The sequence below is a fragment of the Leptodactylus fuscus genome, chromosome 3 (assembly GCF_031893055.1).
Source record: "Leptodactylus fuscus isolate aLepFus1 chromosome 3, aLepFus1.hap2, whole genome shotgun sequence".
Lineage (NCBI taxonomy): Eukaryota > Metazoa > Chordata > Amphibia > Anura > Leptodactylidae > Leptodactylus > Leptodactylus fuscus.
The window spans coordinates 92,767,828-92,839,916 of record NC_134267.1 but is presented as its reverse complement, the minus strand read 5'-3'; the positions used below and the strand labels follow the sequence as shown (position 1 = coordinate 92,839,916).

The 72,089-nt window shown below is 42.1% G+C and overlaps 2 protein-coding genes and 3 non-coding genes across 6 annotated transcripts; 1 reads left to right on the top strand and 4 right to left on the bottom strand.

The window, feature by feature from the left end:
• Window positions 1-791: 791 nt before the first annotated feature.
• On the bottom strand, window positions 792-875 carry LOC142198728 (small nucleolar RNA SNORD100). Its single transcript, XR_012715386.1, has one exon. It is a non-coding gene; the product is annotated as a small nucleolar RNA SNORD100 (small nucleolar RNA).
• Window positions 876-1,850: 975 nt separating this feature from the next.
• Window positions 1,851-5,407, bottom strand: RPS12 (ribosomal protein S12). The gene is made up of 5 exons (XM_075266632.1): window positions 5,276-5,407; window positions 4,631-4,747; window positions 2,573-2,675; window positions 2,206-2,307; window positions 1,851-1,941 (listed from the first exon to the last, which is right to left on the bottom strand). The coding sequence occupies exons 1-5, from the start codon at window positions 5,287-5,289 to the stop codon at window positions 1,879-1,881; spliced, it is 399 nt and encodes a 132-aa protein (XP_075122733.1). The 5' UTR covers window positions 5,290-5,407; the 3' UTR covers window positions 1,851-1,878.
• On the bottom strand, window positions 2,381-2,468 carry LOC142198727 (small nucleolar RNA SNORD100). The gene has a single exon (XR_012715385.1). It is a non-coding gene; the product is annotated as a small nucleolar RNA SNORD100 (small nucleolar RNA).
• Window positions 2,752-2,823, bottom strand: LOC142198698 (small nucleolar RNA SNORD101). Its single transcript, XR_012715371.1, has one exon. It is a non-coding gene; the product is annotated as a small nucleolar RNA SNORD101 (small nucleolar RNA).
• A 24,660-nt stretch (window positions 5,408-30,067) lies between the features above and the next one.
• SLC18B1 (solute carrier family 18 member B1) lies at window positions 30,068-62,211 on the top strand. Of its 2 annotated transcripts, none has more exons than XM_075266631.1 (14): window positions 30,068-30,138; window positions 31,852-32,012; window positions 34,171-34,266; window positions 35,398-35,471; window positions 38,605-38,752; window positions 39,698-39,854; window positions 42,191-42,327; window positions 52,422-52,523; window positions 52,620-52,711; window positions 55,577-55,672; window positions 57,231-57,305; window positions 59,916-60,009; window positions 60,102-60,154; window positions 60,952-62,211. In XM_075266631.1, the coding sequence occupies exons 2-14, from the start codon at window positions 31,860-31,862 to the stop codon at window positions 61,016-61,018; spliced, it is 1,344 nt and encodes a 447-aa protein (XP_075122732.1). In that variant the 5' UTR covers window positions 30,068-30,138; window positions 31,852-31,859; the 3' UTR covers window positions 61,019-62,211. The 2 variants fall into 2 exon arrangements, with proteins under 2 accessions (XP_075122732.1, XP_075122731.1); XM_075266630.1 differs by having other exon boundaries at window positions 60,949-62,211.
• The last annotated feature ends 9,878 nt before the right edge of the window (window positions 62,212-72,089 follow it).

The window sequence follows — 72,089 nt, the reverse complement described above, 5'->3', positions numbered from 1 at the left end:
CCTGAATAGAAACCTATACACAAAAAAGAGGTTACCTGGGAAACTTGCAGAGCCCATAGACTATAATGGGAGTCCATGTGATTTCCGCATGAAATATGGAGAGAGAAAAGTCCTGCAAACAACACTTTTCTCTCCGCATGTTTCATGCAGAAACCACATGGACTCCCATTATAGTCTATGGGGTCTACAGTTTCTTTAGGTAACAGCTTTTTAATGTGTACTGTTTTCCATTCAGGAGGGAGTACCCCCAAGCAGATGCGAACCAGGTTTTATCTAAGTCCTGTAGATATTTTTGTTTAAAAAAAACCCACCAGAATAACATTTGTTAATAGAGCTTCTCCTTAGTATTGCAAAGGCTGAGGGGAGTCTTGTTACAGGAATTACAATAAGTACTTCTGAGCATAACCTGTCATAGGGTGGGGAATTTATTAAATATATATTTTTTTAAGCAGCAAGCCTTGGATGTGCTAACAATGAGTTACACCTTATACAAGACTCATAGGTCCTACATATTTTTCAGATTGCAGGAGCACAAAGCTATTTTTGTTAAAAAAAAAGTGGCTTTTATATCAACTCACGCATAAGATGTTAAGTAATTTCCAGCTATGGACAAGACCCAGCAATCTGGCAAGCTTAAATTTTCTCTGCTCTTCTGCATGTTCTCATAATTTTTATGAAACTGCCCATAGGAAACTTATAAAGCCCATTGGAGACAGGAACTGGTGTAAAGTGTGACACTGCAGAATAGATTCAGTATGCAAGCATATAGGTATTTATGGCTGAGGTCAATATGCATCTCAGAGAAATTGGGTAACAGACTGGCAGTTCTCTTCAGCAAGTTCAGAAGAGGGAGCCAAGTTCTCATCACAGACGCTTAACCACTAGAGCAGGGGGAAACAGCACCAGGCCAGTCCACCAAGCCCTGATACTTTGCCTATCCCTACTGTAATTGTTCCTGCCTGCACATGCTCATACTTAGGCAGGGTATAACACCCCTCAGTATATCTTAGTGCCCCACTTAAGTTCATAATGACCAGTGAAAGTTAATATTTCCTAATACAAACCTAGGGTATGTCATAGTCAGACATGTCTAGCCAAAAAGCACTATAAATGTTAGATGCATAGTGAGGTTAGAATCACAATTGCATCACATTTTTTCTCCAAGATTTGTGCCTTTATGTAGAGATTCATTTTACACCATATAGGCAAATAAACGATCTGGAATACTAAGGGCAGCTCTGTTGTTCCAAACTGCTGTATCCTGGACATCCTCTAGCACTCCTCCACCCTTTTCAGTGACAGGGAAGACTTAAGCGCATCTGCCTGGACTTCTCACTTCATTAAGGGAGGACTTTCAGCACTGTGACATGTAGCAGTTTGGAGCAATGACGGCAACTCACCTCTGTCCTTCAGTAAAGTCTGACCTAAGGGCAAGTTCAGATGGGTTTTTGGACCAGAACCTGAGGCGGCCTCTGCCTCAAAAGTATGAGTAGCAGTGACTAAATGCCAGCATCCAGTCGTGCACTCTGCTCCAGATTTGGCCCAATAAATGGGCCTACTCAGGCGTGTCTTCAGGCCAAATCATGAGGCGAAAGGGCCTGAAGAATGAGCATCTCGCTTCTTTTTCTGGAAGCCAGAACAAGGCTGCTCTGATTTTAATGGGAGCTGTCTTTTTTGTCAGGATTTTGAGGCGAATACGGCCTCAAAATCCTGACCAAAAACCCCATGTGAACTTACCCTTACTGTAGCTAGTTTATATGTTACACCCTGGTGGCAGGCTCCCTTTAAAGAGTGGTAGTCCTTATATATCCTTTCAAGAATGCCAAGTGACAAAATAAGCTACACAATGCTTTCAAGTTCTGTCTTTTATTCAGATGTTCATTTTTTGCACTTGAAGTATTCTTCAATAACATCCTTGGCCTGGGATTCCTTGCCATAGTCCTATGGAAAAAAAAAAAAAAAAAATCATAGTGAAGGAATTGTCATTTTGAAAGGCCAACATCAGACAATACAGAAAATAAAGGTTAGCTCTTCTGTAGCCATGTTTTCAGGGACCTTTAGAGCCACATGAAGGCCCTAAGGCTCGTGCCATAGCCTTACTCTTGCCACCCAATTTGAACAAACTCTGCAAAACACTTAGTTGAGCAGAAGTGCAAGGATGGCACAAACTACTAGTGTACAATACTTAAACCAATACCATCTTACCTTGACAACCACACAGCTGCAGCCAACCACCTTACGGGGTTTGCCTTCCCTGTCGATTTTACAGAGACCCACCCATTCGCCAAGCTTCTTGCTGTCATCAACCTGAAAGATAAGCATCACTCTTAGTAAGGATAGATTCTACCCCAAAATAAAGCCAAGTGTCCAGTTAATGACTGCTGCAACTCAGAAAAAAATTGGGTAACATGTAGGCGTTTATCCTCACAGTACTCAGTAGAGGGAGCCAAATTATCATCATGTACAGCAGAGAAAAAAAAAAAAAAAGTGATGTTTTATAGTATGCTGTCATTCAATTACAACCAATTCTGGAATATTTTACAATATGAGGCCATTTGACCAGTTCACTCACCTTGATGAGATTGATCTGATGCTCAGCACATAGAGCCTCAACCAGCTTCACATACATTGGTTCATCACAGTTGGAAGCCAGGACGCACAGGTGAGCTTGACGTCTAAATACAAGAAACATTGCATTAGAAGATTCAGACACTTTCCATTTCCCTTGTACAACCAAGTCTTTTGCAACAGGCTTGTCAGTTAGGTTTTTTCACTCATGCAGAGTGAAGGGGTATCCGACAATATAAAAATCATCATTCAAGCACTGTAGCATGTCACCCCATAAGCAACTTATTCCCTACCACAGGTACAACTCCGACAGTTTTTAAAGTGAAAATTAACCTGCAAAAAACCCCAAAAACTTTGATCTTAAAGCTTTGTAATATTAGATGTTAGATCAGTGCTATAAAGTCAACTTTGTCCCCGCTTCTTTATTGCCACTAGATATCTACATTACTTGGGTATGGGTATCCTACAGAGAAACTGACCCTGACTGAAAGGAGGGAGTTACTTCACCAAACTTTCATGTGAGAGTGGAATCTCATGGAAAAGTGTTAAGATTTCCCAACACATCAGTTTAAAGAAGACCTTTTATGGTTTGGGGCACAGGTAGTTCTATATACTGCTGGAAAGCCGACAGTGCGCTGAATTCAGTGCACTGTCGGCAGTCCAGGTCTGTGCCCTGGGTAAAGAGCCATCAGTCCCGGTACCGTAGCTCTTTACAGTCAGAAGGGCGTTTCTGACAGTCAGGTACGTCCTTCTCCACAGCAGCGCCTATAGTGCTGCACAGTGTGAGCGGGAAGGAACGCCCCCTCCCCTCGTGATAATACTCGTCTATGGCCGAGCACTGTGAGCAGAGCGAGGGGGGAGTTCCTCCCCGCTCACATTGTACAGCACAATAGGCGCTGCTTTGAAGAAGAACGTACCTGACAGACTGTCAGGATGCCCTTCTGACTGAAGAGCTACGGTACCGGGACCGAAAGCTCTTTACCCTAGGGACAGATCGAGAAAGCTGACAGTGCGCTGAATTCAGCGCACTGTTGGCTTTCCAGCAGTATATGGAACTGCCTGTGCCCCAAACCATGAAAGGTCCTCTTTAAACTCTCCAGAAAGCACCTCTATTTTCCCCTGTGCGGCCTCTGATTTTCAACTGCCAGTAAAGAAACCAGTGACAAAGTGGATATCATGAAAGTAGACCATTAAGTAGAGTTATTATATAGCACACATGCTGCCTGGGCTTAGTTTCTATTTTATGTGCCACATTTCAGCTGCCAAGATAGGTTAACATAGCAGTCCCCTTTCTCCAAGTCAGCTTTATACAGCTCCAGGGGAAAAGACTGCTGGTGGAGAGCAGGCCCTAGTTTTGAACATCCATTCACAACAGAAGTTCTGAACAGATCTTAGATCATACAAGAACTGGTTTCAGAGCACCAAGGCAAAAGAGTAAGTTATACCTACTCACCCTTTCTAACATCTAGGTGCAGCTTTTCATAGTTCTTTATTGAAAAAGGAGGCTATATCCATATTTTTGACTATGTAATAGATGTCTGATACACAACCAGCAGTCTGCCAAAATTAGGCTATTAGGTGGACTGGGGGGCAGTTTTAGACAAACATGTCTCCAGGACCTGAAATTATCAGACATTTATGAATTCGAGTATCATCATAGCATCAGCAGTTCCAGTTTTAACCCCTGCAGAGGATTCAAACTCTGCATACTCAACCCAGCCATGGCTGCAGTGGAGTCTGTCTCCAGTCTTAGGCTGCTGTACAAGAATGCCATCAGAGACTGAGTAGTAAGAGCTTAGCCATGTGCTCTATAGCTTACATTCAGGCCAAACTTCAGAAACAGCAGGGACCTGAATGGAGAGTCTTCACTGAGCTCACACCAAATGGATAAACACTGCACACTAGTTACTTTAAGAGGGAACCTGTTGGGTCTATATAAGACAATAAGCCACACACAGATCCTTGCAGTGTTAGGGTCTTGTATAGACCACCCAGACAGGTTCCTTTAAACCTCTTCATGGATAGAGTTGGTACAACCCTTTAAGGACTTTGGAAGACTTACTTGTCAAGAGCCTTGGCAGCTTCACGAATGCCACGGGCCAGGCCATCATGGATAAGTGCGGTCTTGAGCACTTCTTGAAGAGCGGTGTTAATATCCATTACACCTCCAGCAGAAATGCTGAAAATTAAAGAAAGTCATGTTTAATATACAGCAAACTGTCCCAATAACCACAGACCTGTATGCCTTTCTCCCCAGGGCTTCTTGCCGGTGGCAGTCAAACAGCAGGCCACAGACTACTGGCGACAACTAAGGACATGCAGGAGAGGCCATTACCACCAGGAATTGCAGGCCTTAGGAGCCAAATCTGACATTTAGTAACCAAGAAGTGGCCCAGCAATAGCTAAAGACTGGTGACAGTCCCTGGATTCATAGTGGGAGATTGAGGGGGAACTGGAGCAAAACTGCTGGGAGCTCAATCTCATTTAGCCAGAGGTAATACTGATTAATATGTGTATGTATAAGACATAACTTTACTACACAAGTACCAGACTGGTGCTAACATACACACATAGGTGCCTGCTAGCACACTGCACCGTGCACACATATGCCAGCCATCTACAGCTGGAAAGACAATAACCCCGGCCCAGAACCCTACAGACCCAGTGTCCCCATAACACAAGAGCCCGGCAGCAGGCGGTCACTCACCCTTCCTCGGCCATCCTTGATGTCTAATGGATGTTCGGCGTTAATCCGCTGTAATACAGACAGAAACGAGAAGCGTTAGCCGCACTCATGACACCGCCGCCGTTCCCGGACTCGGAGAGGGCGGGATGGCAAAGATAGACAAGAGATTGCAAGGCGCACGGAGCCGCCACTCAGCACCGCCATTACTTACCCAACCTGCTCCACTGCACTAAGGAAAGAGAAAGCCATGCACTCGCGTCACGTATTTATACTCAGCCAGACGTAACTCCGCCTTCTTCCGTCAGGGCATAGGGTAGCGTGCGTGCTGAGGAGCGAGAGCTAGTCCGCCATGTTTATTGTGGGCAAGTTACATTAGGCATTATTAGGACAGTAATTCCTGCATGTGTTTTATTATCATGATGTAAAGCTGTAGGCGGTGTTGTATAGTAGTCTCGCAATAATAAACTGCATACTGTACAATGCAATCGAGGCGGCTCAGAGGATAAGTGGTGTGCACCCACGACCATGAGAATGGGGTATCCCCCCCCCCCCCGATGTGGCATGCATTACCACAGACTTGGTCACTACTATACATCTAATGGTGATTCTTTTCACAATGAATTTATGACTTGTGCCTTTTTAAAAAGGGGCACAAATGTCCTCCAGTACATGAGCAGTGAGACAGACCTATCAGGTCAGAAGGTAATACAAAGGGGCAATTGCATCTTTTAGTATAGTTACAACTAAACTAAGAAAGCATTTCACAAGGAGGTGAATAAAGGCACATCTGCAAAAAAGAGGCAGCTGATTAACACCCCCAACTGGGTATTGCCTCCCTGCAACATACTGCCTGGTACTGTCATCGGTACAGGGTAGTAAGTTGTATGGACATTAAAATGTTGCAGAGAACGGTTGCAGACTGATTCTCTTTCTGTTCCAATTAACAATAAAGTAAACAACATGATGGGCACTATATTCCCTTATATTTGTTTACTCTGGATGTGGAAAATAAAGTCCTGCGTGCAAACTTAAAGAGGACCTTTCATCAATTCGGGCCCATGCAGTTTTATATACTGCTGGAAAGCTGACAGTGCACTGAATTCAGCGCACTGTCGGCTTTCCCGATCCGTGTCCGGTGTAAAGCGCTATCGGTCCCGGTACTGTAGCGCTTTAGTGTCAGAAGGGCGTTTCTGACAGTTAGCCAGGAACGTCCTTCTGCCTCGCGGCGCCTATCGCACTGTACTGTGTAGCTGGGAGGAACTTCCCCCTCCAGCTCCTGATAATACTCGTCTATGGACGAGCTGTGTGAGCAGAGGGAGGGGGCGTTCCTCCCTGCTCCACAGCACAGCGCGATAGGCGCCGCGAGGCAGAAGGACGTTCCTGGCTAACAGTCAGAAACGCCCTTCTGACACTAAAGCGCTACGGTACCGGGACCGATAGCGCTTTACACCGGGCACGGATCGGGAAAGCCGACAGTGCGCTGAATTCAGCACTCTGTCAGCTTTCCAGCAGTATATAAAACTGCATGTGCCCGATCTGATGAAAGGTCCTCTTTAACTATTGACACTAGGTTCACATCTGTGTTTCGGGTTTAAAAATGCGGTTATCCTCCAAAACCTGCAGACCCCATAGACTAATGAAGTCTGCTGGGTTTCCACCCGAAAAGGGTGGAAAAATGAAGAGAGAGAAGCCCTGCTTACAGGACTTTTCTCTCTGCATTTTTAAAGCAGAATGGGGAACAGAATCCTCGAGCAAAGACCGAGAGCTAGTGTGAACTTAGCCTTGGTGACAGATCTGTTAGTGCTATTATTAAGTTAATAACTGCACCCAAATATCATTAGCAGTGGGTTTTTGAGTGATTTCTGGGTTTCTTTGGGAGCGGATGGTATCCTCTGCATTTTTTTTTTTTTTTTTTTACAATGGTAGCTTCCTGCTCTCTTAGGGTCCATTCAGACAGAGGAAAATGGTGAGGAATTTTCCACGCTAAAAAAAAAAAAAGCACCTCCCATTGATTTTACTGGGTTCTGCTAGCTTTTTTTTCCACTAGCGGAATTTTCCGCTGGTGGAAAATTCCGCACCATTTTCCTCTGTGTGAATTAACCCTTATCCTACAACTACAATCAGACCCCTCTCACTCTCTCCCTCCCCTTCCTCACACCCTCCCTGTTTTCCCACTAGCCCTACCTAACTAACTAACTGAAGCCCACACCACTCCCAACCCATCATACTTACATGTCTTCCTGGCCAGATCTTCTGGACTTGGGAGATCCTTCTGTCCTTCTCATCTTCTGGAGCCAGCACTCCGGCTCTATTGCACAAGCAGCGTCAGAAGTTAAAGAAGTGAGTCTTCATGCCCAGAAGATATGGACGTGAAGACAGGTAAGTAGGGTGTAAGGGTCCATTCACACAGAGGAAAATGGCACTTTATTTGGTGCTGAATTTTCAGCGCTGAAAAAAAGTCTCCCATTCAGCACCAAATAAAGCGCCATTTTCCTCCGTGTGAATGGACCCTAGGCCAGAGTTACCATGTAACTTTTTGCAGCACTGCTAATTGACTTTAACTATTTAGCTACAGTCTAATTGAGTGCTGCAGCTGTCACTAGTTAAACATAATTAGTAGCACTATAAAAAGTAGCAGTGTAGCCCTGGCCTTGTATGTGTATTACCAGCCAATGACATGGCCTTTAGCGGAACTGAGATTGCAATGAATTTATATTTTAACCACATGAGGACCGCCGTACGTAAATTTACGGCCTCATGTGCTGGTACCTAAAGACCGGACTATTGCCGAAATACGTCCGGCCTTTAGGTACCTTTCTGGCGGGGGGAGGGGTGCGGGGGGGACAGGGGTTAGGTGTTACTAACACCTAACCCCTTCCTCCATAACGTCCAGTCGGAACTGAGTCCGACTGGAAGTTTTAACCCTTTCGATCGCGCCGTGAAACATCACGGCGCGATCGAAAGGCATCCGCCGACAATTGAAGCTGATCGGCACCCCCCGCGGCGAGATCGGAGGGTGCCGATAGCAGTAAAAGGTAGTCTGGGGTCTGGCCAGTGACCCCAGACTGCCCGGAGCCCCCACATACCTGGTGATCCTGCCAGGACCTTCTGATGTCAGGCTGTGCGTCTACACAGCCTAACATCCTGCTACGGAATGCCATGTGGGACACCTGCAGGCTGTGTCTCACATGGCATTCTATATCAGCAAAGTATTGCTGATTGAAGTGTCCTAAATGGACACATGAAAAAGTAAAAAAAAATGTAAAAAAAATAAAATGAAGTGTATGAAAAAAATTAATAAAGTTATAAAGCCCAAAAATCCCTTTTTCTCAATAGAAAATGAATTATATAAAAAAAGAACTCAAAAGTAATAAAAACAATGCATATTTGGTATTGTCGCGTCCGTAACAATCTGTACAATAAAACTGAAATAATATTTAATGTACACAGCGAACGCCGGAAAAAAAAAACGGAAAAAACTCGCCGGAAGTAATGATTTTTCGCCATCTCACCATACAAAATATGCTATAAAAAGTGATCAAAAAGTCATATGCATCCGACAACAGTACCAATAAAAAGCGCAGGTTGTCCCGCAAAAAATAAGCCCTCAACCAACTCTGTCAACCGAAAAATAAAAATGTTACGCCTCTTAGAAGATGCGATGCAAAAAACATTGATTTATGTCCCCAAATGTGTTTTTCCTCTGCAGAACTAGTAACACATAAAAAAATACTATAAATGAGGTATCGCCGTAACCGTACCGACCCGCAGAATAAAGGGAACATGTTACTTATACTGTACGCTGCATGGCGCAAAATTAAAAAAGTAAAACTCAATGCCAGGATTGATTTTTTTTTTTTAAATCCAGCAAAAAAGGGTTAATAAAATGTATTCAATAAGATGTAGACACCCAAAAATGGTGTCATTACGAAATGCATCTCATCCCGCAAAGAATAAGCCCTTATATGGCCGCGTCACCAGAAACATAAAGAAAATATAGCATCTCACAATGTGAAGACAAAAACCCTCAAAAATCGCCAAATTATTAGAACACAACTGGGTGCGTCATGTAGGGAATATATAAGCTGTGTGAGCGGATATCAGGGGACACCCCAGATTTACAGCTTATGAGGGAACAGACACCAGAAGTGACCCCTAAAGTGACCCCCAGAGTGACTCCCCCAATCATAGGAGCTACGGGGACATAGTAGGGAATTTGGTGTTTGCAATGTCCTCCGCACAGCTTATACATTCCCTCTTCGCCATCCGCTGTGCAGTCACGTCCGGGATACTAATACTCACTACACCCCCTGATAAATTCTTTGAGGGGTGCAGTTTTCAAAATGGGGTCACTCCTGGTACCCCATGGAATCCACTTTTCTGGTACCTTACAGGCTCTACAAACATGACATGGCGTCCAGATACCAAACATCTGAATCTGTACTCCAAAAGCCGCATAGCGCTCCTTCCCTTCTGCACCCTGCTGTACGTCCAAACTGCAGTTTATGACACATGTATGACACATGTATGACACTGGTGTACCCCCGGATAACGGACATAATGTCATATGTGGGTATAAACTGATACTAGGGCACAGCCGGACACAGAAGGGAAGAAGGGTCATTTGGTTTTTGGAGCACAGACGGTTTGGTTTTTGGATGCCATGACACTTTTGTAGAGCTGAAACGCCAGTAATTTGGAATCCCCTGATAAATTACCTTATTTTGGAAACTACACCCCTGAAGGATTTATCCAGGGGTACAGAGAGCATTTTTAACCCCCAAGTGTTGCTATAACTTTATATATATAACTATAACTGTAGTGGATTGTGAGAGGTGAAAATGACCATTTTTCCAGGAATACGTCCTTTCAGTGCGTAATATGTTGTGCCCGCCTTGTATCAGAGATGAACGCTCTAAAAGCTGTTGTGCCTGGGATACCCGTTTAACAGTTTTTGGAGTGTCTCTGCTGACATAAGTCGGGCACAACATGTTGCACACTGAAATGGCAAATCTGTAAAATTTTCATTTTTAACTTCTCTATCAGTTGCGATTTCATTTCTGGAAACTAAATAAATGCAACACTCAAGGGTTAAAAATTCTCGCTACACCACTTGATAAATCCCATCAGTGGGGTAGTGTCCAAAATAGGGTGACATGTCTGCGGATTCCACTTTATTGGCAATTCAGGGGCTTTGCAAAAGTGGCAAAAAAAACCAAACTGTGCTCCAAAAACCAAAATAGCGCTCCTTCCCTTCTGTCCCCGGTTGTGCCCAAACAGCCGATTCTACCCACATATGGCATTAAGTCCGTTATCCGGGGTACACCAGTGTCATACATGTGGGCATACACTGCTATTTGGGTACCCAGCAGGGTGCAGATGTGAAGGAGCAGTATGTGCTTTTGGAGTGCAGATTTAGATTCTTCGTTTTTGGACACCACGTCACATTTGCAGAGACCCTAAAATTGCCCCTACAAAATGGGGTCACTTCTTGGTGAATTCCAGTTTACTGGAACCTCCAGGGCTCTGCAAAAACATCATGGCGCCCAGAGGGTCCCTCTAAATCTGTATCCCAAAAGCTAAAACGCACAGTGGTCCTTCCCTTCTGAGCCCTGCTGTGTGCCCAAGCAGCAGTTTACACCCACATATATAATTTTTTGACCCCCGGGATGGCCCACTTAATAGTTTTAGGAGTGCAGGTCTCTGACAACACAAAGTGGGTGCAACGTATTGGGCACCGAAATGGCATATTTTTAAAAATTTCAATTTTCATTTTGTACATTAATTTTTGGGAAGCATTTTAGGCTCAAAATGATAATACCCCTTGATACATTCCTTGACAGGTGTAGTTTCTAAAATGGGGTCACTTTTGAGGGGTTTCCATTGTATTGATACTTTAGGGGCTCTGCAAATGCGACATGGCACCTGAATACTATTCCAGCCACATCTGCCCTCCAAAAGCCAAATAGCGCTCTTTCCATTCTGAGCCCCACCATGTACCCATACAGCAGATTTTGGCCACATATGGGGTATTGCCGTGTTCAGAAGAAATTGTGTAACAAACTGTGGGGGGCTTTTAATTCTTAAACTATTTGCAAAATTAAAACTATGGCACTAAATGGACGATTTATTGGGAAAAAAAGTAATTTTTCATTTTCACGTCCCAATGTTAATAAAATCTGTGAAACACCTGTGAGGCCAAAATACTCACTCTACCCCTAGACAAATTCTATGAGGGGTGTAGTTTCCAAAATGGGGTCACTTATAGGGGGTTTCCACTGTATTGGTACTTTAGGGGCTCTGCAAATGCGACATGGGACCTGAAAAATATTCCAGCAAAATCTGCCCTCCAAAAGCCAAATAGCCCTCTTTCCATTCTGAGCCCCGCCATGTTCCCATACAGCAGATTATGACCACATATGGGGCATTTCTGTGTTCAGCAGAATTTGTGTAACGAACTTTATGGAGCTTTTTCTCCTTTATCCTCTTGTGAAAATTAAAAATTTGGGGCTAAATTGACAGTTTGTTGGAAAAAAAGTAATTTTTCATTTTCATGGCCCAATGTTAATAAAATCTGTGAAACAGCTGTAGGGTCAAAATGCTCACTCTACCCTTTAATATGTTCTGTGGGGGGTATAGTTTCCCAAATGGGGTCACTTTTAGGGGGTTTCCACTGTATTGGTACTCTAGGGGCTCTGCTAATGCGACATGGCACCTAAAATTATTCCAGCAAAATCTGCCATCCAAAAGCCAAATAGCGCTCCTTCCATTCTGAGCCCCGCCATGTTCCCATACAGCAGATTATAGCCACATATGGGGTATTGCCGTGTTCAGGAGAAATTGTTTAACAAACTGTGGGGGGCTTTTACTCCTTTAACCCCTTGTGAAAATGAAAACTTTGGAGATAAAGTGAAATTTTAGTAATTTTTCATTTACACATCCCAATGTTAGTAAAATCTGTGAAACAACTGTAGGGTCTAAATGCTGACTATACCCCTTGATGAATTCTGTGAGGGGTGTGGATTCTAAAATGGGGTCACTTTTGGGGGGTTTCCATTGTTTTGGTACTCTAGGGTCTCTGCAAATAAGGCATGGCGCTGAAAATTATTCCAGCAAAATCTGCTGTTCAAACACCCAGTGTCGCTCCTTCCCTTCCATGCACTGCCGTGTGCCCAAAAATCAGTTTACACCCACATGTGGGGTATTTCTGTGCACGGGAGAAATTGCACAATAAACTGTCAGATGCATTTTCTCCTTCAACCCTTTGTGAATGTGTTAACTTTGGGTCTAAATGAATGTATTAGTGAAAAAAAATGAAATGTCTAAATTTCACTGCCATATTATTTTTATTCTTATGAAATGCTTAAAGGGTTAACAAACATCCCAAATGCTGTTTTGAATAATTTGAGGGGTGCAGTTTTGAAAATGGGGTAATTTATGGGGGTTTCTATTATACAGGCCTTTATAATTACTTTCAGAACTGAAGTGGTCCCTAAAAAATTGGTTTGGAGAATTTTCTTGTAAATCTGGAAAATTGCTGTTACACTTGTAAGCCTTGTGACGTCCAAAATAAATTAAAAGACAATCAAAATATGATGCCAATATAAAGCAGAGATATGGGAGATAATATTTATTCATGTATTTGGATGGTATGACTATCTGCCTGAAAAGCAGATAATTTCACATTTTGAAAATTGCAATTTTTTTCAAATTTCCATCAAATTTCCTAGTTTTTTTTATAAATAAATGCAAAAATATTGATTAGTGTTTACCACTAACATGAAGTATAATGTGTTACAAGAAAACAATCTCAAATTCATTTGTGTAAGTTAAAGCGTCTCAAAGTTATTGCCATTTAAAGTGACACATGTCAGTTTTGAAAAAAGAGGCCTGGTCTTTAACATACTTTTGGGCCTGGTCCTTAACCGGTTAACTGAAACCAGAAAACACTCTCAGAGAAATGTGTTGTAAGGTGAAAAAGTGGCATGGGTTTGATTTAGGTCAGGGAAGGCCACAGCAACTTTGCATGCTGGGATTTTTGCACTTTGCCATCACATTTTATCACAGCTAAGGGTAAGTTCACACGATGTGTCGTTGCGCGTGATCTGGCACATATACACGTGCCGGCAGATGACACGTTCAAAATTCTCCCATTGATTTCAATGGGAGTTAGGAGCGTATACGCCACGTTATTTTGCTCCTGTGATTTTGCGGGCGCAAAATAACGCGGCGTATACGCTCCTAACTCCCATTGAAAGCAATGGGAGCATTTTGAGCACGTCATCTGCCGGCACATGTATACATGCCAGACCACACCCAACTTTACATCGTGTGACTTTACCCTAAGTGTCAGAGTTTATAGGTGCAACAAATGACCAGCTCATAAAATAGCATTTAAATATGTGACGTCATGTGACCTCCAAAGGCAAATATCAGTTGTGTTAATTAGTAATCCTAATTAATTAGTGAACTATTTTCTCTTCTGTCTGCACAAGTAGTTGTGTAGCTGGACAAGGGAGGAAAAACATGAACCATGCGGTATCTGAGTTTTGCATGTGCAAAGGTCAGTGTTTTGGGGGTTTTTTGTCCATGGTTGATCCATTCTTAGGGGCCGTTCACACGGAGTAAACGCGAGCTGATTATGGAAAAATACACATTTAAAAATAAGACTCCCATTGACTTCAATGCCATTTTTTACATGTGTATTTTGCCATAATCATGTTTTACACATGTAAAAGATGGCATTGAAGTCAATGGGAGTCTGATTTTTACACGTGTATTTTGCCATAATCAGCTCGCATTTACTCCTTGTGAACGGCCCTTATACAGATTAAACTAGCAGCTTTTTTTTTCTTTTCTGAAATGCTTTCTAGTGCTCTGAATATGTGAAAATCAGATCACACTGCTGTCCATGATTTTCACAGAGCCATAGACGTTAATGGGTGTGTTTAGTATGCAGAATGGAACACAGTATCCCAGTTGACATCTGAATACACTTTGATGATTCACTGAAATGTCAATAAGGCTTAAGTGGAAGATTTATCAAAACCAGAATTTTGTGCACTGGTTTGATATTACCTGTACTGCCAAAAGTTGCACTTAAAGCGGATCTTTCACGTCTTCATGCATATGCAGTTTTATATATGCTAGAAAGCCGACAGTGCACTGAGCTGCAAGGAATACCCTGGGGCACGTGCCGAGAAAGTCGACAGTTGTGCTGAATTCTAGAGGTATATAAATTTGCATATGCATGAGAACATGAAAGGTCCTCTTTAACATGATGAGCAAATTTAAACCAACTTGTAAAAACTGGTGTAAATGATGATAAATATGCCAGGGTTGTTAGTCCTACCTACACCATACCTCAGATATAGCAATAAAAACACTATCTGCGCAAATGGCATCTTAGTGTCAGTTCACATGGAGTTTTTTGCAGGCGGATTTTGATGTGGAACCCGCCTCAAAATCTGCCTGAAAAACCGCCTCCCATTCATTTCAATTGGAGTCACTAGCAGTTTTTTCCAATAGCGTTTTTTTCCGTTAGTGGAATGACGTATCTTCAGATGGATTCAGCTGTGGGAGGTGGAAAATACGTGAATCGTTTTTTTGGCATGGTCTTTCTGGCGGTTATTGCAAAAACCGCATCAAAAACCGCAATTTATTTTTTTTAAGAGAAGTTTCCAGGCCCATGCAGTGTGCTGGAGCCAAAAAAAAAAAAATAAGGATAAAAATACCGTTTCCTAATTCCTGAAGCATATTTTTTTCCACCTGCAAAAAACTCGGTGTGAACTGACCCTAATAAGTCACAAACTACTGGTGTTTGGTCCTGATTTGTACATTTTACCTGTTGCATTATATGTAGCCACTAGGTGTCACTGTAGTAACTGTTTTAACCCCTTCCTATTGGATGAATTTTTTTGTACACCCCAAACTTTTTAATTTTTCTATTCTCAGAGCCATATGAGGTTTTAATGTTTGTTGGAGAAATTTTTGTTCATGATGCTACCATTTATTATTCTGTACTATGTATTGGGAAGCTGGAAAAAAATTCAGAATGGGGCGCATTTACAGAAGATATGCGTTTTTGCGACCTTCTTAAAAGTTTATTTTTTTTTTACTTTGCCCACTCTGCAGCCAAACTGACATGTCACCTGTATTCTATGTTTCGGTACGATTCCAGGGACCAAACATATATAATGTTACGCGCGTATCACATTGAAAGCAATAGGTAAAAAAGCCTCCCATTGATTTCAATGGGGAGCGGGCATATGCCGGCACCCATAGAAATCAATGGGATCTGTTTTAATGCTGCTCACTCTGAACGAGTTTTACGTTCAGAATGAGCAGAGTGTTTACTCCGTGTGAAGGCTCCCTAAGGCTAAGGCCCCACGGGCCTTAAACGCAATAATAAAGCGCTGCGGGAAGAACCGCTGCGTGATCGCATTGCGGTTCTTTCCGCAGCGCTTTGAAGAGAAAGTTCACTGAGTTTTCCTCTGCGGACTTTCTCTTAACATTATATCTACAAGAAAGCCGCCGGCGTTTCCGTAGATATAATTGACATGCTGCGATTTGCAAGCCGCTTTGCAAATCGCAGTGTGTCCACTCTGCGATCTTTTCCGCAAAGTGGGCATGGGAGTTGCATGAATCCCATCCACTTTGCCAGCACTGTACAACGCCGCGATTTTTCCCGCAGTGTCTCCGCTGCGGGCAAATTGCGGCGTTTGAGTCCTGTGGGACCCCGGCCTTAGGGTATGTTCACATGGCTGAATTTTCTGCCTCAAAGTCAGCTCCAAAATGCACATGAACTAGAAAGAAAAAAAAAGGGTCATGCTCAATCCTCAGGTGGATTTCGCATGATAGAACCAACTGAAGTGAATGAGAGGCAGAACAACTCTCTGCCTGATTCAGAGCTTGCAAATTCCATGGCAGAATTCTTCAGCTTGTACAAATTCCGCCATGTGAACATATTGTTTGTACAATGAAAAGTTATACACATTTCTGATGTACTTTCTGTAGGAATTCCTGATGTTTTTCTAGATCTCTACTTCTTGTTATTCTTGTTTACTTCCAGTGGATAAATATCAGTCTATGGTCATATGATGGACACACAGATGCATGACTTGTAGACAGGAATCTGACTACTGTGACATGACTGTAAGCATTTTGCACCTGTGTATTCATCACATTCTCATGGACTGATTTTTATCCAGTGTGTGCAAACAATGATTTACAGGGAGGAGAAAACTAGAAAAGTATAAGGAATTGATTTAGGAAGTATATTAACCCATTTCTGACATCATAATCCACAATAGTGCAGATGTAGGGTGTTTAAAAATGGTGTCGGCTCAGAAGCAGACTGATCGTGGTCATTAACTATATGGTTAATGCTCAGCGCCTTAATAGTATGGCACTGTAAGGCCTCAGGCATGTTCGGTATCCTAAGGGTGCATTCACACTGAGTAAACGCTAGCTTATTCTGAACGTAAAACACGTTCAGAATAAGCGGCGTCTAAAGCAGCTCCATTCATTTCTATGGGAGCGGGGATACGAGCGCTCCCCATAGAAATGAATGGGCTGCTTCTTTCACTCCGTGCAGTCCCATTGAAGTGAATGGGGAGTGCCGGCGTGTACGCTCCGGCATGAGCAGAGCTTGCCGTATACGTCGGCACTCCCCATTCACTTCAATGGGACTGCACGGAGTGAAAGAAGCAGCCCATTCATTTCTATGGGGAGCGCTCGTATCCCCGCTCCCATAGAAATGAATGGAGCTGCTTTAGACGCCGCTTATTCTGAACGTGTTTTACGTTCAGAATAAGCTAGCGTTTACTCAGTGTGAATGCACCCTAAGTGTGTATAAGTCCCCACTATCCAGAAATAGCGTTTATTATTATATACTGTAAAAGCTGTAAAAAAAAAACAAAAATACCATAATGTGCAAGTCATCATAATTTAATCACTTTGCTTTCACCAAATAATTTGAACAGAAAGTGACCAGAAAATCCACATTAGTATAAAAATGAACTTCACGTTTATCAGTGTCAAAGGTTTTATTAGTAAAGTCAAGTGAACGTTTTCGGTCCCATGGACCTTCATCAGACTCTGTTCAAATAGATGTAATTGTTGTGAAGCATGGGATTTTTTCAAAAAAACAATCGGACCTTGATTGATGACAAGAATCCAAGGAGTTTATTTCAGGAAGTCCAGTTTTAACAAAAAATAATAATTCTTCAGAAAATCTCCATAATGTATACAACAACCACCTTGTACCTCAGGCTGCTGTAGTCTCACAAACTATCCATCATGTGAACTTCACCAACACATACCCAGCTTTCTGGGAATTGGAATCATTTTATACCTTAGACATTTCCCATAATACTCTGCAGTTTTCCCTATAAAACCCTGGAGTTGCTGCAGACTTGCCTCTTATAAGATCAGGGGAGACACACCCAGTGCAACTCCACTCATGCAGGTAAATATGCAAAAACACTTTATAAATCCATGTTAATGTGAACAGTTCCTTAGTGTTAGTATAGGGTTCCCAGATGGTAAGACAAGAAATAGTAGGAAAATAGAGCATTAGGTGGCCAGCCTACTGAGGAAAGAAAGAAATAAGAAGCAGTAATAGAACATTCACACAGAGATATTACCAGATCTGGGGACTTATGTACCACCACTAAGGTTACAAAGAAGAAATTACATGTAAACATAACACAAAACAGTTTACCTCTTCACATTCCTCCCCCCTTAAGAAGAAGCTTGTCCTTCTTCAGACCGCTTTCACTTCAGCACCATACCTAGACAAATGATCGGCATTTTGGTGCTTGGACCCTGACCGATGTTGTATCTCAAATTTAAATGGCTGTAATGCTAAATACCATCTAGTTATTCTGGCATTTTTGTCCTTCATGGTATGAATCCAAGTGAGGGGATGATGATCCGTCACTAAAGTAAACTCTCTTCCTAATAAATAATAGCGTAATGCCTCCAATGCCCACTTTATCGCCAGCCCTTCCTTCTCGATTGTAGAATACTTTTGTTCACGGGGAAAAAGTTTCCTACTTAAATAAAGAATAGGGTGTTCCTCACCATTAATCTCTTGACTCAGGACTGCCCCAAGTCCCACCTCAGATGCATCCGTCTGTACAATAAATGGTTTGTCAAAGTTTGGGCTTTGTAAGACTGGTTCTTTACACAAAATTTCTTTTATTTGTTCAAAAGCTAAATCACATTCTCTTGTCCATATCACGTCCTCTCTACTGTTCTTTTTAGTTAGGTCGGTTAAGGGAGCAACGATAGTAGCAAAGTTTGGAATAAAACGTCTATAATAGCCAACAAGACCTAAAAAGGATCTGACCTCTTTCTTTGTGGCTGGAATAGTTGCAGATTGAATGGCTTGTACTTTGGATATCTCTGGCCTTACTTTACCACTACCCACAATAAACCCAAGGTACTTTGTTTCTTGGAATCCCAAAGCACATTTACGTGGATTAATTGTAAATCCTGCTTTCCCAATTTCAGTTATCACCTTTTCCAAGTGATACAAGTGCTCTTCCCATGATTTGCTAAAGATTACCACATCATCTAAATAAGCAGCACTGTACTCCGTATGATCCTTCAAGAGTAAGTCCATGGCTCTTTGAAACGTGGCTGGAGCACCATGAAGACCAAATGGCATGTTTCTGAACTGATACAAACCATTAGGCATCACAAAGGCAGTTTTTTCTTTTGATTTCTCATCAAGTGGAATTTGCCAGTAGCCCTTACATAAATCTAGGGTAGAAATATATTCTGCACACCCCAATCTATCTATGAGCTCATCAATACGTGGCATTGGGTAATTGTCAAAACTAGATATAGCATTAATTTTACGAAAATCTATGCAAAATCTTATTGTCCCATCTTTTTTCCCAACCATCACTACAGGTGATGACCAAGGACTTTTAGAGGGTTCAATAACGCCCAATTTAAGCATTTCCTGAACCTCATTTTCAGCCTTACCCTTTAATTTTTCAGGTATACGATAAGGTCTCTGTCTGATAGGTGGATGATCTCCAGTATTTATTGTATGAGAAACTAATGATACACGGCCAGGCTTACTTCCAAAAATATGTGAACTAGACCCTATAATCTTCCTCAGATCACAATGTTGCTCTTTAGATAACTTTGGATTCAATGTTACCTCTGACCAGTGAGCACAATTTTTCAACAAATCATAGATTTCTTCAGACATATCCTGTGAAGACTCTGAGACAATATTACAGGTAGTGTTATCTTTAGGACCAACCTCTGGTTCAATCCAACGTTTCAATAAATTTACATGGTAAACCTTATTTTTTTGTTTTTTATCTGGGGTTTCAATTTCAAAGTCAACAGGACCTGTTTGTCTAACCACTTTATATGGCCCTTGCCATCTGGCCAACAACTTATTCTCACTGCTGGGAAGTAAGAGAAGAACCTTATCCCCAACTTTAATCGATTTATTTTTGAAATGTTGATCATACCATTTCTTTTGGTAAACTTTTGCCTTGTGGACATTATCATGAGCTACCTTAATCAATTTCATTAATCTTTCTCTCATTTCCAATACATGTTCCACCACATTCTTCTGATGACCATCTTTACCTTCCCATACCTCTTTAATAACATCCAAGAGTCCCCTGGGTCGTCTCCCATATAACAATTCAAAAGGACTAAACCCTGTAGACTCTTGTGGAACCTCACGATAGGCAAATAATAGAAAGGGCAACCATTTGTCCCACAGTTTTGGATCATTATGTGCAAATTTCCTAAGCATGTTTTTCAAGGTTTGGTTATACCGTTCAGTCAACCCATCAGTTTGTGGATGATAAGGGGTAGTCCTGAGAGGCTGTATACCAAGAAGCTTATAAACTTGTAACAGAAAGGAAGATGTAAAGTTACTCCCCTGATCAGTAAGGATTTGCTTAGGTAATCCAACCCTGCTAAACACCTTCAAAATTTCCTCAGCAACTCTTTTAGCAGTAACTGTGCGCATAGGTATGGCCTCAGGATACTTGGTACAGTAATCAACAATTGTAAGAATGAAACGGTTACCTTTGGAACTTCTTTCTAGTGGACCGATAATATCCATACCCACAGTATTAAATGGTTCATCAATTATTGGTAAGGGTATAAGCTCTGCCTTGGGAGGAGCTGAAGCAGTGTACTGACATATTGGGCAACTACGACAGTAAGTAGTGATCTCATCATAAACTCCAGGCCAATAGAACCGATAGAGTACTCTGGCCAAAGTTCTTTTATAACCCAAATGTCCAGCAACAGGAATATCATGCGCTAATTTCAAAATTTCTGGTCTAAACTTTTTTGGCACAACTAACTGTTGCACTTGTTCTCCTGTTTTTGGGTGACTACACACTCTATATAAAATATTGTTTTCCACCAGGTAATAGGGTGTAACAAGCTGCTTACCACTTTCTGCAACCACTTTACTGTTAGTTAAACCGTGTTCATACAATGCATATAAGTCAATGTCCTGTTTTTGTTCAAATGCAATATCAGTGTCCCACAAGTCAGCATTTTTATACTTGCCATCCAGGGAAACTCTTCTCCTAGAGACATCCTGCTGTCCTGGAACTCTCAGAGGCTTTGATGATGGCGGCTCCATGATGTCCTCATGGAATGGGAAAATGTCCTCCAAAGTCTCACCTCTCTTGTGTGCCTTTGCTTTAGCTCTGGTAGTCACAGCAGACAGCTGGCTTTTCCCCATTAGCAAATCTTTGAATCCGGGTGTGGTTCTTCCAAGGATCACTGGTACTTGTAGTTCTGGAACAACAACTACTGGCATGGTAAAACATTTTTCATCCAACTGCAGGTCAATATTTGATGTGGAGTATTTTTTTGTATCTCCATGAACACAAGTAATTGGCACTTTGGGAGAGTCCATCTTCTGAGTTATTAGGTTCTCCTTTACCAAGCTTAATTTACTGCCAGAATCAAGCAAAGCATCCACGTTCTGTCCATTAACTTGGATTGGCAGCATGAAGTCACTGCTAGCAAAAAACAATCCAGACTTTGTGCCTTTAGAGCTTTTCCTGGGGCAAAATTTAGCTATGTGTCCCTTTTCTTGGCAAATATAGCACATTTTTTCACTGGTGACAGTTTGTAATGGACTTCTGGCTTCTTGACCTCTCCCTCCAGAGAAAGTTCTGAATGGTTTGGCTGGGCCAGTTGCAGACCTGCTTAGGTCTCTCTTTGCTAGGATAAAGTCCTCTGCCAAAGAAATAGCTTTGTCAGCATTTTTGGGCCGATGTTTTTTAACCCAAGCAAGAACATCAGCTGGAAGAATTTGTAGAAACTGTTCAAGTATGATTGCTTCACTAATCTGCTCAGTCGTCTTGTTGTCTGGTTTCATCCATTTCATGTATAAGTCTTGCAGGCGAGTAAAGACTTCTCTTGGACCATCAGTGTAGCTGTACTTGAGTTCTCTGAACCTCTGTCTATAGGTTTCCTCACTGATGTCATATCGCCTTAGAATAGTCTCTTTAACCAAGTCATAGTTATTTGCATCATTCATGTTCATGTGGCTATATGCCAGTTGGGCTTGTCCAGTAAGATATGGCGCCAGTCTTACCACCCACTGTTCCTTAGGCCACTGACAGGTATGTGCAATTCTTTCAAATGTGGATAAATAGGCTTCAATATCATCTTCTGGAGAAAGTTTTGTCATGCGAGGGTCTTTCCAAGCAACAGGGGGTCTCAGGGTTTGAAACAGCTCCCTCCAGCGTTCATCCTGACGTCGCAATTCCTCGCAATTTCTCCTGGCTTCCTCCATTTGCCTTTTTTCTGCATTGATCTGCTGCACAGTTAACCATTTCATAAGGTCAGCAATGCTCTCTGGTAAAGTCTTTTCAGAAGGCTCAGCAACACTTGGAGTTAATGGAGCAGCTGTGGCTCCTTGCACTTCTGCATCCTCCTCTAGCAGTGCTCTCTGTCTGACACCTTGACTTTCCATATTCACCAGTTTCCTTGCAACAGTTCGCTTTGCAGACTTAGTTGGTGGCTTTGCATTAATACGCCAGGAACGTGTCTTGTACATAACTCCCTTGTTTCTTTAGGCTTGAGTACTTACAGCAATACTCCAAAAATCATCCCACTTCTGACACCATATGTGAAGCATGGGATTTTTTCAAAAAAACAATCGGACCTTGATTGATGACAAGAATCCAAGGAGTTTATTTCAGGAAGTCCAGTTTTAACAAAAAATAATAATTCTTCAGAAAATCTCCATAATGTATACAACAACCACCTTGTACCTCAGGCTGCTGTAGTCTCACAAACTATCCATCATGTGAACTTCACCAACACATACCCAGCTTTCTGGGAATTGGAATCATTTTATACCTTAGACATTTCCCATAATACTCTGCAGTTTTCCCTATAAAACCCTGGAGTTGCTGCAGACTTGCCTCTTATAAGATCAGGGGAGACACACCCAGTGCAACTCCACTCATGCAGGTAAATATGCAAAAACACTTTATAAATCCATGTTAATGTGAACAGTTCCTTAGTGTTAGTATAGGGTTCCCAGATGGTAAGACAAGAAATAGTAGGAAAATAGAGCATTAGGTGGCCAGCCTACTGAGGAAAGAAAGAAATAAGAAGCAGTAATAGAACATTCACACAGAGATATTACCAGATCTGGGGACTTATGTACCACCACTAAGGTTACAAAGAAGAAATTACATGTAAACATAACACAAAACAGTTTACCTCTTCACAATTGTATTCCGTTATTACGGTAAATGTCAAGAGAGGAAAGGCACTCCAGACCAGTCTCCAGGAGACCGGTCCGAGCCCGCAGTAAATACAGATTTGTTTAGCAAGATAAACATGCAATGTACCTGTGTACCTTTTGATTGTCCGCCTCAGGCAACAGAGAGGCTAGGTTCACCCCTGCCCCCAGTACTGTTGAGCGCAGGGGCCCACCCCCAGTACTGCGAGAGAACTCATTTACTCATTTGCATATCGACCAAAAACAGGATTTCTACCAAACAGCATCCCAAAGAAAAATAAATAAAATTTTAATGATAGAATCCCTTTAAAAAGGCTATTCTACTCCTACATTTACTTCTTTGATTCTCCCCACTGTTTCTTCAAAATTCGGGTTTCTTCTGGTATGCTAATGAGGATCACGGAGCATTATAAGGGTCCCCCAAGGGCTTGGAGAACCCCCCACATCCTATCTTTGATGTTTGTACTCCGTCCCCTCCTGCTCTTCTCCAAAGCTTAGTGCCTTGCTTAGGCCTTTGACGCTGTACTTATCTAAAATCTCAGGCATACACAATCGGCTCTGCCACTGCGGGTTCGGACAGAGCCAACTGCGCATGTCCAAGCAGGCATTTTGTTGTGGTCTACTACACGAGCGTGCTGTGCTCGTATGCTCAATAGACCACCACAAAATGGCTGCTTGTATATGCGCAGTTGTCTCTGTCCGAACCGGCAGTGGCAGAGCCGATTGTGCATGTCTGAGATTTTAGATAGGTACAGGGCAGCATCAGAGGCCTGCACAAGTTCCTGAGGAGAACGGAGCACAAGCATGAAAGCGATAGGGGGACGCTTCTGGTGCTCCTTGAGCCTCATTAACATACCAGAAGAAAACGAATTTTGAAGAAATGGCGGGGAGAATTAAAGTAGTAAAGGTAGGAGTAGAATTTTCTAAAGGCTATTCCAACGTGTCTTTAGTTAAAAATGAGTTTTTCAAATGATATACTCTTTAATTGACCTGAGCATAATAAATCTCAATACCATTTAAAGGCTGAACAGATAGGATTGAGCAACTTGTCTGTAAGTGCTCTGCAACGAACATGACTCATTATAACTTATATGCACAGCATACATTTAGGTCCAAAGTAGCACAGCAATGTTTTGTAGCACCACAGATTGATCTCAACTATTGAGTAATAGCTAAAGTGTACACAATTGCATAATTAAGGCTATGTTCACATAGTGCTTTTTTAAATTAGGAACTGTGTGCATTTTTAGTTGCAGTAATGAGTAGGACATTTCGATGTGAAGTTTCAGATTAGCACATTATTACTATGACTGTAAAACAGACGTTTTCAATTTAATGGCCATTAGCATTCAGATGAAATGCACAATATGCTAGGCAGTACTACCATTAAAAAAAAAAAAAAAAGTGGGGGAAATTTGACGAGCCCTTAAAGACCGAGCCAATTTTAGTTTCCAAGAGACATAATTCTTTTTTTTTTTTTTCATTCCACAGAGTCACATGATGGTTTATTGTTTGTAGAACAAATTGTACTATGTAATGACTTCATTCAATATCCTTTATAATATACTGGAAAAAAAATTCTGAATAAGGAGGAATTGGAAACAAAATTCATTTGTGCCAAATTTGATATGGGTTTAATTTTTATGGCGTTCACTATGTGGTAAAAATAAGATGTTACCTGTATTCTGTGGATCAGGACAGTCACGGAGATCCCAAATTTCTATAGTATTTGTAGTGCAAAAAAAAATGTTGTGTCACCATGCTCTGACACCTGTAACTTTTTCCTGCGTGACAAGATGTCATTTTTATTGATACTATTTGGAGTCTAATGCTTTGATCACTTTTTAGGCTGGATTCAAACCAGCGCTCATGTGTTCAGGAATTCCGTCCCTGAAGCCACTTGAAAAATGCAGAAAAAAGTCCTGCAAGCAGGGCTTTCTGCTCTGCAATTTTCAGGCAAAAACCACTGTTTAGGCGGACTGGGTTTCCATTTTCGTGTATTTCGCCCTTAGGCCTGGTTCACATCTGCGTCGGTAATCCATTCGGGGAAGTCCACATGGGACACCCCCCCAGACGGACTACTGAACAAGTGGTGACAAGTGGTGAGCTTATAAAAGCACACAGACCCTGTAGACTTTAATGGGGTCTGTGTGCACAGTCCGTGTGTTTTCACTGCACACTGCTTACCAATGCGTTTGGTAGTCCGTTCGGGGGGACAGACTACCAAACAGATTACTGACGCATTACTTACTGCTCCCATTGAAATTAAGAAGGTAGCAGCCATGTCTTCCAAATTAAATACCCTTGATTAACTGATGGTCTACAAGTGTAACCACCTTTGTAAAAGTGAAAGTTGTAGCAATTTGCTGGTCTGGAGAAGGTGAGTGTCAACATAATGCCAAGGAGAAAAGACATCAGTAAAGACCTTACAGAAGCTATTGTTCCTGCCAATCAATCTAGGAAAGGTTAAAAGGCCATTTTCCGGCCACGCCTTCACAGCGGCACTGATAGGGGGGTTCCTCCACCCACAAGGACAGAAAAAGGCATGGAAGCTTTAAAAATAGTCACTCCTCATACCTACTTCCATTGTTTCCTGACCCTTGAATATCATAGATGCCTTCCTGCCAGTGTGGGTCCTCTGTGTGCACATCCTGCTGGCTGACTTAGTGGAAGGACTGTCTAAGATCAGAAAATAGGTAGTACTAACAGATAATAGCTATGTGGCAGAAGTTGACCATCTTCTACAAGAAAAGTCCTGAACCCAGAACCAATAAGGAGGAGGTTTCTTTCTACTCTCCAATTTTTGTAGTCCAGAAGCTGAATGAAACCCTACAGAGCTATAACTATAACATCCTTGAATCGGTTCATTAAATCAAAAAAATCAAAATGGAAGCTATCCAGTCTACAATTAGGGTGCATTCACACTACGGAACGCCAGTGTGTATCACAGCCGTACACGCCGGCGTTACAGCAGGGCTGCCGAACACTTCCCATTCATTTGTATGGGAGCCGGCATACGAGCGCTCCCCATAGAAATGAATGGAAAAAAGCAGTCCATTCATTTCTATGGGGAGCGCTTGCATGCCGGCTCCCATAGAAATGAATGGGAAGTGTATGGCAGCCCTGCTGTAACGCTGGCGTGTACGGCTGTGATACACGCTGGTGTTCCGTAGTGTGAATGCACCCTTAGGGTGCATTCACACTGAGTGAACGCTAGCTTATTTTGTAGAGTAAAATTACACTTGTAAATTTTGCTATCCCATTGACTTCAATGATATTTTTTTACAAGTGTAAAAATACGCCTGTAAAAATACACCTGTAAAATGTCATTGAAGTCAATGGGATAGCAAAATTTACAAGTGTAATTTTACTCTACAAAATAAGCTAGCGTTTACTCAGTGTGAATGCACCCTTAAACTGTTATTTCAGGACTGTTTCATGGTGTTGCTCGACCCCAGTAGTAATGTTCTCCTTCATGAGAAATCTCAAAAGTTTTTGTGTCTTGGGAGAGACATTCTCCGTCTAGTGCAGCATTACGAATTTCATCCTTTCCCATTTGGACTTTGTGTAGCCCCAAGGATCTTCATAAAAATCCTAACAGAGATCACAGGGTTCTTAGACCTGAAAGGCATACAGATTAGACCATACCTAGATGATTTTCTGATTGAAGCCTCTTCAGCAGATCTCCTTGTGCCACGTCTCCAGATAGATCAAGAATCTGATTCTAATCTGGGTTAGATCATCAATGTAGAAAAATTAGATCTCGCTCTGAGTCATCAACCCATCTTCTTTGGAATATTATTACTCACTCCAAATGACTACCAATCAATTTTGAGTCCAATCTCTTCCATTCACTACACTCTATTAGTTTCTATTTGAGAGATCATTAAGCTACTAGGAACTCTAACTTCAACCATTCCGGCAGTTCTCTTGGTCCTATCTCATACAAGACAACTACAGACTTTTCTTCCAAAAACTTCCTGTTCAGTAAGTTCAGTGGACACCCCATCATCAGGAGATGATTATGACAGATGTCAGCCTATGGGAATGAGAGATCATCCACAATGATTCAGGATTTGTGGAACCAGTCCTTAGCTTAAGCATCCTCAAACCTGAAAGAAGCTGTCATTTGGGAAGCGTTGAAGACCCTGAAGCCTCACCTAGAAGGGAAGACAAGTAAAAATACTTTCAGACCACACAATGGAAGTAGCCTATGTGACTAGACAGGGGGTATAAAAAGGTTGTCTCCGGTGTCATCTCAATTTAATCAACAGAAATTCACCAAGGTACTTGGCATTGGCAGGAAGGCAACTATTGTCTTCAAGGGAATAACTGAAGCAGGTTTGAAGGGCTATTTTTTAATACCTGCATCTTGTTTCCTGTCCTGTGGTGAGAGAACCCTTCCGTCAGTGCTAGTGACAAGGTTAAAAGGAAATCCAGTTACCGGTACGTGTAATCTTATTTTTTTATTTTTTTACTTTTTTAGTCCCTCATTCTACAGTGAGAGATTATTCAGATTAAGAAAACAATCAAAACAATTGACTGTCTTCCTAGGAGTGGGCATCCTAGTAAATTCATGCCAAGAGTACCAGCGCAATGCTAATAGAATTAGCAAAAAACCCAAGAGCTACATCTTGGACTCAGCAGGCTTCAGCATGTTAATGTTCAAGTTCATTACAACATAATCAAACTGAACAAGTATGGCTTGTTTGGAAGCGTTGCCAGGAGAAAGCCTCTTCTTTCTGAAAAGATCATGGCTACAATTAGAAAAGTTGTATCTGAAAAAAACTACAAGACTTCTGGAACAAGGTACTTCAGACAGACAAGACCAATGTGGAGGATGTTTGGCCGTAATGTATGGTGCCACAGCAAATCGGCACGATGATCAAGCACACTGGTGGAAAGGTGATTTTGCAAGCAAGGGACCTGAGCACCTTTTTAGTCATTGAGTTCATTGTGAACTCCTTTGGCTAAAGCTAGGCCAAAGCTGGGTCATGCAACAGGACAATAATCTAAATTACACCAGAAAATCAGAATAGCTTGAGAAAAAAAAATAAGGCACTGTAATTCTCAGTCAAAGTCCATAGCTTAATCTGATAGTGTTGTGGGGAGGAGAGATGTGTATATACATGCCTGCAGATCTCAATGAACTGAAAAAAAGTTGTAAAGGCAATAATTCCTCTAGATAATTATAAGACTGTAAAAACTCATACATAAAACCACTATGTCAAGTTATTGCAGATAAAGGTTGTTCTACAAGTCATTGATTTATGGTTTACTTAAAGGCGTTGTCTGAGATAAAATCCTATTTCTAAACTAAGATAAACTCCCTCCTCCTTCCTAACTTCTAACTTACTCATTTTACCAAAAATGTATATTTGCCCATATCCCTGGGGCGGTGATGTGACCGCCCCAGGCACATTTTCAGATTTTCCGGTGCCATTCTGTTTCCCTGTTTTTGGATATGGAACATCACCAATACTAACACCCCCCCCCCCAGCCCATACACACCTCCACCTCATCATACTTACCTGTCTTCCTGTTTGGATCTTCTGGGCGTGGAACATCACTTCCTTCTGGGGGGCCAGCTCCTCCTCTTCTTGATGTCTGCCCGTATCTCACGCCTGCGCAATAGACTCGGAGTAGTGTGAGTCTGTTCTACGTGAACAACAATACTGTACCATTTAAACAAATGCAGAAGATGCCAGAGAAACCCACAAATCACTCAAGACGCTGCTCAAAGTATTTGGGTGCACTTATTAATCCATTAATAGCACTTTAGCAAATCATTTTTATTTTTTTAATTTATGGAAAACCCCTTGAATTTTTCATACAGGACTGCCATTTTTTGTTAAATATATAATGAAACTATGGAATCTGTTGTGTTCATCTGAGGTTGTATTAACCTCAGACTACAGAGGACCCAATAGCAAGATATTGTGGTACGGAATCATCTAGTGGTACAAAAAGATCATGGTTGAAGTGAAAACTGCAGAACAAAACAAACATAAAAAACATATCCTAATAGTTAAAATTGTGATAGGCTGCTAGAGCTAAAACAAACCAGAGACAAGTATTAACCTAATTTCAATACATAAGGACTAGAGATGAGTCCTGGGTTTGAATCCTGCCAAGGGCAACATCTGCAAGGAGTTTGTATGTTCTCCCCATGTTTGCGTGGATTTCCTCCCATTCTACAAAGACATATAGACCGACAGGAAAAAAAATATGTATTTGAAAACTTAGGTTTGATTCAGTACATAATGGTTCCTTTTAATCCTTTGCCACACATTTATGGAGTTAGTACTATATAGATAGGACTGAACAGAAATACCCATTTAGTTTAGGGCATCTTAGAAGAGAAGGTAAATAGAGGTAGACCGGCATCACTCCGAAGAATTTTTTAAGATATAACTTTTACTCCATGTTGATAAAAGTACAAAAGTGTACAACAAAGTGGTGAAAAAATAGAAAAAACATTAAAAAACCCCAATGTGTTTCGGAACACGAAGTTCCTTAGTCATGGCATGTTAAGCAAAAATTCTTCGGAGTGATGCCGGTCTACTTCTATTTACCTTTTGCTACAATTTTGTTCCTTTGTCCAGGAAGCTGATCGTGCACCTTGAAGATATATCCCAAAGCATTCACAGTGAGCTCCTCTTTGTTACTATATGGACTATCTAAGATGAGAGAAGTTTGGCGAAATACAAATAAATGTGTTTTTAATGTTTTAATCAAATGTAAATAAACCGTCTGGACTTTCTACAGCCAAACACGATTTCAACATGACTGAATGGGTGATCCTATGTAGCCCTGGTCTAAAACCTACAGACTGTACAAAACTCTGTGTGAATTGTCATTCTATATTTCACCCACTTGTCAGATCACTGTTGACATAATATGACATAAGCAAATTTTTACACTGGGTGCATACAGTCCAGATCATACAGGAGCTGTCAGCCTCTAGTATACACTATATACAGCTCAGTGCTCTGCTGCTCCATGTGACTACAAGGAGGAGGGGGCTGATCACATGGGAAGTGCTTTGCTAAGGAACAGCTCACATTACATAGTCTGTGAAAGGGAAGAAGCCACAGGCTGAGCGCAGAAACAAGTAAGTAAGGAGGGGGAACATGGAAGTCTTATTGTATATGTCCCAGCTTACAACACAAGGCTGGAGATGCAGGAAAGAAGGGACAACCATACCGACTGTGTGTACTGCAGCCAATGCAGTCAATGAAAACTCAAGCAACATTGTGTGACCTTCTGTATATGCATAGACTATATGAATGATCTACCTGCCTCTGTGTGTATCTATACATAACAATATAGTAATAGTTAATATGCATCTGACAGTTCTAGATCTAGTTTGTGTAGTGACTGAGTAATAGTTATGGTCACATCTGTATGAGAGACTCCTTTATATTGTCTGCCAAATTTAACATTCTGTCAAAACAACAGATGCGTAGGCGGAACGAAAGAATCTCATTGTAAGCTAGTTGTTCTTATGTTATGTTACGTCTTTTTCAAACACAACCCAAGTTTGAACAGATCCCTAGTAGGGTTGAGCCGATCTTGACTTTTCAGGATCGATTTTGAAATCCAAATTCCGATCATTTTTCATTGGAACCCGATCTTGATCCCAATTCCGATCCCAATGCAAGTCAATGGGATTTTTTTTACTAATCGGAGATCGGATTTTAAAAACAATCCTATTCACTATACAGCATGGAATCTAACAATTGAATGCTTTAATTGTTAGAATTCACGCTGTGTAGTGATTTTTTTTAATCACTAAGTAGCCAGAGGATTTTGTTTTAATCCTCTGGCTACTTAGTCCCCCCTGGTGTCCACTTACCTGCAGAGATGGCTGGTCCAGTGCTTGGTGTTCTCGTTCTCCCCCTGCCTCCCAGGTTAGGAGAGTGTGGGCGGGTTAGGAGAGTGTGGGCAGGTACTGGGAGGGGAGACGTCACGTCTCTCCTCCCTGTACCCGCCCACACTCTCCTAAGCCACAACCCCCGCCTTCTTTCTAGCTCTTTAACACTAACCTGGGAGGCAGGGGCAGCGAGGCGAAGAAGAACGAGAACACTGGGCACCGGACCAGCCATCTCTGCAGGTAAGTAGCTACTAGAGATGATAGCTAGTCTCCCATTAGAATGAATGGACGCAGCCGGCATGCAGGGGTTAAGGCTGTGTGCCGGCTGCTTCCATTCATTCCTATGGAACCGCCTCGGAGTCTTCACACTGAGTATACACTCCGCTCAGAATGAGTGGAGCGTATACTCCGTGTGAAGGCTAACATTGTTAACTTTTCCCACAATGCTTGGCCAGTAGCAAAGCATTGTGGGAAATAATCACCAGTCTTGATCCCACCTAAAAAATTTGTGTTCGGAATTCCGATCGCGATCGTAAAATTTTCTCGATCGCTGATCGGAATCCGATCTTTTCCGAACATGATCGCTCAACCCTAATCCCTAGGCTAGTAACATTAACATTTGCGTTAGTTCATTTTTGGTTGGGTTTCCATTGCTTTTTGATGGTTACAATGTCCTAGCGTGTTGTCCTATTCTATCCAGGCAAAAAGCCACAGAAAGTTATTCTGGCATGAAAAAGTCGCAGACCTCTGTGAAACTAGCTTCAATTCCTCTCAATTCCCCCAGATGTCTTGTACATATATATTTTTTTAATCAGGGAAAATGTTTTGGCCATGTCACATGTATTGAGAGTGCATCACATGTGGGCACTAGGGAAGGATGTGTTTATTGCATTTCTGTGTTTTTTTTTTTGTTTTGTTTTCTTATCTTATTTTTAGGTGTTTTACTTTTAGATACCAAAATGCCTGAGAACACAGACATCACACTGGAAAGTAACGCCAATGAGAGCAGGAGACTAACGAAGACTCAAGTCTTGACAATGATTTCAGCCGCCTCTCTTAACTTCAGCTCAATGTTATGTTATTCCATTCTGGGACCCTTCTTTCCTCAGGAGGTATGATAGAAATGTTATCTATGTGCTTACCACCTACTGGAACCCAAGAAACTCTTGAAATTAGGGAAGAGAAAATTTATTTATTAAATTTTATGTAGATTGTGAGCCCCATATAGAGCTCACATTGTACATTTTTCTCTAGCAGTATGTCTTTGGAGTATGGGAGGAAATCCACACAAACACTGGGAGAACATTCAAACTCCTTGCAGATGTTATCCTTGGCAGGATTCAAACCCAGGACTCCAGCACTGCAAGGCTGCAGTGCTAACCACTGAGCCATTTTGTTGCCCCCAGAGAGAATTTATTGTAGTGAAAATTTGTTTTCAAGGCTCCACAGGATAGGTCATCAGTATGTGATTTATTAGGGGCCAGGACCCAGATTCAGCATCAATCAGCTGATCCAGCCGCCTCCTGGCACTAGAAACAGATTTGTTCCTATTCAAGTAATAAGCGCAGAATAGCAGCACCATTTACTGTATAGCAGTGGTACTAGATACTACAGCTTTGTACCTATTACTTGAATAGGAGCAGGACTGCTTTTGGTTTCTGGACCACTCAGGCAACCATTTCGGATGATCAGGTAGGGTACAGGTTTCAGATAGACCCCCACCAATCTGTCTCTGTGTGAAAAATGCTGGGGTGCTCAGAAAACTCCTAAAGTTATGCATTTCTTGTTCAAAGTAAAAAAAAATAAAAAATTGTATATTCTGAATGTACTACTGCTGGTAAATGTAGCAACGCAAAGAGTAGACTTTGAGATGAAACATACGTAGCAGGTGAACCAAGAAGGGAGCAAAAATGAATGTCACTCAATTCCTGGCACCCTAACACTGTTTTCACATTTAGGTTAGATTTTAATGTTTTGTGGGGGGTTTTGCAGTAAAATTGCAAATCCAAGATCACACCATGATAGAGACCTCTTCTCAGTATAGGTCATCAATAAGAAATCAATGGAGGTCAAGCACCCAGGACCCCTGCTGATCAGCTGTTTGAAGAGACTCAGACAAGAGCCACGATCCCTTCAATATTTACATTGCACATCATTTGATTTATAGTGACCATGCAATATAATTGCAGCCTATTCAACGCTATATTATGAGACTGTAAATACATAGCAGAGCTGCTATAATACATACTGTGTAAATAGTGATGGTGTCAAGGCACTCACACAAGCACCACGGTCTCTTTAAACAGATAATCAGCAGGAAACCTGGGTATTGGAGCAAATCTGATCTCTTATTGATGACCTATCCTGAGGATAGGTCACTAATAGCAGGTAAATGGAATAACCCTTTAAAAGGGTTATCAACTTAGTGGTCCCTACACTAGCCCATGACAGTGGTTATGGAAACCCTGATAACCTGTCCACTGTTTGCCTGTAAATACAATGTATTAATGGCAGCAGCAATCAGCTCTTATCTCTGTTGCCTGGAGCATGGAGAGCTGAGTGCTTTATTTATACCTCCATACCTGTAGGATCTTTAAGGAAGGGGAGGACAGCAGTTGGGAAATTGAGATTTCCCTTCACCCTGTCATAATACTGTGGGGCCCCAGCCTATCCCATCTGACTGTCGGCTTCTTAGGGAGCGTTCACACTACCGTCGGTGTCCGACATGCAGTGTCCGCTCCTAGTGTCCGCTCAAAATCTGTCACTGACACTAGGAGCGGACACTGGCTGTGTCTGTGACACCTGTCATTCACTTGAATGGGCATCGGGTGCGTTCTTTTGCATGCAGGGTTTTTCTGTCCGCTTGAGAAGTCGGACATCTTCACTTGCGGACAGGAAAGGACGGGCACGGAGTGCAAAAGAACGCACCCGATGCCCATTCAAGTGAATGACAGGTGTCACGGACACAGCCAGTGTCCGCTCCTAGTGTCCGTGACAGATTTTGAGCAGACACTAGGAGCGGACACTGCATGTTGGACACCGACGGTAGTGTGAACGCCCCCTTACTCTTCCAGGCCCGGGTGTGTTAAACCTAGTGTGTTGTGCTATATTTATTAGACATCCCTTCTTTATAACAACATGCGCATTCTAGTTACTATGTTATTTTTTCTTATTTTAAGAAAACTAGTGGCCTCCTCAGTAGGACAAATAAATATTATTATTATTTCTTCAAAATACATTTTTATTTATTATGTTTTGTTTTTTTTATAGGCTATGAAGAAAGGAGTTAGTGACACAGTTATTGGTATCATATTTGGATGCTTTGCTATGTGTAATTTTTTAAGCTCATTAATACTAGGAAAATATGTAAGTATATTTTTCCACTCCTTTAGCTAATGTAAATTAATTGTATATTAATTGTATTAACTAATGTATATTAATTGTCTGAGGAGGGATTAAAGGAGTTTAATTTGTTTAGTTTGGAGAATAGGAGTTTAAGACGAGATATGATAAACGTGTATAAATGTCCCATACAAAAAATATCGGGAAAAGATCTTCCATGTAAAATTCCCTTTAAAGACAACTGGGCATTTCCTCCATCTGGAGAATTAGTTTTAATCTTAAGAGCGGACAATGCTTCCTCACTGTAAGGACTGTGAATCTGTGGAATAGCCTACCCCAGAAGCTGGCCATGGCAGTCACAGCCGACCGCTTCAATAAAGGCTTAGATGCTGTTTTAGAGGAAAATATAGCATTGACGCTTATAGGAATGTATAGACTGTCATTTCCTTTCCCATTCCCTGATTCAACTTAAAGGGGCTCTATCAGCAAAATTATGTGCCAAAACATCTACATACCAGTATATATACTTTATATTGTGAATTCCGGGGTCCGTTAACATGTAGTTTGAACTTGATGTTCAGCATATGTGCAGCAAAAGCTTTCAGTACACATGCCAAATGTATGCCTACCATGTTATGACTCACACTATAGAATTGCGTTTGTTGGTTTAGGGCTCGTTCACATCTGCGCCCAGGTGTCCGTTCTGCAGGTTTCCATTTCCTGCATAAAACAGAGCTGTACTTTGTGTCCGGATTAAAAAATCCGGTTTTGCGGCAGAGAGCATAAAACTCTCACTGCCGCTCACGGCCGGACCCGGTCTGTGCTTTCCGTCTTCTGGCATGCAGAAGACGGAAAGCACAGAACGGAGACCAGAACGCAGGTGTGAACCTAGCGTTATTTGTGAGACTTCTGTTCTTTTTACAAGTTAATTTTAAATTCACATAGAAATTATTTTGTATTAGATAAATAAAAAAACAAAAAACTTGATAATCTTCAGTAGTTGATACCTTTTTAAAATCCAGTTACTGTATATGTAAAACTGTATATTATAAATAGTTACATCTGAACACATGGAAAGGAAAAAAGGGTGCTGTTATGCAAAAAAAGACAATTGATGTACAAATATACAATAATCTTTTTTTTCTCATATTACAGATTGTTCAGATTGGAGCAAAATTTATGTTTGTTGCTGGTTTAGCCTTTTCAGGAGTTGCCACCATTCTTTTTGGGTATGTTTTAACTAACTTAGGTTTTTTTTTATTTTTTATTTATTTATTTTTTAAATGTAGATTGTGAGCCCCACATAGAGCTCACAATGTACATTTTTCCCTATCAGTATGTCTTTGGAATATGGGATGGAAATCCATGCAAACATGGGGAGAACATACAAACTCCTTGCAGATGGTTTTATGCCCTTGGCGGGATTTGAACACCAGGACTCCAGCGCTGCAAGGCTGCAGTGCTAACCACTGAGCCACCGTGTGGCCCCTAACTAACTTAGTTTTTGTTACTGCAATATATGTCAACACCAGGGCCAGCTTTAAAAGGGTTGCTCCCATCTCTGCTAAAACTGGAATATCTGTCTACGCGGTTTCCATAAATCCCATTGAGGTAAGTGGAAGTAGAACAGATGGACTACAATTACAGAAACAGCATAGCAAAACGTGCTTTGCTGTTTCCATAGGCCCCATTCACTTTTGGTGGGGACACTTTTGTGGGAGACACTTTTTTGTAGGAGACATTGCTGCGCAGCACCACTTCCAATTATTCCCATCTCTGAAGCAATTTGCCAAGATTGGAATAAACCTTTAAAGGGGCTCTATCAGCAAAATCATGCTGATAGAGCCCCACATATCCATGAATAGCCTTTAAAAAGGCTATTCAGGCACCGTAAATGTTATATTAAACTACCCCCCCCCCCCCCCCGTTTTAAAATAAAACCCTAAAAAAGAATGTGATCTACTTACGCATCGTGCTCGCTGGGCGGGCATTCAGCGTGCGCCGTCTTCTTCATCCACGCCTCTTCTTCCTCCGATGTCTTCGGGTCCCGTCCTCCTCCGGCGCTCGCGAACTGACATGGATATAAAAAAAGCGACCTGGGTGCATGCGCCGTAGCCGTAGTAGAAGCCGCATGCTACTGCGCATGCGCCCAGGCCATTTTTTTTATATCCATGTCAGTTCGCAAGCGCCGGAGGAGGACGGGACCCGAAGACATCGGAGGAAGAAGAGACGAGGATGAAGAAGAAGATACACCCTGAATGCCCACCCAGCATGCACGATGCGTAAGTAGATCACATTCTTATTTAGGGTTTTATTTTAAAACGGGGGGGGGGGGGGGGGGTAGTTTAATATAACATTTACGGTGCCTGAATAGCACGCATATGTGGGGCTCTATCAGCATGATTTTGCTGATAGAGCCCCTTTAAAGGGATTATATCATTAGAATTCCCTTTTTAAACTAAATACACGTTGGAATAGCCTTAAGAAAGGTTACTCTTCTCTTACCTTTATTATTCTGATCCGTGCCACCGTTCCTTAGAAATATCTTCTTTCTTCCTTATGTAAATGAGTTTTCTTGCAGCACTTCGGACGTTTCTCAGCGCTCAAATAGCATCACCTGTGCTATCTGAAAACTCTCCAGCGATGGCCCCTATCTTCTTCTCCACCTCCCACCTCTTCTCTTGCGCTCCTCTTCTCTTCTTCAAAAGCACTGACTACACATATCCGTTGGCTTTTTCCTGTGGCCAAATGGGAGAGACCACAGGAAAATGGTCGATCGCCATGCACTTTCGCCGCTTTTTGAAGAAGAGAAGAGGAGCGCGAGAGAAGAGGTGGGAGGCGGAGAAGAAGACAGGGGCCGTTGCTGGAGAGTTTTCAGATAGGACAGGGGACACCCCCAGTACTGCGAAAACGCCTTTGCATAAGGAAGAAAGATATTTCTAAGGAATGGTGGCGTGAATCAGAATAATAAAGGTAAGAGAAGAATAGCCTTTCTCAAGGCTATTCCTACGTGTATTTAGTTTAAAAAGGGATTCTAGTGATATAATCCCTTTAAGTCTGTTCTCTATTAAGGTGGAGTCAGAGGTATGTTGTAATATGGAGAGAGCTTAAATAACTACAATAAGCGTTCAGAAGCTCATATTAAAGAGGACCTTTCATCAGATGGGGCACATGCGGTTTTATGTACTGCTAGAAAGCCAAGAGTGCGCTGAATTCAGCGCACTGTCGGCTTTCACAATCTGTGCCCCGGGTGAAGAGCTATCGGTGCTGGTACTGTAGCTCTTCACTGTCAGAAGGGTGTTCCTGACTCGTCTATGGAGGATTACTATCAGGAGGGGAGAGGGCATTCCTCCCCAGTCTCACAGTACAGCGCTACAGGCGCTGCTGTGAAGAAGGGCGTTCCTGACTAATAGTTAGGAACGCCCTTCTGACGATGAAGAGCTACGGCTCTTCACCTGGGTCACAGATCATGAAAGCAGACAGTGTGCTGAATTCAGCGCACTATTGGCTTTCTAGCGGTATATAAAACCACATGTGCCCCAACTGATGAAAGGTCCTCTTTAAGATAATAGAGCTATGGGCGGGTATGGGCCTGAATTGTCACACAGACTTTGGCATGTACTCTTTGCCTAAATCTTCCTCCAGTCTGTACCCCATGTATTTTCAATGGGATTCGGCACTACCATTCATACGGCATGGAAGTTTCCGCACAGATTTGACATCCATGTTGGTAAGTGACATGTTACTTTTTGAAGTAAATTCTAGGGAAGGTACCGCATGAAGATTGAGGCCTACTACTTAAGGGGTAATGTGCATGTGGATCTGCCCCATTAACCATGACATATCAAACTACTGCAGTATTTGTAGGGCACGTCATAAAATCCTATTGTATTATAAACTGATACAGCAGAAATCCAAAGATTAACCTCAGATCTCTGCTGTGGATTCAGTGTTGGATTTTTCTCTTGGAAAGATCATGTGTGCACATAGCCTTATTATACATATTACTAAAAATCACATAAATGCCTCTTCTGACACACACGTCAAAGCCTCTGAAAGCGACTGTAAAGAAGTGGAAGATGTAGACCCCTGGGCAATTGCTACTTTTCCCTCTGTATAGTCTGACCTTTGTTAACATTTGATTCTTGTGTATATTCTGTTACTGCGCATCATCGCGTGTTGCAAGGATAGCACAATGTAACTTTTGTATGGAACTAGGTTTACTATAATGCCCTTTTAATTCATCAGTCTCTGTTTTATGAATTATTAGATTAGAAATGTCATGTCCTCAAGGGCATACTTGAATTCTTCACATACCATTGGTTTTAATATTAGACTAATTTCTACATTTTATGATTTCAGATTGCTTGACAGAGCTCCTGACGGAACAATATTCATAGTTATGTGCATTTTGGTGAGATGTGTGGATGCTGTGGGCTTTGGTGCTTCAATAACAGCATCATTTTCTATATTGGCAAAGACATTTCCTAACAACATAGCCACTGCTATGGTAAGTTAGCTGTGTACTACCAATAAATGTAGATAGCCTGTTGTGTGTCATATGAGTAGTTGACAAAGATGGACAAGCAATGGGATTGTGGGTCATCGCTGTCATAGCCCATACTTGGGACATCCTCAGACGAGTGTATTGTGGTGGTGTGGCTTTTATATAGACAATAAAATGTGACTGAATTGTGACCATCTGAAATGGGCAAAGGCCATTGGCACCCTTTGCCTTCCTACCGGTACTTATTGTGGGGATGTTAGCTCGGTAGAAGCAGTGGTGCAGACCCAAACAGTCAAGACAGGGACACAAAATGTGCAACAAACTGGTTTATTTAAAAAAAAAAAACCCCAGGAAAATAAATAAACCTTGACTTCAGGCACAAAATAAAACAAAAAACAGTCTTAACTTCAGCAAAAATAAAATAAAAACCTGCTCGTCTGAGACACTAGCTAAAAAGAACGGATAACCTAACTATACGTGTGGCTTACTTCCTTCCATCCACACGAACAAAACAGGAGCAATATTCACTCAGGGCTCGTTCACATCTGCGCCCGGTTTCCGTCTTCTTGCATGCAGAAGACGGAAACCACAGAACGGAGTGCCGAACGCAGGTGTGAACCTAGCGTCACCAGACTCAGGATTACAGGACAGAACCATACACCTCCTTTCACTCCATGAAACTGAAGAGCAAGAGCCGCAGCCTTTTCTGGCCCAGTAATAAGCCCAGGATCTACACCTGAGCTGAGGCCTACTCAAGACTCGTACTGGACCACACCTATGTCAAAAACCTGGGGCTTAGATATCTGGATTCCAGCACTCTGCCTCGCACCTTCTCACAGTATATACACATTATTAATCTCATCTTTAATGCTTCAGACATTTCTAAGATGCTGTCACTGCTGAATTTTCCACACGATATTAAATGCTTTTCTTTTATTTAATATACAGGGTGGCCTTGAAATTTTCACTGGGCTGGGCCTAGTTTTAGGTCCTCCACTAGGAGGAATTCTGTATCAAACATTTGGATATGAAGTTCCATTTATTGCCATTGGCTGTCTTATCCTGTTAATGGTACCACTAAATATTTATGTCTTGCCACAATATGGTACGTACAGATGTTTTATTAAAATGAATTATTTGTTTAGCCTCTTAATTTATCTTTTTTTAAATACTTTAAATCGTCTCAAGAAGCCAAGGTAACATTATAGCTATGTTAGGAGGAACATAGTACAGATGTAGTAAGTTGTCACTGGAGTTAGCTAACAATAGGACCAGCATGCTGTAAGTGCATGCCAATATCATAGTAAACTATTAACTGCCCGACTGATAGCATGGGTTTTACAAATGTCTTTTATTACAATTAATAGCCTAGACTTCAACCTTTAGGCACATGTGATTGCTCGGTTAGCAGTATTTTTACTTAATACTAATGAACAGAGTTGTGTACTAAGTGTGAAAGCCATAATGGCAAGCAGATAACTATAGTATAATATTAAAGTGACTCAGCCATAAAGCATTGTAGGAGGTATTAGGCTGAGCTCCATCATATCATTATGTAGTATATTACATGCTCTATTTCCTTGATAAAGCTGCTTTTAGAAATATGCTAATGAGATTCCAGGGCAGCGGCTATATGAGAACCTCCTCGGGCTGTATATTGAATTTTTATATGAAATTAAATTATGCATCTATTAGACTATCTAAGAACACCATTGGTGCTCTGCGTACAATGCTTTGTGCCTGATGTGATATTGAGTTCACTTGTAACAGGGTTCCTTTATCTATGTTGAAACATTTACCAAATTCTTAACACTTTTTATGGTTTTAATGACCTTTATAATTTAAAAAGACAAGAAATGGATTCTATTCAGATAATTGTGATTGTGATACAAAATGGCTGTTAAAAACTGAAAATTTTCTGTGGGGCACCCATTTTCACAGATCCTTCATAGACTTATAGAGGACGTTTCATGTCCTCCAGCACCTTCAGTTTTATATACCACTAGAAAAATGTCCATAGACTTGTACTGTGGGGAGTGTCTCTTACAACTCAGCATCAACGATTGGCGGTAAGGAGTGCCCCTTCTGACATTACAAGGCTATGTTAGAGTACTGTCGGGGAAGGGGGGGAGGGGTTCCTCACAGCCCAGCTAGATTGTCAGGAATGCCCTTCTGACAGTGGACGAAACTAACGGCACAGATCTCTCCAGCCCGAGGACACATAATGGGAAAGCGGACAGTGCGCTGGATTCAGTGTACTGTAGGCTTTCTAGCAGTATACAGAACTGCATGTGTAGTAGGATAATATAAAGAATATTTTACTTTTATCCCTGGGATAGAGGGTAACCATCTAGTTGATAGGTGTCTGATCATTGAGATTCTCACTGATTATGAAATCTGAGTGCTGGAGATAGCCAAACTTCAACACTCTGCTGTCTTTGGCCCTCCAATTTGAGTGACACGTCTGTCCACTATGTGACACATCTACATTTAGTCTGCAGTCAATCTAGGGGTGAAAAACCTATGTACTTTGAATTAGTGGGGTCTCAGCAGTCAGACCCCCACAATCAGATGTTTATCCTCTGTCGAATTGATAAAGGATAAATATATTCTTTGTGGCATATCCCTTTTTGCCCCTTCTGCAGAAACCATTTTTCGATTTTCATTTTTCACTCCTGACTTTCCAATAACTGTTTATTTTTCTATGCACAGAACCATATGAGCGCATAATACTATATTACTTTGTAATGATACTATTTAATATTCCATATGATGTACTGGGATTTGGGATTTCAGTAATACCATAAACAAAAAATGTCTTAATGTTTTATTAGCCCTCTAGGGTACTTGATCCATAGACTGCAATACAACTGAAGTCTATGTGGAAATCGCTACATCTCTATTTAGGTCTGCCACAAGCAAGCCTTGATAGAGATATACTGCAGACAGATCTGGGAGCCTTCAAAAAGGCTCATCTGTCATGGAAACAGAATGGCTCCAACGATCTCACAGCACGGGAGCTGTCCTGTAACTGTAAAGTTACTGAGGCTGGTGGGGACTCATTTTGGGGGGGGCCATAAAATAGTTAAAATGGCAACAATCAGAGACAACCTTGATTGGTGCCAGATCTCAGCTGGGTAGAACAATGAAGACCCACCAGCTATGGCGGCTACTCTGCTTCAGAGCAGAAGCCATATTTACCAATATCTATTGTACTATTACAGTGAATGTAGGGAAGGGGCTTCTGATCTGTGAAAATTGGCAATAATAGAACTTAACCATTTTTTGATGGACCGTTTTACCAGGCCGTCAAAAAATAGGACATGTGAATAGCCCCATCATTTTATTTTGCTGCAACCAGGTGACCCTCACATAGCCATTTATCACATTTGTGTGAATAGAGCCATACTATTGATTTACAATGTTTCATATTTGTTGCAGATTCTTTGCCTGGAAAAGAGTCTTTTTGGGCTTTAATTAAGCTGCCGAAGATTTTGTTAATGGCATTTACTATATTTTCATTGAGTGCATGTTTAGGATTTTTGGACCCAACCATGTCACTTTTCGTTATAGATACAGTAAGTATTTTGTGCTTTTCTCCCCCCAGAAATTATGCAAAATAATAGGAGCTAATAGACGTTTCCTGTTTTTTCAGCAAATTGTATTTGAATGATAGTACTAACTAATACTATTACTCTTCTACTAGGCTACATTCACACAATGTTTTTTGGTTTCAATTAAACATCAGTTTTGACAAGGGGACAAGGAAATATAAAAAAGGACATTAATTTAATTGATACTGGGCTTCTTTTTTGTTTCTGTGATATATATATAAATATGCATTTTTTGTAGTTTGTTTTCATTTTTTTTTGGTTTTCAATAATGTATGTACGTCTGGGCTATTCCATCTAGCAAAATCCCACTTTTTTTGAGGGGAGGGGTGCATAAAAGCAGGCATTTGCATGCATGTTTAAGACCAATTTTTTTTACATTTTTCTTTTTATTTCTTTTCATGCTTTATGCAGTAGTACAAGAGAACACTCCATTGTACATGTTAGGTTACCAAGGTTTATTGAGTTATGGATGGCAATACAAAATTTCATCACAAAAGTTCAATGAAATACGCCGCCGCCGCAACAGACTCTTTAATGTTATAGAAATGCAAAAGTAACAAAGTGTCCTGCCTCAGAATATAAGGACTCGTTCACACGGTGCAAGAGGGGGCGGATTTTGACGCCGAATCCACCTCAGAATCCGCTTCCTCATGATAGAGGTCTATATAGACCGCTAGCTTCCTTTTTTCCGTGAGCGCTATGTTCCCACTCACGGAAAAAAGAAGTGAGCTGCCCTTTCTTCAGGCGGATTCCGTGGCTGATTCAGCCCTGGCGTTCACCTCGTGACAGCACCCTCCAGACTAGGCCCATTCATTTGAGCCTACTCCAGAGCAGGAAGTCACGGCAGGTGCATTTTGGTCCTATTCTGACGCGGCTTTCCTCATCAAAATCAGGGCCAAAATACACGGTCCCATGTCCCATGTGAACTACCCCTAAGGTAGTAATGGTCGGGGGTTTATACAGGCGCACTAAACAGGTAGATTCAGATTGCATTAGTAATGGTGTTTACTCAACTCAGTTCCTACCTTATCTACATAAACATATGGCTTCATATCACTTATAATCTCAGTCATTATGGGATGTGTAATCTACAGTGTTAGTAACCATCTCTGTGAGTTCTTGCTATTAGCAGGGTGATGTGGACATCCAGTTTTTATTAAACAACCGTTCTCTCCCTGCTTTATAAAAGTTGGGCACAGCAGTATTCGGAACACGTTAAATATACATTTTCAGAAAACCTCAAATTGATACAACATGGGATGCCGTATCCTGTGTCTTATGGAATAGCCTGAAATTACCAGAATATCTTGAATTTCCCAGAATACACATGTTAAAGTTTGAGGCATCTGTATATATGAAGTGTTAACAGTCAAATTAAAATGTAATGTCCCATCCTTCCTTTTTCCTTAAAGGGGCTCTATCAGCAAAATTATGCTAATATAGCCCCACATATGCGTGAATAGCCTTTAAAAAGGCTATTCAGGCACCGTAAATGTTATATTAAACCCTGGTCCTGTTTTTAAATAAAAGCATTAAAACATATATGCTATTGGTACCTGAACGTGCACCATGGGCGGGGATGCACGTTGCGACGTCAGCTTTGGGCACGCCTACCTCTTCTGTCTTCTTGTAGTGACGCCCTCTGGTTCCGTGTCTTCTTCCGTCTTCAAATCCCGTGCCTGCGTAGTAGCGCTTCCCTCCGGAGCGCTACTGCGCAGTACACTCGCGAACTGCCATTAAGTAACATGGTGAGTGGGTCTGCGCAGTAGCGCTCCGGAGGGAAGCGCTACTCCGCAGGCGCGGGATTTGAAGACGTCGCATCGTGCATCCCCGCCCATGGTGCACGTTCAGGTACGATTAGCATATATGTTTTAATGCTTTTATTTAAAAACGGGACTGGGGTTTAATACAACATTTACGGTGTATTCACGCATGTGTGGGGCTCTATTAGCATAATTTTGCTGATAGAGCCCCTTTAATTTGCCAGACAGTGAAGATCATTATTGTCTCCTGACAGTCACCATTCAAGACCATCCTAGGATCCATTGTCTTTTACTACACCCCAGTTTCTGGTAAATCTGTTTTCTTTAGTTAAGGCCACATGGGAGGGTGTAGTGCTCTTGTTTGGAGATTTTAACCATGTCCTAAATCCAAACCTATACAGACAATTCTCCCTCCCTGCGACACCTCTCTCAATCCCAATCCTCCATCTTTCTATCTTCAGGAACCCTTTACAGCATATTGTGGATTTCTGGTGTAAGGATAAAGGGGCTCATAAAGCAAAATTTTGCTGTGTGAGCCCCACATATGCGTGAATAGCCTTTAAAAAGGCTATTCAGGCACCGCTAATCTTATTTTAAAGCCCCGTCCCGTTTTAAAATAAAGCTATAAAAACATAACTATAAAATCAAACAAACTATAAAATCATACTTGAACGTGCACCCCGGGCGGTGATGCACAAGCCAACGTCATCTTCTGGCACGCCTACCTCTTCTTTCTTCTTCTTTCGGTGATGCCCACCGGTCCTGGCTCTTCCCCGGCTTCAACTTCATCAACTTCATGAAAAACGGCGTGTGCGCAGTAGCACTCCCTCCGGAGCTACTGCGCACACTCCGCTGCCATTTTTGCGCATGTGCCGGATTTGAACCGCCGGAAGCAGGTGAAGTTGAAGCCAGGGAAGAGCCAGGACCGGTGGGCATCGCCGAAAGAAGAGGTAGGCGGTATGATTTTTCTATATGTTTTTATAGTTTTATTTTAAAATGGGACGGGGCGGGGGTTTAAAATAAGATTAGCGGTGCCTGAATAGCCTTTTTAAAGGCTATTCATGCATATGTGAGGCTCATACAGCAAAATTTTGCTGATAGAGCCCCTTTAACCCCACACCAAGGACTATACACATTTTTTCAATCCCTCACATTCTGTACACTAGAATCAACCTTTTTTTTTTTTCTTTTTTTTTCTGGTGCTTTGCTTGCTCATGTTACAGTCTTTAGAATCTTGTCCATCCTGTTGTGTGATTTTAGCTCAGTGTGGATTCTCACTTTTCTTCTTTATCTTCAGCCTCCTCAGAGAGCACAGGGTTTGTATACTTTCACCAGAAAGCACAGCTGAGTCATACTTACTGGCCATTTCGGATCCCGGATGTATGTACTGCACATGCTCATATACCTTCTTTTATTTTCTGAATGAAGGAACATAATGCGCATTCCAAGTATGTTCTTGTAGTTCTATGAAATACTTAGCATGAAGAGGACGGCGCATTATGTTAATTAGGCGAGATCGGAAGGATGACGCCCCCTGTGCTCTCTGAGGAGGCTGAAGATAAAGAAGAAAAGTGAATTTATTCAAAATCTACAGGATGCATCTGAAAAATAAAGGTCTTCTGGAAAAGGCTTTACAAAGGCTACGTGGTGCTTACTTAAAACACTTTTTTGGCAATCATAGAATCCCTTTAATAGCACAATAGCTCATCTACTTTTTCCTAAATTTCCCTGTCATCCAGACAGCTGCTTGCTACAAATGCATGCAACTTTCCAAATAACTTCAGTTGGAGTGTTAGGTATCTCAAATGGAGGCAGTCGCTAATAAGAATTACAAGGCTCTCTTCCTGGGCAGAGTAGAGCTTGAGCTTTGCCTAACCAATGTGTTTGAGCAAAAGTAATGCATTAGATAATCACACCTCAACCCTTCTTGCCCAAATATATATCCTCCTTCCCATTCTCTTTCTCTGTTCCTGAGCTACAAACTAACCAGGGTACTATCTCTGTCAACTCAGTAAATATAGTCACCAAGTTGAAAAATTTTCTCATGTGCCTATACCAAAGATGGGTAACCTTCAGCACTCCAGCTGTCATAAAACTACAACTCCTAGCATGCATACCGTATTTCCCGGACTATAAGGCGCACATAAAATCCTACGATTTCCTCAGAAATCGTAAGTGTGCCTTATAGTCTGGTGCGCCTTATATATGGAAGCGGCGGCACACAAGGAGTTAAGCGGTGGCCGCCGGCAAAGTCTGCGTGCCGCTTCCATACATTGCAATGGGAGCGCGCTATTCAAATAGTATTCGTTCATCTCTAACTTCAATTGTAACTTCTTACAATTGAAGTTAGAGATGCGCGAATACTATTTGAATAGTGCGCTCCCATTGCAATGTATGGAAGCGACAGCCGCCGGCAAAGTCTGCCTGCCGCTTCAAACGATTCTACCATTAAAATAAGTTCTTTCCTCAGACCACGTCGGAATAGCCTTAAAGGCTATTCGTCTCCTACCTGATACCATAGCCAGCCGCCGCCTTCTTCCCGAGCTGCGTCCTCCCCTTCTGTGTTGTCTTCTATGGGCCTCATGGATGACGCATGTGCAGTCGGCTCTGGCTGCGAGAGCCAGTTAGAGCCGACTGCGCATGTGTCATCCATGAGGTCCAAAGAAGACAACACAGAAGGGGCGGACGCAGCTCGGGAAGAAGGCAGCGGCTGGCTATGGTAACAGTTAGGAGACGAATAGCCTTTAAGGCTATTCCGACGTGGTCAAGAGGACAGAACTTTTTAATGGTAGAATCCCTTTAATTCCTCGCGTGCCGAGCACTTCCATTCTTTTCAATGGAAGCGTGCCATTGAAATAAATAGAAGCGGCTGGCACGCGGGGGGGTTAAGCGGCCGCCGGCAAAATCGGCGTGCCGCCGCTTTCCATCACATATAAGGCGCACCTTATAGTCCGGTGCGCCTTATATATGGACCTAGGCAGGACTATAAGGCGCTCATGGGCAATGCGCCTTATAGTCCGGTGCGCCTTTTAGTCCGCAAAATACGGTACTCGCTCTGATGTTCTTGGAACTTCCATGGAAGTGAATAGAGCATGATGGGAGATGTAGTTGCACAGCAGCTGGAGAGCCAAAGGTTGCTGACCCCTGGTCTATACTCTCAACCTCAGAGACCAGATTTCATGCATTTTAGGCTAAAGCTAAACACCACGTTGTGGAAACGCAGCTTTTTTTGTTGCAGATTTTGTTGTGGTTGATTGAGCAAAAGGGAGATGTTTAAGAACTTCCTATATCTTTTCTCTTCCTTTTGTTGCCATTCTTGGCTTTGGCTCAAAAAAACGCAACATAATCTTCAACAAAAAAAAAAAGCTGTGTTTCCACAACGTGGGGCCTCAGCCTTACAAGGACTCTTTCCTCCTTCTCTTACTGAAACTTTGGTTAACCCTCTTAGGTTCTGAATGTTTACTAGAAGATATAGCCACTACCATAAAAAAAAAACAAAATGCCCAGGCCCAGATGGTTTAACTGCTCTTTATTATAAAAAGAATAAAAATAAACTTCTCTATCCTTTGTTCTTACATAGATACACATTATATTGCCATACGCAAGGATATTCCATGGACCAACACTGCTTATTCAGCTATATTAATGATCCCTAAACCTAAGTAGAACCTTTTAACAAGATGAACTACCACCAAATCTCACTTATTAACATTGCTCAATAAAATCCTAGCACTCCATCTTTATACTGCATTATTCTTCCTAATCGGCAATGATCAATTAGGTTTTGCCCCAGGCAACAGACCCCTAACAACATACACTGGATAACTCACCTTCTCTATTCTTGCCAGTCCCTGTCATATTGCCCTCCATACATTTTCATTTGGCCTTGAGTTCTCTAGCTTGGCACTACATATTTTTGGTTCTTCATCTACGGTGATTCCCTTTCCAGTTTGTCCCCTGGCTGCGAGTACTGTATACTGATGCACAAACTTTTATTTGCTATATGATATTCTGTTCTGACTTATTCCCGATTGAGCTAGGTACATAGCAGGAATGCCCCCTACCCAAATACTTAGTAGGTCAAAAGCCCTCAATTCCATAATCTTGCCAGAATTCAGCAGTCATCGGGACATCTTGACTTGTGCTGGGCAGTTCATGGATTGTTAGTTCAAATTGAATTCATTTTCATGGTTAACTAACTTATTTAACTCAGATTCCTGGCATCATGAACGAAAGCAAGTAGGATGAATAGAGAGAGGTAGTGATACAGCACAGCAGCGCCTCCTGCGCTCACACACTGGCACAGTACTACCTATCAGAAAAACTGATATGAGTGAAAGAGAGTCTGTGTATAACCTCAAACAACTCCCCTGTATTTGTGATAAAATCACCGTCTTATTAGTCCAAAGGTCCAGTCTACTGCAGGTGCTGTTGCGCTGTCTTTTAACTCTATCATACACACTCCCCATACGTTAGTACCATTAAACTACCATAGGGGTCACTGTTGTATTCAGCCATATGTATCGGATTGAACTATACTGTAATGGTTTGTTTCTAGTTCAGTAGAACCTCATATGTTCACAGAGCTAAGTGCTGCCTGGCATGCTACAGCCCATATTGTAGATCTGTTTACTCCACCAGGTATCTAATTGTTCTTATTAAAATGTCATGGTTTACTCTATTATGTCACCAAACTGCTAGACCATAATTCCAGGCTTTAAGGAAGACTGTGTTGAAAATGTTAATAACTTTGAAGAGTTTACCATGTCACTGCTAATTTGCGGCTTAAGATAACTATATCTATGGAGATAGTACTGTCATGTAACATGCCAGATTTATGATCTCAGCAGTATTTTACATCCAGAGGAATAATGAATGGTTACCTTTTCTTTTGAATGAACTAGATCCTAAGGAACTAATCTCCAAAATGAACTATATTTTCCATCACTAATCTTGACTATCTGAATTTCCACATAACAACTCCTAAACAACTTGATGTTCCCAAAGCTACAGTACCTGCCTCTCTTATGCAATTTGAGATTAGTATTAGAGAGTTGGAGCCACTTCCATATTTTTTTTTAATGTCCTTCTTGTTGAAGATTTTATATCATATTAGAGCTCTCCCTTGCCCAATTCCAGGATGTATCCTGCAGGTAAAATAGACATTGGGGCACATTCGTAGTTTTAGACACCTTTCTTAATCTGTTATAAAGACCTTCATAAACATGGAGGGCTTCTGGGGCCACACAGTGGCTCAGTGGTTAGCATTGCAGCCTTGCAGCACTGGAGTCCTGGTGTTCAAATCTCACCAAGGGCAAAAATCCATCTGCAAGGAGTTTGTATGTTCTCCCTGTGTTTGCATGGATTTCCATCCCATATTTCAAAGACATACTAATAGGGGAAAAAAAGGACATTGTGAGCTCTATGTGGGGCTCACAATCTACATTTAAAAATAAATAAATAAATAAATAAATAAATATGGAGGGCTTCTAGAAGTTCCAAAATTCTGTCTCACTAAAACAAATATTTGGTACTAGACATAATGGCATAACATAAGCAAACAAAAATCATCTCTCACTTATTGAGACAAATATGTGGTGCACAACAGAAATTTTCAGTGCACGAAGTAAATGGTCATAAATTATTTACTCTCAGACGAAAAATGTGAACTTTTATTCTTGATCCATAAAAATAATTGTCACATCCATAGGGAATTGAAGCAGATACAGAGTATAGCGAGGCTACGCGTTTCGGAACATAATCAGTTCCTTCATCATGGCAACTTATTTACACCATTTCAAGCTTGGTCTACTTTGCACAGGAAATCTGTGCCATATTCATTCTTCTCTGTTTCATAAATGTGCCAGAAAGTGAGACCCTTCTAAACCTTGCCCCTGCTGGTGTATAATTTTCAAAAGTGTCTAGCCTGTCGTATTTTTTTCTTTCTGGTACACACTGTTCAGAAATATGTTGTAAATGCTGTGTTCTATTAATTTTTCACAAATGTAGACAGAAAAGTGTTGGACTTGGATTGATAAATGTGCCCCAATGTCCCTCTGATTTCTTTAGAAGGACTCTAGTAGTGTTCTCCATCAAATACATTGCAAAGTATTACTAGGCAGCCCAGAGTCTAGATCTGTTGGCTCTCTTACATTCCACAGCGGCTACCCCCATAGCTTGTCCCTTGAAGGCCTTGACCTGGTCCAACCCATCATCAACTTGATCCTGTAAAGCCCCAACATTCCTCCCATTCATTTCAAATCCCATTACAAAACACCTATTAAAATGTAGGACACTGAAATACTCAGCAAACTTATTTTTGTCTCACCTATTCTTAACTTCCCTCCTCAGGAACCCCTTTATTTTCCCTGGGGGAGATGCCAAACAGGCCATTGGTAATTGGGCTAGTAAATGCTTGACTTAAATTAACCACCTTCTCTCGCTATGGGGTGTCGCCTCTGTTGCCTCCCTCTGACAATTTTATTTACCTCCTTGATTCTTGAATTAGCTTGAGAAACTTTTTCATTTTTCTCAAAAATACCTCCTCTCTTTAACGCTCACCATGTTTGGAGCATATTGCCTTAGATATCCCCATTCCTTGGGTCTGGTTACACAATTATATATATATTTTTTTCACACTTCTTTTTTTTTTTTTTCAAAAAAGCAAATAGAGAAGTACAAAAAATGTTTTTCTGACAATCAGGGAACTGAGAGCTACACAGAGCTTGTACATAAGAGTATGTCAGATTGGGAAAGATGGGGCAAAGGTGGCAGGGAAAGTGAAGAGAGAAGGCGTTGGAGAGCTTTATATTTAAACGTTTGTCTTAAGTAATACTTAGTATCCTTTTGAATTGTTAAAGTGAGTTAGAGCACTATGTTAACACAATCATTGCAAAAATATGCCCTGGTGTGTAATTTTCACTTCTTTACTTGCCACTAAACAGCTCTTGTTTCCTTTTCTGTGGTCACATGTTCTGTCGTGACCTCCATAGACCTGTAGATTTTATTACTAAGCCTGGGTTGCAAAATGGACAGGAGTAGGACCTGTCCTGAGTTTTACTCCTGGGCTCATGGTCCAAATAGTGTGCTAGCTTTTAAAGTGGCTCTATCATTGGGAAAAGTCATTTTTAAATAAGCACATACTTGCATACTTGCTTTTAGAAAGGCTATTCAACACCTACCTTTTGTATGTTAATCCAATCAGTAGTTTTTGAACGAGCCCGTTTTTATTCATACGCTAATTAGCCTCCAGCATGCACCCCGAAAGTCTCAGCGAGTACACTGCTGATGACTCATTTCCCTGCTGTCACAATGCACAGAGAGGAGTGCTTGCTGAGACTTCCGGTGCTCGCTGGAGGCTAATTAGCATCTGAATATAAACGGGCTCATTCAAAAACTACTGAGGGGATTAACATACAAAAGGTATGTGTGGAATAGCCTTTCTAAAGGCTATGCAAGTATGTGCTTAGTTAAAAATGACTTTTCCAAATGATCGAGCCCCTTAAAGACATGACGAGCACACTCGCCTAACCTCACGGGCGTATACTTGGAGCCTAATGTTGCTATGACATGCAAATATGTCTTATTTTCTATTGAAGGGGCTGTTAGTAGCATAGTGAATATATCTTTCTTTGTCAAAGAACAATCTTGTTGCTGAGAACATCAACTTTTAAGTGATATGTATTTGAGCTGTTTGGTGCATGCAGCACATGGCTGTAAATGCCAGAGCACCCAGTTTTACCAGTGATGGCTGCATATCAGGAACTGTAGATCTTTATTTCTTCTTGTGGCAGCATGTAATAGAACTCTTATGATGTCCTGAATGTCGTAGCAGTGGTCAATTTTTACAGATTCCCTTTCCCCTCTGCAGGGGTTTGAATAGGTCCAAAAAAAGCGGCCCCTAGACAGTCAAACCTCTTTGATGTCAGGACACCAATTAATCCACGTAATCAAATTCCTTAATCAACTGCAATCCATGACTTCACCTTTAGTGACCGTAAGTCGGGTGTCTGCCCTATAACATAGATGACACCTGCCGAATAGGGAGTAGGATCATTTCCTGAGCCATGTATAGTAATAGATTTTGAAGCTAAAACCACTAGTGAATTAAAACAAGTAGAAGAGAACCATCTGTCTTTTATACCTTCTCTCCCTTTATAATCCACACCTGATTTTGGCTTCAAAAACAAAATAAAAAAACCTGAATATGTGTCTAATAATGTATATTTTGAAGTTTATGAACTCTAATCTTAATGTTTCAATTGAGATTGTGTTTCTCTGTTTTTCTGCTTCCAGTTTCATTTGAAAGTTGGTTATGTTGGATTGGTTTTTCTTGGCCTCGCTTTATCATATTCTATAAGTTCACCACTTCTTGGGTTGATAAGTGACAAGTTACCTGTAAGTAATATTTCTATTGACATTGCTCATTTGATTTTCAGTATTATTACATTATTATTATCATTTGCCTTTTTTTTCCTTTTGTTTTGAACACAGGCATTAAGGAAGTGGCTTGTTATTGTTGGCAGCCTTGGTACTGCAGTCTGTTTTTTTATGTTAGGACCTGCACCTGTATTCCACATTGAAAGGTACGTTACAATGCTAAAAAAGATATATAGAATGCTAAAAATATACTTAAAGTTAACTCGAAAGTTAAAGATTCTCCAATTATTTATTTATTTATTTATTTATTTATTGTGATTTATCACAGAGAAATATCAGCGTATGTAAATATGTTCAGAAAGTGCAGCTCCTTCCTCCAATTCATGTCAAAGATACCTGTGACAGAATAATGTCCCACAGTGGCCCCTTCACACAGTATAATGTCCCATAGTGGCTTTCTGTGCAGTATTCTATTCCTCAGTAGCACCTTCACATAGTATAATGTCCCATAGATGCCCCTCCACAACGTACAAAATTTCTGAAATGTTTGGGGATTGCCACCCATGACCTACTTGGTCACTTGAAACAGTCTTGCATCTATATGTGTGGGAACTTATTAACGGAGATCTCGCTCCATATCATGCATAACTTATTGGTGGTATGGACAGCTACCTTAATAAAATTATGGGTAGGGGTGTATATGAGATGTATCCGTGAGGTTCCTGCAACAGGTACTCTCTTCTAGTAGACGCCTGTGCCCCACCATGGTGATCAACTACATAAAAGTTGCTGATACAGTTAATTATAAGGTTTGATTATAATGAGGTAAAAGTGCAGTTACTTTCTGCTGGGCTCTCTTGCAGCCTTGGGCCCAAGGCAACCGCACAGTGTATGGTCCATTTACAAGTACCACAAACAAATCTAGACACCACTGCCACAAAAAGAATGTAGTCCTCCTTCACTATTGAATTTGGCTATGTGCACTGAAGAATCATCATAATAGGCACATTTATTAAGCTTTTGGTGTAAATTGCACCTTTTTGAGGTCTTTTTTGCCCTAAGCTTCATTTATGAAGTATTTGCACCTTTTTTTTTTCATGCTGCTAAGCTGCTTTCACCACTTTTGCTTTTTTGGTGAGAAAAGGGTACCTGCAGTCCATGGGCAGCATAAAAGCCATTCAGGTTAGATAACATTAAAAAGGGAGAATTGCATCTTTTTGTGTCTTTTTTGAACAAAAAAAGGGACAAAGTGCACATGGCCATTAGGGGCCCAGCTACAGCCGCTGCGTTTTTTTTTTTTTTTTTTTTCTTTTCTTAGTAGGCCATTACCGGCTGGAGTTACTCCAGCCGGTAATGGGCACTATTTACTTACCGATCCTTGCAGGGGCCGGGAGCGGTAAGTGACGCCACAGGCGCCACACACACTATTATTATATTCGGGAGTCTTTTCAGACCCCCGAGTATAATAATCAGAGGTCCAGGGGAGGTAAGGGACATAAAAAAACATGTTACTTACCTTTCCAAGCTCCGGGCAGGTTCGGGCCTACTTCTAGACGTTCCCTGACATCATATGGCCAGGACACGGGACGCAGGTCCCAGTCATGTGATTTCTCCGACATCATTGAAAAGGCTGACACCACCGAGGAGTGCAGCGGAGCCGGAGATGGGTAAGTAACACAGTGTTTTCTATGTTTGTATCCCTTCTCGTTCTCCAATTATTATACTCTGGGGCCTGAAAAGACCCCAGAGTATAATAATTGTTCATGGGTGAACACAGTAGGGTATAATACTGTGTGCAGGAGCCACTAGGGATAAATACTGTGTGCAGGGGCCACTATGGGGCATAATACTGTGTGCAGGGGCCACTATGGGGAATAATACTGTGTGCAGGGGCCACTATGGGGCATAATACTGTGTGCAGGGGCCACTATGGGGCATAATACTGTGTGCAGGGGCCACTATGGGGCATAATACTGTGTGCAGGGGCCACTATGGGGCATAATACTTTGTGCAGGGGCCACTAAGGGGAATAATAGAGAGCACAAGAATGTGTGTTTGGGGGGGGGGGGAGTCGGTCGGGGTCTTCGGCGGGCATCGGTCGGGGGCCCCCACCGTTCCTAGTTATGCCACTGTGCACAACATTTAACAAAGAGGTGTGCCTGCATCATAAATAAGCACCACAGTAAAACTAGTCTAAAAAAAAGGTGCCCCTGCAAAAAGTATGGCCAAAAAAAAGGGGCAGATGATAAATAACCTCCATTGATTTGCAGTCCATAATACAGCGGAAAGTAAGGCTCAGTTCAGATGGAGTATTTTGGTCAGGATTTTAAAGTGATCCCCCTCAAAATCCTGACCAAAAGCAAACAGCTCCCATTGAAACCAATGGGAGCCGGTTAGTTCTTTTTTCCAGGAGCGGTTTTTTCCAGCTCCTGGGAAAAAAAAAGCGACATGCTCATTTTTCAGGCGGATGCGTCCGCCTGAAGACACTCCCTCCCGACTAGGCCCATTCATTTGGGCCTAATCGGGATCGGAGTGCTGCGACTGGATGCTGGTGCACTGCATCTGAATTTGAGGCGACTTCCGTGTCAAATTCCGGACCAAAATACCCCGTGTGAACCCGGCCTAACTGTAGTGGTAGAAAAAGCTGCAGGCCACATGAGTCAGATCCACCGGCCCCCGCCTTAATCACCACAGTAAATGATGTTTTGGTTCACCAGAGAATGCTTGTGCACCGAACCATGGATCACAATGAGGGGATTAAAGCAGCCTTTTGCTTCTACTCCTAAAGGCCTGGCACTGATACTTGCTGCTTTATTATAGATAACAAACTAGATAAATAGAAGGTAGAATCTATTATAACCTGATGCTTGTTCTACAGTATAATAAAAAGACATTATCCTTGTCAATCCCCTACATTTCCTAATGCTTGTAGTGGGTGGTGCTCTAACAGTTCTAATCCTATTAAACAAAGTTATACTGTGTATTGGGTAGGAAACCTTTATTTCAATGCTATGGCCAGCGTACACTGTAAGATTCACTTAACATAGTATTTTTTTTTCTGTCTTTTTCAGTAAACTCTGGCTGTTTATCTTTGTACTGGTTTTGGATGGGTTTTGTATAGGTCTTTCTGGTATACCAGTCTACCCAGAAATGCTCAGTGCAGCATAGTAAGTATTCGATATAGTACATTTTACTATAATAGTTTTCGCAACTGTTTTGCCTATAACTTAGTGTAATCTTACAAACAGGTTGGCGTTTGCAGTGATGTTTGGAGTGATGAGTGAAGAAATAAAATACTATAATAAATTCAATGAAATATTTCTTCTGATATTGTCTAAGATGACACTCTGGAGAAAAAAAAGCAATTGTAAACTAAAGCAATAAGTACTAAGTGCTCTGTTTTGCAATGGGAACTCTGATACCGTAGGGGGAATTTATTAAAACCGGCATTCCCTATGGCCCCCAACCGGCACAAAGCGCTTCCAAATTATTACTGCTGTGCACGAGTACGCAGTCAGGAATTGGTGTAGATTTCCTATGTAACTCACGTCACTTTTCTGGCATCAATTACAGAAAACCGCTTTATTCTACCATGAATTTGCTGCTGTTTTGATTTCAGGTTCTGTATTGTAAGAGGTAAAATCTGAGTGTTAATTTATGGAAATTGTGTATGGATTTTCAACAGGCTCTTCTGCTCTCAAAGTGTAAAATAATCCTAAACTTTCACCATGTATCGCCAGCTCTATGTATTCACTGGCGTTTTTCTTCCCTGCAGACTTAGCTGCTTGGCTACCTCTTTGTGTGTCCCTGTCACTTTAAGAATTAGTGTTCACCTGCTTTACCTCCTTCTGCCCATCTGTGTCTGTGTGTATTTAGGGTCCATTTACGCGGAGGAAAATGGTGAGGAATTTGGTGTGGAATTTCAGCGCTGAAAAAAAAGCCTCCCATTGACTTCAACGGGTTCCTTTTGTCTGCTAGGAGAAATTCCACACCACATTCCTCACCATTTGCCTCCGTGTGAATAGAACCTCAGTCTTCTCTGTTACCCGATATTCACATGACTGAGTTTCAGCTGGGCATTATTCCAGGAGAGGGACTCCTATTAGACATATTATCTCATACCAGTTATATTACAGGACAGTGTGTCGCTGGGGGCAGGGAATCCTAGAATAAAAGATAACTATCATGTTCAGGCCAGTAAATCCGGCCAACACATGGCCATAGTTTCACGGCTGAAACTCTGTTGTGAATACTGTACAGGGTTAGTCTCACATTTGGTAATCAATGTGCATGCTGTGTTATGTTCAGCTTCTGGTCTTATTGTGTTCGCATGCTAACCTCTGTTTTGTCGATTATTCCAGTGTCTGTCTTCATTGTCTGGCTTTAGTCCAAATCTGTTTGGTTGTGTGCATTCTTCTACCTGTGTTATGTCCTGTCCTGATCCTTGTTTGATCCAGTTTCTGTATAGCTTGTTCCAGCCCTGTACACCTGTCTGTCCTGGTTTGGTATGTTTTCACATTATGTGTTTTTGTCCTGTTATAGATCCCCATATTGGGGTTAAGAGGTGAGGACTGGAGAGCCTGCTGGGATAACACCCATAGATAGCACAGTGGTTCCCTGATTTGCTACCTGTTCCAGTGACACACCTTCTAAGGCAGGAAGGACCGATGCATCACAATACATGGGAGCTCTTTTCTAATTGATAAACATTTTATTTGCTTACAGTGAGAAGGGATTTGAAGAAGGTCTAAGCACATTGGGTTTGATATCTGGACTGTTCAGTGCAATGTGGTCTACAGGGTATGTACTTTGGCTTCCTCAGTATTTATCCATACCATCAATTTTTGCTAAAGATAACTTTTCAGCAGCTCCATGAGCTCTTTGCAATCTTCTATAGGTGCTCCTTCATTAATTCCAGTACAGTTGAAGTTATTGCTCTAACCCCTTCTGCCCCCTTCCTGGCACCACCAATCCTGAGTAATTAATGCTGTTACTTTCAGAACCCAATTTGATAGTTATACTCTGTACTGTCAGGTGGGCGGTCCTGGGCTGGAGCAGACAGACCACCCACGTGACTGTACAGAGCCTAATTAGCAGATTAGTTACTGAAACTAACAGAAATAATTACTCAGGAGGAGCTGTGGGGCATAGAGAGAAAAATCCACCTCTGCCACTGGAACAGAGAATCGGTGGAATGGCGCCCATTGACAGATGAAAAGAGCTTGTTTTGGTTGAGGTGGCGAAATGTCTTCTTTAATGCATTTCATTTATGATCCTCTTAAACCATTTAAAGCAGGGGTGCACAACTTTTTTCTGATCCGAGGACCACATTATCAGACTGTACCAATTCAAAAAAACGAAGAGGTAATCCTGTCCAGCATAACAATAACATACATTTATGATAAATGTTTCACACCCTCCATAAACTAAAATGGAGAGAGGCTTGTGCATGCATGGCCACTAAGTTGTCTCCCATCTGAAGTTCCAAACATATCCGACACTTATGGTATATACTGTGACTTTCCAACCTTATCATACTTAGTCCAATCCATTGCTTCATTAATAAGTTGCATAACTTAAAAGGGGTTTGCCATGAACATAACTATGTTTAAATTTGTAGACAGTTGAAATTTGAAACATTTTTGAAAACAATTAAAAGTCATACCTACATTCACTGCTTAAGTTCTTATGGTGAGTGAGCAGCGAGGCTTGTGGTATGTAAACAATCCTGGGTTTCGGAAATCTAATAATAGTACTTGAATGTCCTCCTGGTCTATGTTGCCTCTTAGGGGGCATTCACACGGAGTAACACAGAGCTGATTCTGGCACGATAACTCGCATAAGAATCCGCGCTGAAAAACAGAATCCCATTGACTTCAATGGGTTCCATTTAATGCGCGTAACACATTGAAATCAATAGGTTCAAAAGCCTCCCATTGATTTCAATGTGTTACACGCATTAAATGGAACCCATTGAAGTCAATGGGATTCTGTTTTGCAGCGCTGATTCTTATGCGAGTTATCGTGCCAGAATCAGCTCTGTGTTACTCCGTGTGAATGCCCCCTAAGAGGCACCATAGACCAGGAGGACATTCAAGTACTTATTATTAGATGTCCGAAACCCAGGATTGTTTACATACCACAAGCCGAGCTGCTCACTCACCATAAAAACTTAAGCAGTGAATGTAGGTATGATTTTTAATTATTTATTTTCAAAAATGATTAAAATTTCAACTGTCTACAAATTTAAACATAGTTATGTTCATGGCAATCCTCTTTAAAGAGGACCTTTCACCATTTTGCCCATAGGCAGTTCTATATACTGCCGGAAAGCTGACAGTGCGCTGAATTCAGCACACTGTCGGCTTTCCCGATGTGGGCCCAGTGTGAAGAGCTTACAGTCCCGGTACCGTAGCTCTTCTATGGTCAGAAGGGCGTTTCTGACAGTTAGCCAGGAACGTCCTTCTTCACAGCAGCGCCTATCGCGCTGTGCTGTGAGAGCCGGGAGGAACGCCCCCTCCTTCTGCTCGCAGTACTCGTCCATAGACGAGTATTATCAGGAGCGGGAGGGGGGAGTTCCTCCCGGCTCTCACAGCACAGCACAATTGGCTGTGCTGTGAAGAAGGACGTCTCTGGCTAACTGTCAGAAACGCCCTTCTGACCATAGAAGAGCTACGGTACTGGACCGTAAGCTCTTCACACTGGGCCCAGATCGGGAAAGTTGACCTCAGCGCACTGTCAGCTTTCCGGCAGTATATAGAACTGCCTGTGGGCAAAATGGTGAAAGGTCCTCTTTAAGTTAATGCAACTTATTAATAAAGCAATGGATTGGACTGAGTATGATGAGGTTGGAAAGCACTAGTTTACAGAGAACTCCATGTGAATGCCTTAGAAGTGAATGACTTTTTCAGTCTCTGCCTGAGCCACAGTTGTCTGTAGGCAAAACTTCCAAATAAGGGTCAATGCACACTGAGTTTTTTGGTGAGGATTTTGACGCTGAATCCAGCTCAAAATCACCCTCCAAAAAAACCTCCCAATAGAACTCTATTGGGAAGCTGATTTTGAGGTGGATTCAGTGTCAAAATCCTCGCCAAAAAACTCAGTGTGCATTATTGACCCTCAGGTTCACCACTAGTAGATCATCTCTGCACTGCTCTATCGGTCTGTACCCACAAAGTTTCTGCACATATTAAAGACCCTACTGTTATTAGTTGGGGAGGCATTTTGGACCCGACAAACTCCAGTGTTAATATCCAGTGTTAAATTTCATCTTTACCATGATGCATTGATACCACTGAGAACAAGTTTCTGCTGCTGAATTGGAAATCTTCTATAGTACATGTAATTTTCTTCAGCTACATATATATTATTTGTTGTCGTTTCACCAATTTTGTTTTTGCATATTTTCAGATCATTTGTAGGTCCAACATTAGGTGGATTTCTGAATGAAAAGCTTGGTTTTAAGTGGGCATCTGCTTGTCAAGGACTTGCACCTTTATTGGCTGTAAGTTACAGAAATTTGTTTTCAGTATTACTGTATATGATGGAAATGCTGTCTGTTTTAATATTCAGCTTTTTTTTTTTTTTTTTTTGCAGTTTGTACTGAGTTTCATATTTTACACCTGGGAAGCACATAAAAACAAAAAAAGGTGAGACTGTCACAGCATGATTTTAAAGGGATTGTCCAGAATAAAAATAAAATTTAACCCTAAACTAAACCCTTAAAATAAAAGTGTAATTACCCAGATTGCACTACTAAAATACATACTACTAATACAACAGTAGTATGTGAGTGACTGAAAAGAAAAGTTGAAAAAAGTGCTTTAAATACAAAAAATATTACAGCATTTAGCCAATATAGTGAACATCTCTCAAAAAAACAAAACAAAAATGAAAAACGCATTGCTGTAATTGTTTGTTTGTCGCATTTACCCCAGAATGGCACAAAAATAAGAAAAAGAAATGTGGCATTACAAAAAACATAAATTTGGAATCGTAGTAATAGTATATAGCGTAGTTCATAATGAACAGTAAATGCAAAAATACAAGCTTTGGAAATGTACAGATGAAAAACAAAAAAAAATTTAAATTGTTGCGTCCAGAAGTTCTAAATAGACAGCGTCTTTAAGGTATGCCTCAAATTATAAAACAACTTTTTATAACTGAATAGTCGAGGTGAATCGGATCTTTTCAAGTGCCCCCTACATCCACTGTTTTAATAATTTGTTACCCTGAGAGATGAGTTTTGCGGGAAGTATGGCAACTGCTATATCTATCCCTCCCTCCTATCCCTCCCCATATGTCAGCAAACTTGGTTAGGGCAGACTTACAGGCTAGGAGGAATATGGCATTGGACAAATGTACATTCAATCTATGGGTTTAGTCAACTCAAGTATTGCCAGTAAATTGTTTGACTGATATTAGAAATATTGCTTTCTTTCAGCAGGTCTAGTTCATTGGAGTCTAACAGTACAGCTCAAGAAAGGGAACCACTGCTACAAGAAGAATCATGAAGTTAAAACTCGTGTTTGTTTTTTTACAGTTTCCTTTGACTTATTTTTTTTTTTTGTTCAGATGCCGTTACGTTATGGACTTGGTATTTATATAGGTATTTTAACCTGTAGAATTCCTTAAGACTGAATTGTCAGTTTTCACTTATGACACTTTAGGTTTTGTAACGTGAACAGATAACTCAGGTCAAGTCTTACAGTTCAAAATAGCAATAATGTGCCATTTTTGGGTATAGAGTGGACCATACTGTATGGGAAGTGACCACTTCACTAATATGAACTTGTCTTTACCAGGTATATCCTGTTATGCTGCTGCTCAAATGTCTCCCAACGTTATACATCTTAAAGCTGATAGCTTCATTTGATTTTTTCCCAATTATTAATTTCAAGATTTACTATATTATATAATCTACTGATATTTTTTACCTTTCAAATCAAAGAAAGGAATATTTCAACGGTTTATGAGGTATGGATCCATTGGAAAAGTTTATGCAGTGTACCTTTCACCCATTCAAAGCTAAGGTTCAGCAGCTGTGTTGTGAGATGACTTGCCCATATAACAATGTCTTATGAAGGCCCTTGTTGCAAAAACCAGTGGTTTCCCTATAGGTATAATTGGTTTCCTCTGTGACAGTGACGTCGGAAAAACCACAACTCATTGCCACCACATTTTTTTCCCCAGTGTTTTTTTGCTGCGGCCCGCTATGTGGGGCCTTAGCCTAAAGGGGTTTTCTAGGAGATAGAAAAAAAAAAAAAAAACACTGTTCACTTATTAAGTTTATTTTCTTAGTTTAAGCCATTAATATCAGATATGTAGGGGTCTAACTCCTGGCACCCCTGTCGATCAGCTTTTTGAAAGAATTATGGTGCTCATGCAAGCATTGTGACCTCTTCAACTGCTCTGCCTAAATTCACTCTATCTAAAAATAGTAGTGGCCACTATACAGTGGATGAAACTGTCTGCTTCCAGCTTCATCCACTGTGATGCAACAGTGTCGTGGCTTACATCAGATGATTGGTGGGGGTACCGGACCCCTCTGGATTTGATATTGAAAACCCCTTCTATAGATAGCTTATGTGCATTTTTTGCCATGGAAAACCATTTAAGTCCCCCCGTATCACAAACAGATTCTCCTTTAGTCCCCTGCTGATCTTTGCTTACACTTCTTCAGGATTAATGATAACACCAATACAAGCCTGGCTTTTTATAACTTGCTGCTACAGTTGTCAGGTTTGTTTTTTTTTTTTTTTGTTTAACTCGCCTCTTTAAATACTTTTCCCAGTCTGTTGGTAATTATCGCATTAATACGTTACCTGACCCCTGTTATATGGACTTTGTTAGGTAATGCATATACATGAAACTTTTCAAGCAGTCATAGCATTTCCCATCTTTTGCAGTAATATTTACATTGTCTTTTTTTATTATTATGATTATTATTACTGGTGCTAATTAGAGATGAGCGAACAGTGTTCTATCGAACTCATGTTCGATCGGATATTAGGCTGTTCGGCATGTTCGAATCGAATCGAACACCACGTGGTAAAGTGCGCCATTACTCGATTCCCCTCCCACCTTCCCTGGCGCCTTTTTTGCTCCAATAACAGCGCAGGGTAGGTGGGACAGGAACTACGACACCGGTGACGTTGAGAAAAGTAGGCAAAACCCATTGGCTGCCGAAAACATGTGACCTCTAATTTAAAAGAACAGCGCCGCCCAGGTTCGCGTCATTCTGAGCTTGCAATTCACCGAGGACGGAGGTTTCCGTCCAGCTAGCTAGGGCTTAGATTCTGGGTAGGCAGGGACAGGCTAGGATAGGAAGGAGAAGACAACCACAACAGCTCTTGTAAGAGCTAAATTCCAGGGAGAAGCTTGTCAGTGTAACGTGGCACTGACGGGCTCAATCGCCGCAACCCAGCTTTCCCAGGATCCTGAATGGAATACACTGTCAGTGTATTCCCGTATACCCGATATATACCCCGATACCCGTTCCAATGGTGTGCCCCCCCACCTTCACCCCAGAAATACCCTGCAAGTCCCCTAGCAATAGAATTGGGGCTATATACACCCACAATTTTTACTACTGGTATACAGTGCCATTGTCTGACTGGGAATTCAAAGAATATATTGGGAATACAAATACCCTCATTTCTTGCTACTGCCATATAGTGCCAGTGTCTGACTGGGAATTCAAAGAATATATTGGGGTTATGTGCACCCACAATTTTTACTACTGGTATACAGTGCCATTGTCTGACTGGGAATTCAAAGAATATATTGGGAATACAAATACCCTCATTTCTTGCTACTGCCATATAGTGCCAGTGTCTGACTGGGAATTCAAAGAATATATTGGGGTTATGTGCACCCACAATTTTTACTACTGGTATACAGTGCCATTGTCTGACTGGGAATTCAAAGAATATATTGGGAATACAAATACCCTCATTTCTTGCTACTGCCATATAGTGCCAGTGTCTGACTGGGAATTCAAAGAATATATTGGGGTTACGTGCACCCACAATTTTTACTACTGGTATACAGTGCCATTGTCTGACTGGGAATTCAAAGAATATATTGGGGTTATAAATACCCTCATTTCTTGCTACTGCCATATAGTGCCAGTGTCTGACTGGGAATTCAAAGAATATATTGGGGTTACGTGCACCCACAATTTTTACTACTGGTATACAGTGCCATTGTCTGACTGGGAATTCAAAGAATATATTGGGAATACAAATACCCTCATTTCTTGCTACTGCCATATAGTGCCAGTGTCTGACTGGGAATTCAAAGAATATATTGGGGTTACGTGCACCCACAATTTTTACTACTGGTATACAGTGCCATTGTCTGACTGGGAATTCAAAGAATATATTGGGAATACAAATACCCTCATTTCTTGCTACTGCCATATAGTGCCAGTTTCTGACTGGTAATTCAAAGAATATATTGGGGTTACGTGCACCCACAATTTTTACTACTGGTATACAGTGCCATTGTCTGACTGGGAATTCAAAGAATATATTGGGAATACAAATACCCTCATTTCTTGCTACTGCCATATAGTGCCAGTGTCTGACTGGGAATTCAAAGAATATATTGGGGTTACGTGCACCCACAATTTTTACTACTGGTATACAGTGCCATTGTCTGACTGGGAATTCAAAGAATATATTGGGAATACAAATACCCTCATTTCTTGCTACTGCCATATAGTGCCAGTGTCTGACTGGGAATTCAAAGAATATATTGGGGTTACGTGCACCCACAATTTTTACTACTGGTATACAGTGCCATTGTCTGACTGGGAATTCAAAGAATATATTGGGAATACAAATACCCTCATTTCTTGCTACTGCCATATAGTGCCAGTTTCTGACTGGTAATTCAAAGAATATATTGGGGTTACGTGCACCCACAATTTTTACTACTGGTATACAGTGCCATTGTCTGACTGGGAATTCAAAGAATATATTGGGAATACAAATACCCTCATTTCTTGCTACTGCCATATAGTGCCAGTGTCTGACTGGGAATTCAAAGAATATATTGGGGTTATGTGCACCCACAATTTTTACTACTGGTATACAGTGCCATTGTCTGACTGGGAATTCAAAGAATATATTGGGAATACAAATACCCTCATTTCTTGCTACTGCCATATAGTGCCAGTGTCTGACTGGGAATTCAAAGAATATATTGGGGTTATGTGCACCCACAATTTTTACTACTGGTATACAGTGCCATTGTCTGACTGGGAATTCAAAGAATATATTGGGAATACAAATACCCTCATTTCTTGCTACTGCCATATAGTGCCAGTGTCTGACTGGGAATTCAAAGAATATATTGGGGTTACGTGCACCCACAATTTTTACTACTGGTATACAGTGCCATTGTCTGACTGGGAATTCAAAGAATATATTGGGAATACAAATACCCTCATTTCTTGCTACTGCCATATAGTGCCAGTGTCTGACTGGGAATTCAAAGAATATATTGGGGTTACGTGCACCCACAATTTTTACTACTGGTATACAGTGCCATTGTCTGACTGGGAATTCAAAGAATATATTGGGAATACAAATACCCTCATTTCTTGCTACTGCCATATAGTGCCAGTGTCTGACTGGGAATTCAAAGAATATATTGGGGTTACGTGCACCCACAATTTTTACTACTGGTATACAGTGCCATTGTCTGACTGGGAATTCAAAGAATATATTGGGAATACAAATACCCTCATTTCTTGCTACTGCCATATAGTGCCAGTTTCTGACTGGTAATTCAAAGAATATATTGGGGTTACGTGCACCCACAATTTTTACTACTGGTATACAGTGCCATTGTCTGACTGGGAATTCAAAGAATATATTGGGAATACAAATACCCTCATTTCTTGCTACTGCCATATAGTGCCAGTGTCTGACTGGGATTTCAAAGAATATATTGGGGTTACGTGCACCCACAATTTTTACTACTGGTATACAGTGCCATTGTCTGACTGGGAATTCAAAGAATATATTGGGAATACAAATACCCTCATTTCTTGCTACTGCCATATAGTGCCAGTGTCTGACTGGGAATTCAAAGAATATATTGGAGTTACGTGCACCCACAATTTTTACTACTGGTATAAAGTGCCATTGTCTGACTGGGAATTCAAAGAATATATTGGGAATACAAATACCCTCATTTCTTGCTACTGCCATATAGTGCCAGTTTCTGACTGGTAATTCAAAGAATATATTGGGGTTACGTGCACCCACAATTTTTACTACTGGTATACAGTGCCATTGTCTGACTGGGAATTCAAAGAGTATATTGGGAATACAAATACCCTCATTTCTTGCTACTGCCATATAGTGCCAGTGTCTGACTGGGAATTCAAAGAATATATTGGGGTTACGTGCACCCACAATTTTTACTACTGGTATACAGTGCCATTGTCTGACTGGGAATTCAAAGAATATATTGGGGTTATAAATACCCTCATTTCTTGCTACTGCCATATAGTGCCAGTTTCTGACTGGGAATTCAAAGAATATATTGGGGTTACGTGCACCCACAATTTTTACTACTGGTATACAGTGCCATTGTCTGACTGGGAATTCAAAGAATATATTGGGAATACAAATACCCTCATTTCTTGCTACTGCCATATAGTGCCAGTGTCTGACTGGGAATTCAAAGAATATATTGGGGTTACGTGCACCCACAATTTTTACTACTGGTATACAGTGCCATTGTCTGACTGGGAATTCAAAGAATATATTGGGAATACAAATACCCTCATTTCTTGCTACTGCCATATAGTGCCAGTGTCTGACTGGGAATTCAAAGAATATATTGGGGTTACGTGCACCCACAATTTTTACTACTGGTATACAGTGCCATTGTCTGACTGGGAATTCAAAGAATATATTGGGAATACAAATACCCTCATTTCTTGCTACTGCCATATAGTGCCAGTGTCTGACTGGGAATTCAAAGAATATATTGGGGTTACGTGCACCCACAATTTTTACTACTGGTATACAGTGCCATTGTCTGACTGGGAATTCAAAGAATATATTGGGAATACAAATACCCTCATTTCTTGCTACTGCCATATAGTGCCAGTTTCTGACTGGTAATTCAAAGAATATATTGGGGTTACGTGCACCCACAATTTTTACTACTGGTATACAGTGCCATTGTCTGACTGGGAATTCAAAGAATATATTGGGAATACAAATACCCTCATTTCTTGCTACTGCCATATAGTGCCCGTGTCTGACTGGGAATTCAAAGAATATATTGGGGTTACGTGCACCCACAATTTTTACTACTGGTATACAGTGCCATTGTCTGACTGGGAATTCAAAGAATATATTGGGAATACAAATACCCTCATTTCTTGCTACTGCCATATAGTGCCAGTGTCTGACTGGGAATTCAAAGAATATATTGGGGTTACGTGCACCCACAATTTTTACTACTGGTATACAGTGCCATTGTCTGACTGGGAATTCAAAGAATATATTGGGGTTATAAATACCCTCATTTCTTGCTACTGCCATATAGTGCCAGTTTCTGACTGGTAATTCAAAGAATATATTGGGGTTACGTGCACCCACAATTTTTACTACTGGTATACAGTGCCATTGTCTGACTGGGAATTCAAAGAATATATTGGGAATACAAATACCCTCATTTCTTGCTACTGCCATATAGTGCCAGTGTCTGACTGGGAATTCAAAGAATATATTGGGGTTACGTGCACCCACAATTTTTACTACTGGTATACAGTGCCATTGTCTGACTGGGAATTCAAAGAATATATTGGGAATACAAATACCCTCATTTCTTGCTACTGCCATATAGTGCCAGTTTCTGACTGGTAATTCAAAGAATATATTGGGGTTACGTGCACCCACAATTTTTACTACTGGTATACAGTGCCATTGTCTGACTGGGAATTCAAAGAATATATTGGGGTTATAAATACCCTCATTTCTTGCTACTGCCATATAGTGCCAGTGTCTGACTGGTAATTCAAAGAATATATTGGGGTTACGTGCACCCACAATTTTTACTACTGGTATACAGTGCCATTGTCTGACTGGGAATTCAAAGAATATATTGGGAATACAAATACCCTCATTTCTTGCTACTGCCATATAGTGCCAGTTTCTGACTGGTAATTCAAAGAATATATTGGGGTTACGTGCACCCACAATTTTTACTACTGGTATACAGTGCCAATTTCTAACCAGGAATTCAAAATGCGCAAGGCTCCCGGAAAGGGACGTGGACGAGGCCGTGGGCGAGGTCGGGGGAATGGTTCTGGGGAGCAAGGTAGCAGTGAAGCCACAGGGCGTCCCGTGCCTACTCCTGTGGGGCAGCAAGCATTGCGCCACTCCACAGTGCCAGGGTTGCTTGCCACATTAACTAAACTGCAGGGTACAAACCTTAGTAGGCCCGAGAACCAGGAACAGGTCTTGCAATGGCTGTCAGAGAACGCTTACAGCACATTGTCCAGCAGCCAGTCAGACTCTGCCTCCTCTCCTCCTATTACCCAACAGTCTTGTCTTCCTTCCTCCCAAAATTCCGAAGCTTTACAGAACAATAACCCAAACTGTCCCTGCTCCCCAGAGCTGTTCTCCGCTCCTTTCATTGTCCCTCAACCTGCCTCTCCACGTCACGATTCCACGAACCTAACAGAGGAGCATCTGTGTCCAGATGCTCAAACACTAGAGTCTCCTCCATCTCCGTTCGATTTGGTGGTGGATGACCAGCAACCCACCCTCATCGACGATGATGTGACGCAGTTGCCGTCAGGGCATCCAGTTGACCGGCGCATTGTGCGGGAGGAGGAGATGAGACAGGAGTTGGAAGAGGAAGTGGTGGATGATGAGGACACTGACCCGACCTGGACAGGGGGGATGTCAAGCGGGGAAAGTAGTGTGGATGTTGAGGCAGGTGCAGCACCAAAAAGGGTAGCTAGAGGCAGAGGCAGAGGTCAGCAGCTTAGGCGAAGCCAGGCCACACCCGGAATCTCCCAAGATGTTCCAGTTCGTACCCAGCCCCGAAAAACTCCCACCTCGAGGGCACGTTTCTCGAAGGTGTGGAGTTTTTTCAAGGAATGCGCCGAGGACAGATATAGTGTTGTCTGCACAATTTGCCTCTCGAAATTGATTAGGGGCTCTGAGAAGAGCAACCTGTCCACCACTTCAATGCGCCGTCATTTGGAATCCAAGCACTGGAATCAGTGGCAGGCAGCAACGGCAGGACAAAGGCCGCCTGCCGTTCACGCCACTGCCTCTGCCACTGCCTCTGCCACTGCCACTGCCACTGCTGACTGTGCTGGCGATGCACTCCAGAGGACGAGCCAGGACACCACTTCATCTGCCTCCGCCACTTTGTTGACTTCTACCTCATCCTCCCCTGGTCCTGTCTTATCTCCTTCTCCTGCACCATCAAAGGCACCATCAGGCGTTTCTTTACAACAACCCACCATCATTCAGACATTGGAGCGGCGGCAGAAATACACTGCTAACCACCCACACGCGCAAGCCTTGAACGCCAACATCGCTAAACTGCTGGCCCAGGAGATGTTGGCGTTCCGGCTTGTTGAAACTCCCGCCTTCCTGGACCTGATGGCAACTGCGGCACCTCGCTATGCCGTCCCTAGCCGTCACTACTTCTCCCGGTGTGCCGTCCCCGCCTTGCACCAGCACGTGTCACTCAACATCAGGCGGGCCCTTAGTTCCGCGCTTTGCACAAAGGTCCACTTGACCACCGACGCGTGGACAAGTGCATGCGGACAGGGACGCTACATTTCACTGACGGCACACTGGGTGAATGTAGTTGAGGCTGGGACTGCTTCCCAAACTGGCCCGGTGTACCTCGTCTCCCCGCCTAACATTCCTGGCAGGGACACGAGAAGAACACCCCCCTCCTCCTCCTCCTCTACCTCCTCCGCCACCGCCTCCTCCTCCGCCACCGCCTCCTCCTCCGCTGTTAGATTGACCCCAGCTACGAGTTGGAAACGTTTCAGCACTGGCGTTGGTAGACGTCAGCAGGCTGTGCTGAAGCTGATCAGCTTGGGGGACAGACAGCACACTGCCTCCGAGGTGAGGGATGCCCTCCTCGATGAGACGGCAATATGGTTTGAGCCGCTGCACCTGGGCCCAGGCATGGTCGTTTGTGATAACGGCCGGAACCTGGTAGCAGCTCTGGAGCTTGCCGGACTCCAACATGTTCCATGCCTGGCCCACGTCTTCAACCTAGTGGTGCAACGTTTCCTAAAGAGCTACCCCAATGTTCCAGAGCTACTGGTGAAAGTGCGGCGCATGTGCGCCCACTTTCGCAAGTTGACAGTAGCCGCTGCTAGCTTAAAATCTCTCCAGCAACGCCTGCATGTGCCACAACACCGGCTTTTGTGCGACGTCCCCACACGCTGGAACTCAACGTTTCAGATGTTGAATAGAGTGGTTGAGCAGCAGAGACCTTTGATGGAATACCAGCTACAAAACCCTAGGGTGCCACAAAATCAGCTGCCTCAGTTTCACATCCATGAGTGGCCATGGATGAGAGACCTTTGTGACATCCTACGGGTCTTTGAGGAGTCCACAAGGAGGGTGAGCTCTGAGGATGCGATGGTGAGCCTTACAATCCCGCTCTTGTGTGTTCTGAGAGAATCCCTGATTGACATCAGGGATAACTCAGATCACACAGAGGAGTTAGGGATAGCATCCGATCCGTCACAGCTGGAGAGTAGGTCCACACATCTGTCCGCTTCACTGCGTTTAATGGAGGAGGAGGAAGAAGAGTTGTCCGATGATGTGATGGTGATACAGGAGGCTTCCGGGCAACTTCGAATCGTCCCATTGTTGCAGCGCGGATGGGTAGACATGGAGGATGAGGAGGAAATGGAGATTGAACTTTCCGGTGGGGCCAGAGGAGTCATGCCAACTAACACTGTGGCAGACATGGCTGAGTTCATGTTGGGGTGCTTTACAACCGACAAGCGTATTGTCAAAATCATGGAGGACAACCAGTACTGGATCTTTGCTATCCTTGACCCCCGGTATAAAAACAACATCTCGTCTTTTATTCCGGTAGAGGGGAGGGCCAATCGCATCAATGCTTGCCACAGGCAATTGGTGCAGAATATGATGGAGATGTTTCCAGCATGTGACGTTGGCGGCAGGGAGGGCAGTTCCTCCAGTAGGCAACCAAGTTCTCACCGGTCCACACAAACGAGGGGCACACTGTCTAAGGTCTGGGACACCTTGATGGCACCCCCTCGCCAAAGTGCCGCCACGGAGGGTCCTAGTGTCACCAGGCGTGAGAAGTATAGGCGCATGTTGCGGGAATACCTTTCCGACCACAGCCCTGTCCTCTCCGACCCCTCTGCGCCCTACACGTATTGGGTGTCGAAGTTGGACCTGTGGCTTGAACTTGCCCTATATGCCTTGGAGGTGCTGTCCTGTCCTGCCGCCAGCGTCCTATCTGAGAGGGTGTTCAGTGCAGCCGGTGGCATCATCACTGACAAGCGCACCCGTCTGTCAGCTGAGAGTGCCGACCGGCTCACTTTGATAAAAATGAACCACCACTGGATAGAGCCTTCATTTTTGTGCCCACCTGTGTAAAGCACCCCAACATGAAACTCCATGTCTGTACTCAACCTCTCCAATTCCTCCGCATCCTCATACTCATCCACCATAAGCGTTGCACAATTCTGCTAATACTAGGCTCCCTCCAACATGATTTCCCCCAACTCTGCTGGTTAGAGGCTCTCTCCACCCTGATTTCCACCAACTCTGCTGGTTAGAGGCTCCCTCCACCCTGCTTTCCCACAACTCTGCTGGTTAGAGGCTCCCTCCACCATGAATTTGCCCAAACTGGGCTGGTTAGAGGCTCCCTCCACCATGAATTGGTCCAAACTGGGTTTTTTAGAGGCTCCCTCCACCATGAATTGGTCCAAACTGGGGTTTTTAGAGGCTCCCTCCACCATGAATTGGTCCAAACTGGGCTGTTTAGCGGCTCCCTCCACCATTAATTGGTCCAAACTGGGCTGGTTAGAGGCTCCCTCCACCATGAATTTGCCCAAACTGGGCTGTTTAGAGGCTCCCTCCACCATGAATTTGCCCAAACTGGGCTGGTTAGAGGCTCCCTCCACCATGAATTGGTCCAAACTGGGGTTTTTAGAGGCTCCCTCCACCATGAATTGGTCCAAACTGGGCTGTTTAGAGGCTCCCTCCACCATTAATTGGTCCAAACTGGGCTGGTTAGAGGCTCCCTCCACCATGAATTGGTCCAAATTGGGGTTTTTAGAGGCTCCCTCCACCATGAATTTGCCCAAACTGGGCTGTTTAGAGGCTCCCTCCACCATGAATTGGTCCAAACTGGGCTGTTTAGAGGCTCCCTCCACCATGAATTTGCCCAAACTGGGCTGTTTAGAGGCTCCCTCCACCATGAATTGGTCCAAACTGGGCTGTTTAGAGGCTCCCTCCACCATTAATTGGTCCAAACTGGGCTGGTTAGAGGCTCCCTCCACCATGAATTTCCCAAAACTTGGCTGTT

Bases quoted from the DNA above. Each gene is read 5' to 3' on its own strand.
- RPS12 (XM_075266632.1), bottom strand. The intron at 2,308-2,572 runs GTGAGTGAACTG...CTTATCTTTCAG, and splicing joins ATCAGATCAATCTCATCAAG to GTTGATGACAGCAAGAAGCT. The intron at 1,942-2,205 runs GTAAGATGGTAT...TTTTTTCCATAG, and splicing joins GCAGCTGTGTGGTTGTCAAG to GACTATGGCAAGGAATCCCA.
- SLC18B1 (XM_075266630.1), top strand. From the start codon at position 31,860: ATGCCTGAGAACACAGACATCACACTGGAAAGTAACGCCAATGAGAGC. The intron at 35,472-38,604 runs GTATGTTTTAAC...TTATGATTTCAG, and splicing joins GTTGCCACCATTCTTTTTGG to ATTGCTTGACAGAGCTCCTG. The intron at 60,155-60,948 runs GTGAGACTGTCA...GCTTTCTTTCAG, and splicing joins GCACATAAAAACAAAAAAAG to CAGGTCTAGTTCATTGGAGT.